This window comes from Engystomops pustulosus, chromosome 1, assembly GCF_040894005.1.
Source record: "Engystomops pustulosus chromosome 1, aEngPut4.maternal, whole genome shotgun sequence".
Lineage (NCBI taxonomy): Eukaryota > Metazoa > Chordata > Amphibia > Anura > Leptodactylidae > Engystomops > Engystomops pustulosus.
Window position 1 is genome coordinate 214144893 of NC_092411.1, and position 72089 is coordinate 214216981.

The 72089-nt window shown below is 38.7% G+C and overlaps 1 protein-coding gene across 1 annotated transcript; it reads left to right on the top strand.

Moving 5' to 3' along the window:
- The first annotated feature begins 11605 nt into the window (after positions 1-11605).
- On the top strand, positions 11606-59545 carry QRFPR (pyroglutamylated RFamide peptide receptor). The gene is made up of 6 exons (XM_072119342.1): positions 11606-12942; positions 29021-29179; positions 36806-36867; positions 53315-53550; positions 55492-55589; positions 57507-59545. Exons 1-6 carry the CDS (start codon positions 12603-12605, stop codon positions 57875-57877), a joined length of 1266 nt encoding a protein of 421 aa, XP_071975443.1. The 5' UTR covers positions 11606-12602; the 3' UTR covers positions 57878-59545.
- Positions 59546-72089: the final 12544 nt, after the last annotated feature.

Here is a 72089-nt window from a genome sequence, read left to right on the forward strand (position 1 = left end):
CATCGTCCCCTTATCAAACGAGCTGTGTCAGCCAGAATTTTGGGTTGTTTTTATGGCTTCCACATCGAACTTGTTAACTTTGTCGCCACCCTGCTGTGTAATCCACAAAATATACTGGAAAACTTTTATCATTTACCGATATTATTTCAGCGCTTCTTGCGCATCTGTTTATATTCCCCTCACCTGCCATAACCCAAACTTATAAGAACACTACTACACTTGATCTTATACAAAAGGTTCTTAGAAGTGCTGTTTGGGGAGTAGCCGAGAGACAGGGGCTTGGATAGGCGAAAGCTCGCCTGGCAGCGGAGCGCCAGCTCCATCCCAAGATCCAACTAACATAGTTTTAACTGCAGCACCTTTAATCTACTACTAGTTCACTGCCTCCATACATCGTCCCCTTATCAAATGAGCTGTGTCAGGCAGAATTTTCAGGTGTTTCACCAGATACATAGTGGAACTCGGCCCATCTGTCGCCGCCATGCTGGAGACCTGAAGTTGCAATCCATAGCAGCACAATATGGATGCCCCATACTGTCGCGCTTAATCATGGAACCATTTCCGAAAAAAACAATTAAAAATAGAACCACTATGCTATTCCATTATTCCTAGGTGAAATATTCAAACAACCCGGCCTGCTTTGAAAATTATAATTTTTTCAAAGTAAACGCTTCTGGCCCCCAGGCCCATTTTGGGTGGGGAGGAGCCGAGAGACAGGGGCTTGGACAGGCGAAAGCTCGCCTGGCAGCGGACCGCCAGCTCCATCCCAAGGTTAGGCAGCCTCAGAGGCATCCATGCATGCTGTCCCTGCTGTTTCCTATCCATTTTGCCTCCACGAACCTCCACAGCGTCCACCAATGTCTCCATGCGCAACTTTCAACTCTCTATAACCCAGACACTGGAGCACGAGAGGATATGCAGCACATCATCCCCTTATCAAATGAGCTGTGTCCGGCAGAATTTTCAGGTGTTTCACCAGATACATAGTGGAACTCGGCCCATCTGTCGCCGCCATGCTGGAGACCTGAAGTTGCAATCATAGCAGCGCAATATGGATGCCCCATACTGTTGCTCTTAATCATGGAACCATTTCCGAAAAAACTATTAAAAATAGAACCACTATGCTATTCCATTATTCCTAGGTGAAATATTCAAATGACCCCGCCTGCTTTGAAAATTATAACTTTTTCAAAGTAAACGCTTCTGGCCCCCAGGTCCATTTTGGGTGGGGAGGAGCCGAGAGAAAGGGGCATGGACAGGCTAAAGCTCGCCTGGCAGCGGACCGCCAGCTCCATCCCAAGATTAGGCAGCCTCAGAGGCATCCATGCATGCTGCCCCTGCTGTTTCCTATCCATTTTGCCTCCACGAACCTCCACAGCGTCCACCAATGTCTCCATGCGCAACTTTCAACTCTCTATACCCCAGACGCTGGAGCACGAGAGGATATGCAGCACATCGTCCCCTTATCAAACGAGCTGTGTCAGGCAGAATTTTCAGGTGTTTCACCAGATACATAGTGGAACTCGGCCCATCTGTCGCCGCCATGCTGGAGACCTGAAGTTGCAATCATAACAGCGCAATATGAATGCCCCATACTGTCGCTCTTAATCATGGAAGTCGTCTCCATGGCTGCTTCCACATGTTTCACCAGATACGTTATGGAACTTGGTCACTATGTCGCCACCATGCTGTGTTATTGACTAAATATACCGTCAACCTTTTGTTCACATAGGAAATCATTTCAGCGCTTCTTGCTCACCTCCTTTGGTGAAGCCTGAGTCCATTTAGGGTATGTCGCCATGACACTCTCTAGCCTGCCACTGCTGCCGCTACCTCTGCATGCCGTCCCCTATAGTGTCAGGGTCAATTATTGCATGTTTTAGATGCTATCTAGCCTCATTCAGTCACTCTGTCATGGCCATGCTGTTGCCCATAATTTTGGCATAATGGTACGATTAAGCAGCCTCAGAGTCATCCATGCATGCTGCCCCTGCTGTTTCCTGTCCATTTCCGTGGTGTTTCCATGCTTTTCTGAGGTTCCCAGGTGTTTGGCCAAGCTTCCCTGTGCAGAGCCTTGGTCCCCTTGAAAAATGCTCGAGTCTCCCATTGAGTTCAATGGGGCTCTTTATTCAAGACGAGCACTCAAGCATCGGGAAAAGTTTGTCTCGAATAACGAGTACCCGAGCATTTTAGTGCTCGCTCATCTCTACCGATGATCTTTCGGGTTTTACAGAACCTATTTGCCATGTATACTTGTTCTCCCACACCTCCTAACAAATAGGTAGAACCAGCCTAGATGGCTGGTAAATCATCAACACGGCTTTCCTCTTTCACTCAATACAGTTATGTTTTCCCAATAAAAGTTTGTCAACTCAGCAAAATATCCTCAAGTTAGCTTTAGAGACATGTCACATCAATCCTACCTCACCAAGAGCAACACTACCAAAAAGTAGCTTCTGAGAGCCCTACACCATATCATTATTTATACATTTTTACACATTATTTACACATTTTTAGGTAAGTCATGGTAATTGTGCATGCCAGTCCCATCAGTATGCAGTGCTTAATGAGTGGTCCCTGGGCCAGTTACAGCCCACAGACTTGCTATAATTTATGGCATTTGGAGTGTAGTCACAAGTAGCGCTAGCGCAATCGCATGCGGTTCACTAGAAACACTAATGAAATCGGGCTAAGCCACAGCCCCCTGTGATAATGGGAACTAATATAGATTATAAGCAAAATACATTATCACTAATATTTAATGTAAATTTGATATTTAACACAAATCATATTTTTAGGTAAGTCATGGTAATTTTTTGCCAGTATAAATAAGGTATTTGGGTTCACAGAATACTGCATGAATCTTATTAACCACTTAACAACCGTTTTTGCGTTTTCATTTTTCACTCCCCACCTTCAAAAATCTATAACCTTTTTATTTTTCCATGTAAAGAGCTTTGTGAAGATGCCTTGTAGTGGGAAGTGGGAAAAAATTTAGAATGCAGTGAAAATGATGAAAAAAACACATCAGATTTTAGGGCTTTCACCGTGCACAGCAAATGACATGTCTGCTTTATTATTTGGATCAGTAAGATCACAGGAATACCAAATTTATATAGGTTTTATAGTGTTTTCATAGATCTATAAAAATGAAAACCTTCTGTACAAAAAAATCCTTTATTTTGCCATCTTCTGGCACTGATAACTTTTTCATGCTTCAGTGTAAGGAACTGTGTGCAATGTAATCTTTTGTTAACTTTTTCAATGCTACCATTTTGAGGACTGTGCGGCCTTTTGATCACTTTTTATTGAATATTTTATATTTTGCGAAATGGCAAAATTTTCCAGTTTTCCATTAACTGGGAATAACCGTTATTAACCCCTTAATGACCGCCCTATCGGGAATCTACGTCGGTCATTAAGGGTACTTCTTCTGACGCGATGCCTTTCTACGGCGCCGCGTCAGAAGAAGATTTCGAGACATCGGGTCAGTATAGTGCCGGGCTGTGATATCACAGCCCAGACCCGGCACTAACACCCGGGATTGGAAAAACTCTGGGTGTTTAACCAAGCATGACCGCGGCGTGCAAGTGTGTCCCCCGGGGGATCCGATCCCTCCTGCCGCTGCCCCGGGTCCCGACGAGTGACCCGAGGCTGTCAGCTCCTCTTCTCGCCGGGTCCTGCCTTCCTGGCAGGACCCGGCTGTAAGTAACTGAGCATGTGCAGCATGCTCAGTTACTTACACTATACACTGCAATACAAGTGTATTGCAGTGTAAAGGCTTGAATAAGTGATCGGATGATCGCTTGTTCAAGCCAAAAGGTGGAAAATATGTGAAAGTAAAAAAAAAAAAATTAAATAATTTTATAATAATAATTAAATAAATAAATAAAATAAAGTCCCATAATCTCCCCGTTACACATATAATGCAAATACAGTATATAAAACACAAAAACACACGAAAAATGTACATATTTGGTATCACCGCGTCCGTATTAATCTGTACAATAAATCTAAATCAATATTGAACCCGCTCGGTGAACGATGAAAAAAAAAACTACGAAAAACTTCCCGTAATATACAATTTTTCATCAAACACCATCACAAAAAATGTTCTAAAAAGTGATAAAAAAAAGCTACGTTCCCTAATATGATACGACTGAAAAGAACAACTCTTTTTGCAAAACAACAACAAAAAAATACAGAAGTTATGGCCCTAAAAATTTGTCAATAGTAAAAACAATGCGATATTCTCCAATATTGGTTTTGCTCAGGAAAATTGAGCAAAGATAAGAAAAACTATATAAATGAGGTATCACCGCAATCGTAGTGAACCAGAGAATAAAGATAAAATATTATTTTTACATTGTGGTGAGCGGGGGAAAAAAAATACTAAAAATCCAAAATAAAAATTGATGATTTTGTTTGTGTCACCCTTGAAATAGTTAATAAAATCTCATGAATAAGCTATAGACCCCCTAAATCAATTATCTATACATTGTATCTCATTCTGTAAAAAATAAGCCCTCATATGTTTGCATTACCAAAAAAAATAAAAATGTATAGGTAGTACAATGTGACAATACAAATCTGCAGTGAATGGCGCCTCCATTCATTCTATACTTGGCCGTGCGTCAGTACAGAAGTTTACCACCACATATGGGGTATCAGTACAGTCGGAAGGAATTGGGCATCAAACGTTGCAGTGCGTTTCATCATTTAATTTATTCTGAAACTGTCAGTTTGGCCTAAGTGAATGTATTTTCCAAAAAAATTCCATAGTTTCTAAATCGCAGGTCCATATTGTTTTAACCCATGTGAAACACTTAAAGGGTTAATGGACTTAATAGAAGTTGTTTTACATACGTTGAGGGGTGAAGTTTCTATAGTGGGGTAATTTATGGGGTTTTACTATTATTTAGGCCTTACAAAGTAACTTGGAAGCTGAGTTTTCCCTCAAAATGTGAGTTTTGGCAATTTTCATAAAAATGAGAAAAATCGCACCTAAAGTTCTGCACCTCATAACATACTAGAAAAGTGAGAGGATGCATAAAATATCATCCCAACATAAAGCAGACATTACGTAAATGTAATTTATAAAGCTTTTTGGGTAGTTTTACTTCCTGTCTGGAAAGCAGAACATTTCAAACTTGGAAAATGAAGAATTTTTACAAACTTTTGCCAAATTTTCACTTTTTTTCAGAATGAATCGCAAAACATATCACCTAAATTTTATAACTAACATGAAGTACAATGTATCACGAGAAAACATTCTCAAAATCACCGGGATATGTTAAAGCGTTTCGAAGTTATAACCAATTATCGTGAGACATGTCAGATTCGAAAAATCCAGTCTGGTCATTGAGCTGAAAACTAGTGTCGGTGATAAGGGGTTAAATTTTGATGTTTATTTTTACTGTTTATTTAGATTTACAGTACATTAAAACATGTAGAATTATATACTTAACTTTTGCTTTGATTACTGCTTTGCATAATCTTGGCATTCTCTTGATGAGCTTCAAGAGGTAGTCACCTGAAATGCTCTTCTAACAGCCTTGAAGTAGTTCCCAGAGATGCTTAGCATTTGTTGGCCCTTTTGCCTTCACTCTGTAGTCCAGCTCACCCCAAGCCAGTCATGTAAAAAGAAACTCTTTGATTTTGATGAATCAGACATTTGTACGTAATCCGATTTATAACATTATATCATTTTAACTATGACCCTGAACTGAATGATCTATGCTTTCTGTATATCACCTAAATTGTTACCTGAGAATGGAGCTGTGCTTTAGGGTCTTAAAACGGCTAGTGCTTTGTAAAAGATCATTTCATAGTGCTGCTGTTTATTTTCCCCATTAAATAATAGGTAAATCTTGTCTGGAATCTTTGTGGTTAATTGTACTTCATATTGTGTTATTGCTCTGTAGTCTTTTACATTTTTTTTGGTTGTAGCCATTCAAGAATACATAATGTAAGTTTACAGCAAAAGATTAGAAACAATGCTATGTTTTTGCTTTCTCTGTAGTGCTAGGAGCATAAAACATTGGTATAGATGAGAAAAACATACTCACCTTTCACCAACAATGATTGTAATTGCTTTTTAATGAAAACAAAGTGCAGTTATGTTTTCCTCTGATACAATGCTCCAAATCCCCTACTTAGACTTCAAAAGACAAAATGCTGTCTGTCCGCAGGCACTACTATAGGAGCTTACTGCATACTTTCTTATTATCACTTACATCTCTTTCGTGTTTATGTCACAAGCAGAACCACCCCAAGCATATAAAATGTTTAATAAAGACCTTTTTTCAAAAGTTTCTAGATTTTGAATTAAGAAAATCTGAAAACAAGAAACAAATCATAGCCACCCATAGACTTCACATAAGGAAACATTATTTTCCTGCACCTGCCAGTTAATGTGGGTGGATGAAAACACATAGATTTCTACAGCTCTAACTATTGTGTTCCTCTGAAAACAAGACATACCCCAACTGCACCTGCCAGTTGAGGTGGGTGGCTAAAAACACATACATTTCTACAGCTATAGCTACTATGTTTCTGCGAAACAGCATTTTGAGAGAGCTAAAATATAATCCCATCCCCAAAAATTACAAACATAAATCCCTTGGCATGGCACCTAGAAAAACAGTTCTGATAAAGACAATAATTTCCCCTTTAATGTCAGAGCCACAGAGACACTGCTAAAGTTACAGACAGGAGCCCTATTTTCATATACAGCTCCAACTCCCGATTGTAATAATAATAGTGGAGATTTCTGTGTCTGTGCCACAATTAGCTTATATATAAAGCTGAGTGTATGTATCTATGTTGGTATGTACATGGATACACAGAAAATCCACGATTTATGATTCCTGCAATTGTGGCAATATACGTTATACTGTCTTGATCCCGTCCCCAAAATCACCTTGTAAGAATAACTTACATATACAAACTACACATACTACATTGTCCCCATTCTGACCCCCACAATTATTGCCCCTCCACAATACATGGTACTCATACTTTACATTACAACCCCCTCATTGTGCCAAACACATAATAATGTTTCCTAAACATGGTCTAACATATAAAAATGCACTTAAAACCTGTGGCCTCTGCTAATGCCCTTCAATGTGACCCTATACTGAAATATGCCCCCTTAACTCCCCTACACTTAATGGTTCATAATCATGGCCCGTAATAATACCCACACTAAATAGATCTCAAAAGTAAGTAATATTTCACACAGTTCCAGTATGTAATGTTCCCCCAGTCCTAGTATATAATATCCCCCTCAGCTCCCAGTAAGTAATGTTCCCTACAGCCCCCAGTATATTATGTCCCCCAGCCACAAGTATATAATGTCCCCCACAGATCCCAGTATACAATGTCTCCCAGAGACCCCAGTAATGTTCCCTACAGTCCCTAGTATATAATGTCCCCTACAGACCACAGTACATAATGCCTCCCACAGACCCAGTATATAATGTCCTTCACAGCCACAGCATAAAATGTCCCCCACAGCCCCGGTATAAAATTTCCCCCACAGCCCTGGTATAAAATGTCCTCCACCACCCCTAGCAATTGATGTCTGCCACAGCCCTCACAACATTGGAAGTTCCCCACAGCCCCCCACACAAATTGATGTCCCCCCAGGCCTACCCCCAGCAATGGATCTCTCCCACAGGCACGCCAGCAATTGATGTCCCTTATAGACCCCCTGCGATGGATGTCCCCCATAGCCTCCCCCCCCAGCAATGGATGTCTACCCGCTCCCCAGCAAAGGTTTTCCTGCACAGTCCCCAGCAATAGATGTCCCCCACAGCCCCCCATCAATGGATTTCCCCTGCAGGCCCCTCCCAGCAATGGAAGTCCCCCACAATCCCTCCCAGCAATAAATGCCCCCCCCAGAAATGGAATCCACAGGCCCCCCCAACAATTAATGTCCGACAGACACAGCACTGCATTAGCAATGGATTTTCTCTACAGACCCTCCCGCCCCCAAAATGGATGCCCTTAATACTTAAATCCCCTCAATGTGCCAACCCAATGTACCCCAGGCTGATACTGTGAGTACTAGATACACTTTGTTGCAATTTTTTGCACAAAACAGCTCACCATCAGGAATATGAGTGTTTATGAATTATGCCATATGACTTTGGATCATTGAATATTTTGCCTCTCCCTGTCGCTCATGTTTTTAATGTTCCCATGTGGTACCATCATTGTCCGTTCTTTGTCCCCCCTGTTGAATTTGTGATTTTATATGTTATTTGAATTAATTATGCAATAAAGATTCCATGTATTTTTTGGCTAAATTGGCTTAGTGTTTTGCTTGTAGGTGTATAATCTTAAAAGCCAATCATATGATTTGACTAAATAAAAGAAAGGGATTCATTTGAGTGAGTGCACCATGGCTATGGTGTAAAGGACATTAAATATACTACTCCCTTCTTGTAACTGTAGCCCAATCATTTGTGTTATTTTTGTTAATAACAGCGAATTAGAGAATGTATTATTTTGTTATCCTGAGTATATTTAAGAAACTTGTCTTTGTGGGAATACTCCGTTAATTCTCAGCTGCCGTCCTTGATGTTTCTCCTCTTCTTGCTTAGTGCAGGACGAGAGAAAGAGACGTCATTATTGGTCTCCTTGAAGCAGGAGACGTGGTGTAAAGACGTCACTGTGTCTCCTGCTATCTGTAGTGAAGGGTAGAGCTGACGGCTCGATTTTCCAGTAAAGAACTCACCTCTATGTTTGCAGGACACCAATGGGGCTCCTGCTGATGCATCACCTGAAGATTTAAATTATAATACACTAAGCAAAATCTGCAAGAAGGAAATAAAATCAGCTAAAATACTAAATTGAAGGCAGGTGACCAAATTTATTACGTGTTGGTGACACAATGTTGCACATTTTTATTTTTGGTCGCATAATTTGTGCACAGCTTTGCAATACCAACACTTTTCCTGTGCTTCTAGTTTCCCAAAACTTTTTGTGGTGCAATTTTTGCTGCACATTTAAAGCTGCAAAAAGCTCATCTTCATGAACATCGACCATTTTCGGCCATGCACCAAATCCCTAACCCCTTGCGCCACATTCTAACATCCCATTGTAAATAAGTGCATGATTTGAAACAAGGACCATGTACCAAAATTGATGAATGGCCCCCTTTAAGTATATGAATGTGAAAATAGGTCAGAACAGGTGGGGACCCTATATGCTGAAAATGGGGGATTGGAAATTAGTGACCAAAGGAAGTCAGAGATACTAAATGTTTTTTTAGCTCTGTTTCTACAATAGAAGAAAGAACTCCTGGTGTGTGCGCTGCCAGTGAGGGTCATGCATTCTGTAATATACCAGACTGCATGAATGCAAATATGATCCAATTTAAGTTCAATAAAATACATGTGTAAAAGGGGTATTCCAGGAATCAGCATTATTCATATACAAATATACAAATGGGTCATTAAAATATAAGCTAATGTGTCATTAGTTGTCATTTAAAATTTTGCTCCCCTTAGCAGAAAAATGTTGTGGACATACATTGTAATGAAAAATTAAAATGCTGCTGGCCCTTTTATCAGTTCATTGAATTTGTCCCTGTGGGGAAGCCACAGGACAGAAGACGACTGCTGTTCACATGTCCACAACACAGGTCATGTGATCATCACTATGTTTGGCTGCAGTCGGTTGATTGCAGTGCATCCAGTATGGCCGGTGTTGTGGTGAGATGTCATCTCAGTAATGTAATGTGCAGTGATGGCAGTTACACACATCATTTCTATGGTAACAGAGCAGGACTGTCTGTTACATCATCACTGGGAGCATAAGAGGGAGAAGCTACTACTGAGAACTAAAGGAACATGGGACTTGTAGTTTCATGTCGCACCCATCTTGGTGATAACTCCACAGCCCATAACATAAAAGCCCATAACATTTTGAGTATCATAAAATCAAACTATTTAAGCTCCATTTTGTGACTAATGACATTGAGTTTTGTTATATTCATTTATTTATAGCATTATGGGTTTTTGTATCAGACGTTCATATTCCGGTAATACCCCTTTAAAGAATGCTGAAATCATCAGAGATTCCCTAATGGCTGGTATGGTGTCAAGTGACTGGTGCAAGGTGAATGTGGTGCCAATATGTAAAAAGGGCTCTAGATCTTTACCAAGCAATTACAGGCCTGTAAGCTTTAAGGGGTATCCTTGCCTAGGCATTCACACTCAGTTGCATTAATCTGTCATATATAAATATTTCTTTCATTAGATGTTATTAAAAAAATGTACATGCGTGAAGATAATCTCTCCTTAGAAACAAGACTGTGTCCTTAGAAATGGCCACCTCTACTTCAGTGATTGGACAAAGACACAAAGGGTGTTTGTATGTGAAATATCCGAGAGTTACTGCAGGTCCCACAGCACAGTAATGATTGCTGAATCCAGGATTTCAGACAGGACTCAATAGCGCATGTCTGGCCACAGCTGCCAAAATGTGAGGTGGTCGTATCCGAGGAAGCTATCTCGTTTCTAAGGGACAGCATCGCTACATTTTTTAGAAATTATCTTCACACAGAGACATTTTTTTTAATAACATCCAATTGAAGAAATGATTACATATGGCAAATGAATTAAATTAAATGTAAATGCCCAGATGGGAATACTCTTTTAACTTCCATTAAGAGGAAATATTTAAAGGGAAGACTACATACAGCTATATGTGAAATTACATAGTATAATAAGTGACATCCAGTATGGGTTTACTAAGGATAGAAGTTGCCAGACTAACCTGATCTGCTTTTATGTGTCTGTTATGTGTCTACTATGCCATAGCTGCAGGGAGACTTTAGATTTTTATGTACAGCTTTCTATTTCCTATTGTAACTTTAAGTGTGGATATTTCCAGTTCTGTTAATCATCCATCAATTATTATAATTTAATTTGACACCAGAATTGTGTTTCTAAGTGATAGGTTTCAGAGGGTTCAGGTGATATTGATGATTAATTTATATAATTAAATAATTTATATAAATGTATACATGGTCCATACAAAAATAATGTGGTAAGTTGTTCCAGGTAAAATACATAAAAAGACGAGGGGGCACTGTCTCTGTCTGGAGAAAACAAGATTTAATCAACAGAGGTGACCATGCTTCCTTACTATAAGAACAGTAAAACTGTGGAATAGCCTGCCTCAGGCGCCGGTCACAGCAGGGACACCAGAGAGCTTCAAGAAGGGTCTAGATACCTTTTTACATCAAAATCACATTAACAGTTATGTTATAATATAAGACTTTAAGAAATCATGCAAATATGTATTACATTTTGCAAATATATAGGCTGTCCATGGTGGTAGATTTGCTTAAAGGATATATTCAGCCTTACATGTTATTGGTAAATTTGTGTTGTATGTTGTCAGAAGGATTAATAGCTGCAAATTACTTTTCCATATGTTTTACCTCTAGCAATTGTTATAGACCTTCTTTCTGTTGGCAATACCAGTCATGCCTCCTGAGTAGCGAATAACAGTTTGTTGCAGAGGTAATTGACCAGCTATTTGGCAGCATGTGGCATAGTCATACTCCACTCTTCAGGATCAGAGTCGGCTGCAGCTCTGTGGGATGGCAATACACAGAATGAAGGAGTGTGACCAATTGTCTATTAGATGTGATGCTCCAGTCTCCAGGAGTGAATAGAATGCAATTCTGCCAGGATTGGAGGGCAGGATGTAGACGAGGAGCTGTCCTTCAGCACCACGGCCAGTGCTAGGCTCAGCACTGAGGAGTGCTAACCTGAGAGCAGACACTGGGATATTTCTTCATAGTTTCCTAGTATAAATCTAAGAATTGTATGGTGGTGTCTATTATAGGATATATAGCTATATCTCCACTGCTTGCTATGTGACTTGTGCCTTTTATAGGATATATATATCTACATCTCCACTGCTTGCTCTGTGACTTGTGCCTGTTATAGGATATATATCTACATCTCCACTGCTTACTCTGTGACTTGTGCCTGTTATAGGATATATATCTACATCTCCACTGCTTGCTCTGTGACTTGTGCCTGTTATAGGATATATATCTACATCTCCACTGCTTGCTATGTGACTTGTGCCTTTTATAGGATATATATATCTACATCTCCACTGCTTGCTCTGTGACTTGTGCCTGTTATAGGATATATATCTACATCTCCACTGCTTACTCTGTGACTTGTGCCTGTTATAGGATATATATCTACATCTCCACTGCTTACTCTGTGACTTGTGCCTGTTATAGGATATATATCTACATCTCCACTGCTTACTCTGTGACTTGTGCCTGTTATAGGATATATATCTACATCTCCACTGCTTGCTCTGTGACTTGTGCCTGTTATAGGATATATATCTACATCTCCACTGCTTGCTATGTGACTTGTGCCTGTTATAGGATATATCTACATCTCCACTGCTTGCTCTGTGACTCGGTGAGCCTGGATTATGGATGCTGGATTACAAGCTCCTTTGGAGAAAGTTGGAGAATGCCATGCTGCAGCAGCTCTGTGAAGAGGAGTGGGTGAGCTCAGCCTGAGCACACAGCCCTGTGCCCTGCCTGAATGCAGTCCCTCAATATCACCCCTGAGCTCATAGCCAGGCTCCTGCAGGAGAATAACGTCACCCGGGAGCAGTTCATTGAGCTCTACCAGCTGCAGCCCCTGGTCTACATCCCAGAGCTCCCAGTCCACACCAAGGCTGCCTTTGTCACCATATGTGTGCTGATATTCCTGCTGGCTCTCTTCGGAAACTCTTTGGTTCTCTATGTGGTGACCAGAAGCAAAGCCATGAGGACAGTTACCAACATTTTCATCTGCTCTTTGGCTGTAAGCGACTTGCTTATTGCTTTCTTCTGCATCCCGTTCACTATGCTCCAGAACATCTCATCCAACTGGCTGGGAGGTGGGTATCTGTACTCTACAACATCATAAAGCATGCTGTGACTTGTAGTGAAGGTAAACTTATTCTTTATGCATTTAGAAAATACTGCAAACAAACCAGAATGCTGAAAAAGCATAAATGATTAACATGTAATCTATGTGCTTCTTCAGATGCAGATAATGTTGTTTTATCAAATACTAAAAGCAGTACTCCCTATTTTACTAATACTAAACCAATTCCTGAGTTTGGAAAGTTGACTAATTTTTTTTTTTAATTTCCAAAAACATTTACACTGAAATGTTTGTAATGAGGGCTTCTGTGACCTCACTGAACTAAGCAGTAATACATTTATGTCCATGTTTTAGTGTCCATACAGTGTTAATTACTACATACAGAGAGTAACAAAGTAATATGATAATCTTATTTAAACAGGTCTGTCATATGTAGAGAATATGTAGAGAATTATAATAATAGCAACAACAATATGTGACAAGCAAAAGAAATCAGAGATAAAGAAAACAGACAACAGTGAACTGAAACGAAACAATGTATCAATAACACATTAATGTAAGGCTACAAACCTCCATGCCTTTTGAAATAGAACTAAAACCTCCAGTGATTTCCGTTCTGCCCATGATTGACCCAGACCATCCTGCTGTGTTATAGACTTTAACATACAGTCATATTGATAATCAGCTTATTCAGTAATAGATATGAGAGTAATGGCTTCATTTCACCTTTGCAATGTTTTGGGCATTCTAGGAAATAAACTAAGAAAAATGTTTGTGAAGGCAGCTTGCCTGTAGGAGACTGTGTAAGGCTTTGAAAAGACATCTACTAGTCAAGAAGACCTTCATGTTTTTTAAATAAATTTTTATTATTATATCTGTACACATCTAAACAAGTAAATCATTATTCATAATAACAGTTCATCTGATACATAATTATCATATGAAATTATTACATTTCTTAACTCAATTACTTTTTATTGTACATTCTTAAAACATTGCTTATCACCCTATTATCCCCCTCCAAACCATCCACCCTGCCTCCCCCGGCCAGGGATGCTGGGAAAGAAAAAAAAAGAGAAGAAAAAACCTACACAGACTACTCCTCTCAAGTCTTCCATTCCTTGCATATTACAGCTAGAGTACCATCTATTTTTATACTAAGTTCGTATCTTCTCACTTTTTCAACTAGATTCCGCCAGTTATTAATATCAGGTTTTCTTGTCCCATTCCATTCTTTAATTAGGATCAAACGACCCAAAAATAACAGCTTAGATACTAATCTTTTTCAAGATTTCGAGGTTGCTATCTCTGTTCTATATTCTAAAATTCCCATAATAGGTTCGAAAGGGAGATCCAGGCCCATGTTTTTTGAATATCTTAGAATATTTGAAGAAAAAACTCGGTTATAGAACCACAATATATGAGCAATATCAGCAAGATCTTGTTTGTAACAGGGACAGCTTGAGTCTACTTTCAATCCTGCTTTAAATTGTATATATGGTCAATAGTACACCCTATAAAGAATGTTTAATTGTATGAACTTAAAATTATCATTCATTGATACCCATTTCACTGAAGAAGACCTTCATAATGCAGAATAATTTTTGCTTACTTTTTTTTGATCTGTTTATCTACAGTATTATATAAATGACACAAAATGTATTAAATAACTTTCTGTTTCATAATAGCTATAGTTTAGCCTCTATAGTATAATGTATCCCTACATCAAATAGACCCTGAGAGGTCCTATCATTCCCTGCTATGATTATATGTGATCTAAAGACACTTGGTAGAAAAGCAGCAGGTGTAGCCTTGGCATATTGCACTAGACTGACAAGTGTAATAAACTGTAGTAAAATACTGCACTAGAATGACAATCATGATACAAAGTTCATTTTCTTACTCTAACTGATGGTATTGCATATTGCCTGAGGGGGAATCTGTAAGGCATGGAGGAGGCATCTTGTAGACAGGAATTGCTTAAGAAGCTGCTCAAAATACAATACAATTTTCCATATTTTTTTCTTGATCTGTTATGCAGAGTATTATATATTCATGACAAAATGTGTTAAGTAACTCTCTATGTCATCTATGGCATAATTTATTACTATATCAAATAGACCCTGGGAAGTTCCATCATTGCCTGCTATGTTTGAAAGTGATCTAAAGACACAGAAAAAAAGAAGCAAAGGTAGCCTTGGCTACCCAGACTGACAAGTATGAAACACTGTAGTATAATACTGCACTAAACTGACAAGTGTGATAAACTGCAGTATAATACTGCACTAGACTAAAAAGTGTGACACACTGTAGTATAATACTGCACTAGACTGACAAGTATGAAACACTGTAGTATAATACTGCACTAGACTGACAAGTATGAAACACTGTAGTATAATACTGCACTAGACTGACAAGTGTGATACACTGTAGTATAATACTGCACTAGACTGACAAGTGTGATACACTGTAGTATAATACTGCACTAGACTGACAAGTGTGATACACTGTAGTATAATACTGCACCAGACTGACAAGTGTGATACACTGTAATATAATACTGCACCAGACTGACAAGTATGATACACTGTAGTATAATACTGAACCAGACTGACAAGTGTGATACACTGTAATATAATACTGCACCAGACTGACAAGTATGATACACTGTAGTATAATACTGCACTAGACTGACAAGTGTGATACACTGTAATATAATACTGCACCAGACTGACAAGTATGATACACTGTAGTATAATACTGCACTAGACTGACAAGTGTGATACACTGTAATATAATACTGCACTAGACTGACAAGTATGATACACTGTAGTATAATACTAGACAAGAATGACAAGTGTGATACACTGTAGTATATAACTATACTAGACTGACAAGTATGATAGACTGTAGTATAATATTGCACTAGAGTAACAAATGTGATACACTGTAGTATAATACTACATAAGACTGACACGTATGCACTAGACTGCACTAGACTGACAAGTGTGATACATTGTAGTATAATACTGCACTAGACTGACAAGTTTGATACACTGTAGTATAATACTACACAAGACTGATAACTTGTTACTCTAGTGCAGGATTACACTAAAGTGTATCACACTTATCAGTCTAGTGCAGTATTATACTACAGTGTATCACACTTGTCAGTCTAGTGCAGTTTTATACTACAGTGTTTCATACTTGTCAGTCTAGTGCAGTATTATACTACAGTGTATCACACTTGTCAGTCTTGTGTAGTATTATACTACAGTGTATCATACGTGTCAGTCTAGTGCAGTATTATACTACAGTGTGTCACACTTGTCAGTCTAGTGCAGTATTATACTACAATGTATCACACTTATCAGTCTAGTGCAGTATTATACTACAGTGTATCACACTTATCAGTCTAGTGCAGTATTATACTACAGTGTATCACACTTGTCAGTCTAGTGCAGTATTACACTACAGTGTATCACACTTGCCTGTCTAGTGCAGTATTATACTACAGTGTGTCACACTTGTCAGTCTAGTGCAGTATTATACTACAGTGTATCACACTTGTTACTCTAGTGCAGGATTATACTAAAGTGTATCACACTTATCAGTTTTGTGTAGTATTATACTACAGTGTATCAAACTTGTCAGTCTAGTGCAGTATTATACTACAATGTATCACACTTATCAGTCTAGTGCAGTATTATACTACAGTGTATCACACTTGTTACTCTAGTGCAATATTATACTACAGTGTATCACACTTGTTTGTCTAGTGCAGTATTATACTACAGTGTATCATACTTGTCAGTCTTGTGTAGTATTATAATACAATGTACTTTAATATAGTTAGAGTCTAGACGAAGCACTACCTAGCGTGAAATGGCCTGTTGCCTTACCGCATGTTGGCGTCCTGTATCGCCTGCGTTTGCATCAATAAATTTTGAAGAGTGCCCGGTGAGTGCTGCGGTTTTCTTTTCTTCACTTACCTGTGACTGCTGTGCCTCTTCGCTGAGCACCACCAGTGTCTTGAGACCACTGCAGCGGATGCCATTTAAAAGACTCCAACTGTGCTATTGTCCAATCGCGTGCGGAACTACAAGGTGCATGCTTTTTCTCCATTTTGTGACTGTAATATAATACTGTAGTATAATACTGCACTAGACTGACAAGTATGATACACTGTAGTATAATACTGCACTAGACTGACAAGTGTGATACACTGTAGTATAATACTGCACCAGACTGACAAGTATGATACACTGTAGTGTAATACTGCACTAGACTGACAATTGTGATACATTGTAGTATAATACTGCACTAGACTGACAAGTGTGATACACCGCAGTATAATACTGCACTAGACTGACAAGTATGAAACACAGTAGTATAATACTGCACTAGACTGACAAGTATGAAACACTGTAGTATAATACTGCACCAGACTGACAACTGTGATACATTGTAGTATAATACTGCACTAGACTGACAATCGTAATACATTGTAGTATAATACTGCACTAGACTGACAATCGTGATACATTGTAGTATAATACTGCACCAGACTGACAAGTATGAAACACTGTAGTATAATACTGCACCAGACTGACAACTGTGATACACTGTAGTACAATACTGCACCAGACTGACAAGTGTGATACACTGTAGTACAATACTGCACCAGACTGACAAGTGTGATACATTGTAGTATAATACTGCACCAGACTGACAATGGTGATACATTGTAGTATAATACTGCACTAGACTGACAATCGTGATACATTGTAGTATAATACTGCACTAGACTGACAAGTATGAAACACTGTAGTATAATACTGCACCAGACTGACAACTGTGATACACTGTAGAATAATACTGCACTAGACTGACAAGTGTGATACACTGTAGTATAATACTGCACTAGACTGACAAGTGTGATACATTGTAGTATAATACTGCACTAGACTGACAAGTGTGATACATTGCAGTATAATACTGCACTAGACTGACAAGTATGAAACACTGTAGTATAATACTGCACCAGACTGACAACTGTGATACGCTGTAGTATAATACTGCACTAGACTGACAAGTGTGATACACTGTAGTATAATACTGCACTAGACTGACAACTGTGATACATTGTAGTATAATACTGCACTAGACTGACAATTGTGATACATTGCAGTATAGTACTGCACTAGACTGACAAGTGTGATACACTGCAGTATAATACTGCACTAGACTGACAATTGTGATACATTGCAGTATAGTACTGCACTAGACTGACAAGTGTGATACACTGCAGTATAATACTGCACTAGACTGACAAGTGTGATACACCGCAGTATAATACTGCACTAGACTGACAAGTGTGATACACTGTAGCATAATACTACACAAGACTGACAAGTATGATACACTGTAGTATAATACTGCACTAGACTGACAAGTATGATACACTGTAGTATAATACTGCACCAGACTGACAAGTGTGATACACTGTAGTATAATACTGCACTAGACTGACAAGTGTGATACACTGTAGTGTAATACTGCACTAGACTGACAAATGTGATACACTTTAGTATAATACTGCACCAGTCTGACAAGTATTATACACTGTAGTATAATACTGCACTAGACTGACAATTGTGATACATTGTAGTATAATACTGCACCAGACTGACAAGTATAATACACTGTAGTGTAATACTGCACTAGACTGACAATTGTGATACATTGTAGTATAATACTGCACTAGACTGACAATCGTGATACATTGTAGTGTAATACTGCACTAGACTGACAAGTATGATACACTGTAGTATAATACTGCACTAGACTGACAATCGTGATACACTGTAGTATAATACTGCACTAGACTGACAATTGTGATACATTGTAGTATAATACTGCACTAGACTGACAAGTGTGATACACCGCAGTATAATACTGCACTAGACTGACAAGTATGATACACTGTAGTATAATACTGCACTAGACTGACAAGTATGATACACCGTAGTATAATACTGCACCAGACTGACAACTGTGATACATTGTAGTATAATACTGCACTAGACTGACAATTGTGATACATTGTAGTAAATACTGCACTAGACTGACAATTGTGATACATTGTAGTATAATACTGCACTAGACTGACAATCGTGATATATTGTAGTATAATACTGCAATAGACTGACAAGTATGAAACACTATAGTATAATACTGCACCAGACTGACAACTGTGATTCACTGTAGTATAATACTGCACCAGACTGACAATTGTGATACATTGTAGTATAATACTGCACTAGACTGACAAGTATGAAACACTGTAGTATAATACTGCACCAGTCTGACAAGTATGATACACTGTAGTATAATACTGCACTAGACTGACAATTGTGATACATTGTAGTATAATACTGCACCAGACTGACAAGTATAATAAACTGTAGTGTAATACTGCACTAGACTGACAATTGTGATACATTGTAGTATAATACTGCACTAGACTGACAATCGTGATACATTGTAGTGTAATACTGCACTAGACTGACAAGTATGATACACTGTAGTATAATACTGCACTAGACTGACAATCGTGATACACTGTAGTATAATACTGCACTAGACTGACAAGTGTGATACACCGCAGTATAATACTGCACTAGACTGACAAGTGTGATACACTGTAGTATAATACTGCACCAGACTGACAAGTGTGATACACCGCAGTATAATACTGCACTAGACTGACAAGTGTGATACACTGTAGCATAATACTGCACTAGACTGACAAGTGTGATACACTGTAGTATAATACTGCACTAGACTGACACGTATGATACACTGTAGTATAATACTGCACTAGACTGACAAGTGTGATACACTGTAGTATAATACTGCACTAGACTGACAAGTATGATACACTGTAGTGTAATACTGCACTAGACTGACAATTGTGATACACTGTAGTATAATACTGCACCAGACTGACAAGTATGATACACTGTAGTATAATACTGCACTAGACTGACAAGTATGATACACTGTAGTGTAATACTGCACTAGACTGACAATTGTGATACATTGTAGTATAATACTGCACCAGACTGACAAGTATGATACACTGTAGTGTAATACTGCACTAGACTGACAATTGTGATACATTGTAGTATAATACTGCGCCAGACTGACAAGTATAATACACTGTAGAGTAATACTGCACTAGACTGACAATTGTGATACATTGTAGTATAATACTGCACCAGACTGACAAGTATAATACACTGTAGTGTAATACTGCACTAGACTGACAATTGTGATACATTGTAGTATAGCAAAGTTCATTTTCTGCCTCTAACTAACTGATGCTATTGCAGAACCTAATCACTGTAATCTTCCAACACATTAATTTGTTTTCTATCCGGACATCCAGACGTTGTGGATATCACTGCAGATATCTTACTAGACATGTAAGACATAATTATAATGCTAATTTACACTTGTTATCTGATCTCTTACATCCCAGAAGTCTGAGTATGAATAACTAGCAGTCATTAGGAGTCTGACTATGTGATTGATCTTTTATAAGGGGATACTTTCATTAATTGGGTTGAACTGACACCTCCTTCAAGAACAAATCGTTTACTCAAATAACATTTCATTATTTACACACTCAGATTGTATATATATTATATAGCTGTAGATGGGGTCTTTGATTTCTGTATCCCAACATTAACCTAAAGATGGTTTTCTCATATTATTTCAATGTATTCTCCCCTGTCTGCTTCAGACCTGTGCACATTACAGTATTGGTAAATAAACTTGAATCCCTCTCTACTTTTATTATATCTGAATTCAGGGCTGGTTTTGCAAGAAATGTACAAAATACATATTACATTAGCAAGGCGCCTCTTCTTTTATGCACACTGCTTAGCTTCTAGATGCTTCAGTACAGGGTTCATCAGATTCTGTTGGTACATTGATAGTCATCCCTGAAACATGTCTTGTTTCTCTTTTCTGTTGCAATTCTGTGTTATCTAATTTTATAATGTAATAGGCATACATAGGTACAGAAGTGGACTCATGCACACTTAGATCTGCCCTATTAAAGCTCTGCACAACGCAGGTCCAGTATATTGCCTTGCATGTGGACCTTATGAGATATTCAACCAATTGCTAGAAGACTTGTTGCTACAGTATCAATAGGTTATAAGTCAAAATTTCCAGACCAGTCATGTTTAGGAGTGTGTGGGGGGGGGGGGGGGGGGGGTAAGCAACACCACAATACTAGGAAATATATTGAGATGGAAGTGAAGCAACAAAGTGAATCAGTAGAAAATCACTGTATAAGTGAACATTGGGATACCATGATATAAATACTTCTATAGGAGAATGTTATAATATAACATCCCTAACGAAGGAAGCCGTAGACTTCAGAAATGTGTTGGATGGACTTGATTTGTCTCCACCACCTTATTGTAGCCCTGTGACAGCACAGAAGGGCAGGGCTCACATTGGTATTTGATGGAGCACAAGCTTTCGGGTCGGAGGCTCCCACGTACATTCACAACATGTAGGAATCTTGCAGTTACTTTCAAACTGTCATCACTAAGGAAAAACAACAGAAGACATCACGCTGCTATCTTAATAGTCATCAAGGAGAAAAACAGAGATAAGTAACATTGCTGCAGTTTTCAGTAAAACATATGTGTAATCTATCCCTCAAGAACCCTAAATAATAGTTGAGGTCCCATTTAGCTTGGGATAGCACTTGCCCTTGCTTAATGTCAGCATTATTACTATGGTGTTTTATTTTATAACATTCCCCAATAGAAGTATTTATATAATCTTATCCCAATGAACATTTATACAGTGTTTTTCTACTGATTTTATAGCACAGGTGGATATTTGTCAATTTACCTGTTTTTTTCAATATCAGTGTTTGTACATCACTATAGGTAATGCTGCTGGCCACTACCACCACTTGCCACTCACACGGTTTAGTAAAGGGAATACCACAGTAGACCATTCTTTTGTTGACTGGTAAATGTTACCACCCATATATTGTACAGCATATTGTATAATTCTTATCTGGATAAATGTGGAAAAATTACATTATGAGACCTATAGTTTCCTCTATGTGACCCATCGTAAATCACATAATGCAATCTGATATACCTTGTAAAGCTACTTATTCCAAAGGCAAACATGATACATTTCAGCTAAATTTAGAAAAGGGCAAAAGCAAAGATGGAAATATTGAAACAAGGGGGCAATGCAGCAAATGGTCAGATGTTAATAGTCTTACAAATATTGCACTTTTCAACTCCCACAGCTGCTGGTATGAACATAGAGTACTTCAACAAAATACAGAAACTGCAAAACAACGGGTCCTACATAGAGTTTGAAATATTTATTATTAGACCCACACAATAACTGTTCTGAGATAAAACAGATGTTGAGTTTCAATGAAATCTGCTAACCTGCTAGTATGTGTTTAGAAGGTAGAAAGAAATCTATGCAAACACAGGCATAAGTTACAAAATCTCCTTGGATGCCTCTCATTGTGCTCCTGAGCAGCCTATAAATATTGCATCTTATCAAAGGCAGTGGCTTATTGTGGTGAGCCACGATCTCATATGTCATCTAAGTCATCTAAGAGAGTATCAGGATTTTTGGAGCCTAAAAGCCTCAATAGAAAACTTCTTTACTACAGGCACAAACTAGATATAACTAACTGTATAGAGATATAACAATAAATATCCATATGTTTGTATATCTCCATATGTATGTGTATAGTATGCTGATAATAAAGATGATTGTAATCTCATTGTGAAGGATGAGAAGATATTGTCCCCTGACATTGAGGTGAGAGAACATTTCCTCCTGAAAATATGAAATCTGACTTTGCCTTTTTCATTTTTGTGTTTCTGTTTTTTAATCCCCTCAGTCCAGAAGTGATACATTTTTTATTTTTTACATTTTCAGAGATGTATATGGGCTTGGCATCTTCAGGACAAATTGTACTTTTTTATTCAATATTGCATTGAATAATGCAAAAAAATTCAAAGTGCGGTGAAATGGACAAAAAACACATTTGCTGCGTTTTCTTGTGGGCTCTGTTTTTACGGCTTTCATTCTGTGCTCCAAATGACACCTCCTCTTTATTCTTTAGGTCAATACAATCACAGGGATACCAAGTTTATAGAGGTTTTTAGTAGATGTAAAAATGTAATTATTTGCAACTTACTGGCGTTTTAATTCATATCAATTTGGGACCTATCAATCATTTTTATTTAAAATATTCATGGATGGAAAAAGTTTGCAAATCAGGCATTTGGGCGCCATTTTCCGTTACGGTGTTCATGGCCAGGAACAATCTTTTTTATGTTTTGATAGAACGGGCATTTTGGGAGGTGATGATAGTTAACATGTTTATGGTTTTTATTGTTTATTTTTATATGTGATATACGTAAAGGGGGGGGGGACTTATGAGACTGTAGGCTGCCATGGCAACTGATCACCACCCACCTATGACATCCATGATAGTGGCGCCCATTGGAAGCTAAGTTAGGTGCCGCATTTGGGTTAGACCATGGCACTTAACAGGTAAACTGTCGCGACTGGTGCCAGAACCGACCGTGGTAGTAACAGGCAAGTAGTAACAGGCAAGTAGTTACCCGCCATGTATGAAGAGAGCTCAACATGTGAGCTCCCTCCATACAACCCCTGCAGCACCAAGATGTTATAGTATGTCCTGGTGCACATAAGATCTCACATTTTTATAATTGCATTAAAGTATTTAGTTGACTTAGTAAACCAAAGCTGGCAGTACATGCTGACAGATACTACCCTTCGTGTTGTTGATTTTAACTTTGGCAATAACAGCCAAAGTCTCACCTACATATGTCATCTCTGAAGCCTATGACATAAGAAGCCGGAATTCAAAAGTAAAAAAATCACTATCCATAAAAAAGTTAATAAAAAGTGATCAATAGGTTGTTCAGTTCACTAAATTTTATAAATGACAATGTCAGTTTGTCCTGCAAGCTTTTTACACTAAAGTTGCAGATGTAAGAATAAAGTTACTGGTGTTATGATATGGAATTAATTTTCTAAAGCTATTTAAGCAACATTAGATATATTTGTTATCTCTGTCATCAAACTGAACCAAAGAATAAAGGTATGTTTTATTTAGACCACACATTGAAAGCCATAAAAACAAAGAAAATCGCACAACTATTTTTCCAATTTCCTAGTACATTACATGCAAAATGGAAATCACACCACTTGGAGGTAAATTTATTCCAATGAAAAAAAGTTCCCATAAAGCTGTGACTGATGTGTTAATAGATTAACCCCTTAACGACTTAGTTTTTTCACTTTCATTTTTCACTCACCAACTTCAAAAATCTATAACTTTTTTATTTTTCCACATAAAGAGCTGTGTTATGGCTTATTTTCTGCGTAACAAATTGCACTTCATAGTGACGGTATTTAATTATTCCATGGCATGTACTGGGAAGCGGGAAAAAAATTCCAAATGCAGTGAAAATGGTGAAAAACCACATTTGCAGCGTTTTCTTGTGGGCTTGGATTTTACAGCTTTCACTCTGCGTCCCAAATGACATGTCTACTTTATTCTTTCAGTTGGTACGATCACGTGGATACCAAATTTGTATCGGTTTTATAATGTTTTCATACATTTAAAAAAATTAAAACCTCCTGTACAAAATATATATTTTTTTATTTTGCCATCTTCTGGCACCAATAACTTTTTCATACTTCATACTTCATACTTCATGCCATTTTCGACTTGGCCGCTATTTTCCGTTGCGGGGTTAAACGCAGTGAAAAAACGTTATTATATTATGATAGATCGCGGCGATACCTGATGTGTTTATGATTTTTACTGTTTATTTATATTTATATCAATTCTAGGGAAAGGGGGGTGATTTGAATTTTTAGGTTTTTTTATTATAATTTTTTTAAAAACTTTTTTTATTTTTACTTTTACTATTTTTCAGACTCCCTAGGGTACTCTAACCCTAGGTAGTCTGATTCATCCTATCATATACTGCCATACTACTGTATGGCAGTATATGTGGATTTTACTCCTTGCAATAATTAGGAAGAACATTTCTCAATTGCATGTAAGATCTTTTCTCTTTTATGTTTATGTAAGGATTGACTGGTGTTTGGTTTTTGTCAATTTCACAATTGCAAATACACTTTTGGACAATGTAAAAAATATAAATATAAATGTAAAATTTGAGACTTTAAAGACATAGGGGGATATTTATCAGGACCTCTGCGCACCGCCAGTGGCGCAGAGGCCCTGAAATAATCGCAAATGCTAACTTATTGCTAGCTTTTGCGATTATTTTCCCCAATCCGCCACCTTCACACCAGTGGGGTGTGAAGGGGGGGGGCGCGGCCGGCCGAGCGGGGGGCGCCGCCGTACGGGAGTGGGCCGGCGCGGGGCGTTACTGTCCCCGCGCCTGCGCACTCGCTGCTCCCGGCGACTTTTCGCTGCCTGGCGTAGGATAAACGCTGCGCAACTGGCAGCCCGAAACATGAAGAGGCAGAAGCCTTCAAAGAGTTATTTTTTTCATCACTACATCAAAAACTAAAATTGATATTGTTGTGGAAATCTCAGGATCCATTGGCTATGGTTAATAATATGTTTGATGGTCTGTCTCCCACGTTGTGCTGTGGCTGGGGCTAGCAAAGTTCAGATTTGATGCTATCTTTTGTGAAACAATTATTTAGCTACCATTGGCACCATTTATCAATAGTCATTAAGATCTAAGGGTGCCATTTATCCTGTTTTTTCTGGGAGTATTTTTAGGGCCATTGCAATTTTTGCAGCTTTTTGGGGATATTTTGAAATGTCCAACGAACATTTGTTTTTCCTCAGTAAGACACATTTATCTTCTATTACAGATGTGCTAAATGTCACAAATGACATTTATCATTTCGAATTGTATAAAATTTGTGACATTTTTGGGTGCAAAAAACTCCAGACGAAACCATACTTAAGGAAAACTTAGAAAATGGAAAGAAATTACTTAAGACATTTGTTTGACATTTTTGTGAGATTTGTAACAAATTTCTCAGAAAGAGATGTGAAAAAAAAAACAAATTAACTCAAGGTAAAAGTGAGATTGATAAATTACCAAAGTAGCAGACGGAAATGTACAGGCAAAAATTAGACTTTCATTTTACAATATGTTAAAGAAAAAATTAGTGATTTGTGAAATGCCAAACAGCTAAAATACTTCAGTGACATTGTAACATTAAAATCAAAGTGTTTTACTAGCACATTTTAGGTAATGTTCCTATTAACTTTTATCAAATCACATTATATTCAATTCCAACATTCAGTAACAATATTATCTGTATAGTATTTCTATTTTGTATCTTACCGACATTATATATTACCACTTTGGTGGATTTACTGATTCTGCAACTTGAGAAAATGTGTGAATGCTAAAATATTATATTATTTTTTAGTATACAGATTTAACAGAATAGTTACATAAAGGCCCATAATTAAGAGTATATTAGGTATTTAGAATACCTCCAATACTAAATAAATGAAATGACTGCCCAGATGTGTCTCATATAGTACTATTGTGTTGTAAAGTTACTTTAAGGGGAATCTGTCAGCAGCTTTGACCATACAAGGCTTCAAAAAGGACTGAGAAAAAATGCATTTATATTCCAGGATTGTAACTGTACTTGTATCACTCTTGTACACTGATGTGTGAGATCTCTTCAATAAAAACACCACAGTCCCTTACCTCATACAAAAACTTGCTAGCAGATACTCATAGCAATTCTATCTGCAGTGTTTGTATATCATCCTGCATCAAGTAACTGTCTAGTGGAAATGTCTGCCCCCTCCCTCTCCACTGCAGCACTAAAGTAAAAAAAAATACCAATATTGCCAGTAAACTGATGTCCTCTCCTTTCAGCCTATTTGGGCACATGCACTCATGTACCTTGTAATAAACATGCCTTTGAATGGGAGAAATACAGTCAACGAATTTGGTAGCAGAACCAAACTCAGTACATTAGCAAAACGAAGTTAATTATATGAATGTATCAGAATCAGACACAATTTACAAATATGGTACTACAATTAAGTTCTATATAAAACCAAACAACATAAAGAGTATTCAGGTCCAACAAATCAATACTTTATTAGAAAAATCACATTAAAATACATAACAAATATAGATAGAAAGCATCAAGAATAGAACTCCAACAAGACTTTATTGCCGTCTGACCTAAATGTTACCAGAGCAGAAGGGTACTCTTGAACACTTTTTTGGCACTACTTGATGGTATTTGCTGCATAATGTCATAATGTCCTAAGACAGTGGTGGAGAACCTATGGCATGGGTGCCAGACGTGGCACTCAGAACCCTTTCTGTGGGCACTCAGGCCACTGACCCCAGCATAGAGTTCACCAAACAGGACCAAATTCACCAAATCTTTCTGCAGTCCCAGGCAACTTAAGAGATGCTGCTATTTTAAAGTGACACTTCATTGGCTGTTTGGAACTGCGGGAAAAGTGAGAAGGTGTTGATAGAACTGCATTATCTTTCTAGGTCATCCTACTGGACCCACCATGCTTATTGCACAGAAAGACCCTTTAGAGAAGCTACAATGATAGTCTGAACATGGCCTCAAGGGGGCTGATACGATTGAAAGATGTCAATGTTGGCACTCACGGTGGATTTTGGTTATAGTTTGGGCAACCTGTCTCTAAAAGGTTCGCCATCAGTGTCCCAAGACCTAGAGGTTCAGATCTGGATTAAAGGAGTTGGCCACTTTTTAATAAATCTCTTCCATTAGACATGTCTCGGCATGCAATGTACATTTATATTCTTATTTGGGGTTAAAAGTGAAAACATTCTTTATTTTGTAATTTATAGTATATATTTTTTTACATTTTCAAATTAACTCAAAATGAATATTATTAATGAATTCCCTATTTAGTTTCAGTCGTTTTGATATATAATAGGTATAGTCTCGGGTAAATGGGGCGACTTTGGTGGTGTTTTTTGTAGTGTATATGGGTATTTTTTTGAATGGCAAAATGTCCTTGTATTTTTTATGAATATTTATGAATATTTTTGTGGATGTGCATTTTTACTTTATATGTCCCCCAGGATGTCATAAAAAACCATTGGGGGAGATTTTCACTTTTGTTTGCTAATTTTACTTTATTCTTTTTGTATTACACGTTTTCCCATGTAACTGAGGCATCTGTAAGAGCCCTAGTTACAGGGGAAAACCACCACTTGTGACTGGGGATTCTGGTCAGAGCTGTACTAGGTCTAATTAGACCCAGCAGCTCTGTTTTACCCCTTTGGTCCCAGAGATGCTGTGAGGAGCCGAGAAAGGAGAAGTGGTAACGAACTGCCTCTCCATTCTCCCTAGGGTCCTGCTGTAGCGCGGCTAGTGCAGGAGAAAACTGCAGCAATGTCTAAAGATAATATATGAACTGTATATATTATTTTAGATGTTATTTTTAACACTATATATGGCCTTACATAAATATCAAGTGACATACAGCTGTATCTCCTTTTAATTTCTCCTACAAATGCTGGATATCATACTCTATTTCAAGCATTTCATCTTAAAAGGATGTTCTTGTCTTAGATATTTATGACATATTCACAAGAAATATAATAAATATCCATAGATGCAAGGCCCATCTCCACCAGGATATGTTGAAGTGAGTTGGTTCAATGCTTGTAAATCATAATAGTACTTAATTGTAATATTCTTTAGACTAAGTCCCTGCATATAACACCATGAACATATCTTTAACAGTTAAAAGAGTTGAAGGTATTTAATAACACCTCAAAGACATGAAGTTATCTAAAGAACAAAGAATCAAGTAAAAAGAAATGATTAATAGTTACCTATTACACATCTGTGCAATTGCCTTTATACTTTAATTATTCCAGTGCATTTTGTTCTTTCAGAGTAAGTTTTCAAAGTTTGGGGAAGGTATTGCTAACTTTTTTTTTCTTTTGGTAATATCACAGGTGCCTTTGCATGCAAAGTGGTTCCATTTGTCCAGTCTACGGCCATTGTCACAGAGATCCTAACAATGACATGCATTGCCGTAGAAAGACATCAGGGAATCATACACCCACTAAAAATGAAATGGCAGTACACTAACAGAAGAGCATTTACAATGCTAGGTAAGCTATTTAAAACCAATGTGTGATGCAGTAGATGTTGCTACAAGATGCTATGTGTGCAACTCTAAGGTTATATCGCCACAGTTCCACCTCCATTTCCTTGTGTTTGTTTTTATACATTTTTCTTCTTGACTTTCAAGAGCCATAACTTTTTTTTTACTTTACCATCAATATAATGGTTATTTTTTATTGTATCCATTTGTAATATTTAATTATTTAATGTACAATATAATGTAACTTTCTAACTTTAGTTAATGGTAGTGGGATTGTGATTTTTCTCTGAGACCATATTTGCGAAAACTGTGTAGATGCTAGGGCTCCAATGCATGGTAAACCTTGTGCCAATTAAAAGTGATCTCCACATCTCCACATCATGTGTACTGTAAGGGGAGGTTTTACATCTTGGGCAAACCAACTGCCTCATTTATATAAAATTCCTCCAAGTATGCTTAAAAGTCTTGAGAGGAGTGAGAACCGATGGTAAAGAGATGTGGAATGCAATTGAGCAGATGATATCAAATGCCCCCCCTCCGCCACCTCAGGATTTAGCACAACATTCTGGCAGGGAAGCAGGGAAGATAAACTAAAGTATTATAAAAATGTAAAATGACAAGGAAGCCTGTCACCACATTTTCACAATAACAGCTTCTGACAGCTTCCCATGGAGCCTTATTAACTGACAATCTTCTTTTAGCTAAAAAAAAAACAAAATGCTTTCTTTACATCCCCATAAATCAACTTTATCTTATTTTACATGGCATTAGAGTTGGTGTGTCCTGTTCAGCCAACCCTTCCCATCAACTCCTCCTCATGTCTCATCCCTTCTCAGCATGTCATGTAATCATGGTGATGTTCTCAAAGGTCCGGTTACATTTTCAACATATACCCCCTGTATGTATCTGAGCACATGAAATCACATTATGCCTCCATGGACTTCTACTCCTCCCCATCTTCCATGGAGATATGCTGTAGTTTCATGTGATCAAATACATGCATGGGATAGACGTTGCAAATGTAACAGGACCTTACATCAATCTGGTTACATGATATGAAGTGCCCATAGATGTAACAGAGCTCTTTCTCTCAATGTTCCACATAGCAGAGACCCGTAAATCAGAAACAAGGAGGCAAGGGAGTGTAGTAACTACTAAATATGCAGGGATTCCTTGATATCACTTAGCGGAGTGGACTTACATCAGGTGATTTGCATATAAGTTTACAGACTGATTTTTCTTAACATTTCAGTAATGGAAAGGAATTATTTAGGGATAAGGGTTATGCATTTTAATAATAATTTTAATGAAGTATATATTTTGGGTAAGTTAATTTGCATGGCAGGTTCTCTTTAACAACTAACCCAAACAGAATTTGTATGTCAGTGGGAACAGGTATATTTAGTATGTATAACTCCAGACAAATATTGAGAATAGTGAGAACAAGCATAAACAATAAAACCTAATGGAAATGAATACTAAATCATCATTGTTAAATTGCATTCTGCTACTGTATATCTGTAGTAAGCTTGGTTTCTGTACTATATCTTTGAAGTAAGTTTGGTTTTGGTAATGTATTTATGTAGTGAGCTAATATCTGGTATGTATCTAGGTATTATACCTAATTCTGGTATTGTATTTATGAAGTAAGCTTAGTTCTGTTATAGTATCTATACAGTATCTAAGCAGTATTCTGTACTATATCTATGTAGTAAGCTTGTTTAGTTAACGTATATATATATGTAGAAATCTCAGCTCTGTTACTGTATTTATATAGTAAGCTTACGCCTCAAACTATATCTAAATAATGAGTTTGTAGTAAACTTTCTTCTGGTACTCTTTCTATGAAGTGAGCTTAATTCTGCTACTCTTTGGTAAACTTTGTTTTCATGTTGTATATATTTGGTAAGATTAGTTCTGGGACCATGCCTTTGTAGTAAACTGGGACTGTATCTTTGTAGTAAGCTTAGTTAGGTTAATGCATCTGGGTAATAAGCTTAGTTCTGGTAATCTATCTACAGTATGTAGTAAGCTTTGCTCTGGAATAATATATATACCATAAGTTTGATTCTGGAGTATCCATATAGTAAGTTTGGCTCTGGACTGGTATTTTATTGAGGTTGAGGTGTGCAGACCCATGGGTTCATACTTTCTAAAGTTGAGAGGACCAGCTAATAATAGTCAGACCTAGTAGAAGTATGCTGAAATAAATGTATGCCTAGAGTTCAGAGACCCTTGACAAACAATTCCTTCGATGCATAGTCCCCATCCAGCATTGCTTTCACACCTTCACATACCACATACATAAATGACATTGGAAACTGGTCACTGTGCCTACAGCCAGTTAATTTATGTAGTGTATTTTTATGGCACTCTGCTGTCTGCATCAATTGTACATATAAAATAAACTGTAAGAAAAATTAATGAAATGAAAAGGAAAAGTAATCAAAAGTAATAATATACAGTTTAAATAAAATAATGTCAAGAAATTAATAGTTAAATAGTAAAAATGAATCTCCAAACCCATAAACCACCTTCCAGTGGGGAGCTAATCATCCCAGATTATTTTACCCTCAATTAATATCCCTATGTACTTCTTACGTACACATTGCGAAACACCTTTTAAGTGCCCATAATCTTATCAACTCATGGTCCCCTCAGCGCTGTAATATAGGTAGTGCAGCGCATAGTGCAATGAAAAAGGCACTACTACAGCTTGGTGCATCACTCAGTAATCCCACATCACTTTGTCCACTCCTTCACGCTTAAACCCACTGTTTGGTTCCATCATTATCTCATTCCACCCCTGTGTGGTGGACGTTGACATTGACGGACAACACCATTAGAGACATGAGAGTTAAGCCTTTTCTTCATAATCACAGACATAGACAGAAAATGGGTATTTTATGTAGGTCTATTTCCCTCTCCTTATTGACCTCTCTTTACAAAGAACTAACTGGCTAGTTTCTCCTACTCCCATGGTGTCTTACCCCTTGAAGCCCAGATGTTTGGGGTCAGATATCTTTTTTATTTTTCTGTTTACAGAGGACTTGCTATGTCCAGGAAAAATTGGAATTTCTAGTGGCACAATGAAATATTATGTGGCATGTACTGGGAAGTGGGAAAACATTTTCATCTGGTGGAATTGCCAAAAAAATGCAGTTGTGCTATTTTCAGTGAGCTATCACTGTGTGGACCTCCCCTTTATTATCCCCCTATCAGTACAATCACAGAGATACCAAATTAATATAGTATTTTTTATCACTAAATACCTGTTAAGAAATTAAAATCTTTGCATTAAAATATTTGTGTGAAATTTTACTTTTTAGTAAAAGTTTTATGAAGGGAAAATGGGCAAAATGTGAATTTGTATTTCTTTTTCCGTTACTCCTTTCACGGCAGGGAACAATCATTATTATATTTTGATAGATCTGACATATTTTGTAATCTTTGTTATGAAACCTGTAACTTTTTCATACTTTGGTGTATGGAGCTGGGCAAATTGTTATTATATTTTTATTTAAATTGAACAAATGCTGCAAATTCTAAATGTCCCAAATAGATGCATGCTGCAAACATGCATCTAATCACCATCTAATTTACTTACAATTCACATTTCTATGCCCTATGTCCCTACCAGGACTGTGCATTTCCTTACATAAATGAGGTCTATGTAAATGTCTAAAAAAGGAAATAGGAAGAACATTAAATATGTCATTCTACTTTCATTCCTCTAAACTAGTTTTATACCCTATTTTTAGTCCTCCATTGTATGGATACGTGGGGCAGATTCCCAACATGTTCTGACAAAGGAAGGCTAAAACAGATCTCACTGTATGCTCAGCAGCCCAGTGATTAGCCAGTGGTCTTCTACAATGTGATGTAACTGTCCTTAAAATGGAAAGTTACATCATCAAGGAAACAGCCACAGCATATGCTTAGCAAAGGTCGGAGATTAATGCTATACATGTAGCCTTTGACAGCCAGTATGAGTCTATGGACACATTTAGCAAGTATTTTGGGAGCTTTCGTGGCATACATGCTAGAATTGTTCACAAAATGTGATGTTAACCCAGACTTACTATAAATACAAACATGTGGGTGCTTAACTCAAAAAGTAGTCATTAAGATGACAATAACCTAGAATGTTATTGTGTCCCACCACCCTTTCATTGACAGGAATAGGAGATGTCTGGGAATCTCTCCAGTATCCAATTTCCAATGTCAAGTTCATGCTGTAGATTCTGTTCAGAAATTGCGCCTGCGATCAGCAGAATCACCTAAGTGACATTGGAAGGGCACTTAGCGCAGATCACTCTGGAATAGAAATAAAATGTTCTTTATTGCAATACTCACAAAAGGAGCCATGGAAAGTACATCAACACAAACAAACCTTTCAACAGAGGCTGAACAACTCGCCTGAGCAAGGTTTCACCTTTGGCATGGCGTTGGAGTGTAACATTAACTTTTCTTATATCCACAATAAATGTAATACACACAGAATGTAAACTACATAAATGCAATTATAAAAAGTCTAAGCATAATAATTTCTTATTTTAGATTTAAGTAATAGAACTACCGTATATACTCGCATATAAGCCGACCTAAGTATGTGCCGAGACCCCTAATTTTACCACCAAAACTGGAAAAACCCTTTCAACTCGAGTATAAGCCGAGGGTGGGAAATGCATTGGTCACAGACCCCCCCAGTATATAGCCAGCCAGCCCCCTATAGTATACAGCCTGCCCAGCTTGCCCCCAGTAGTATACAGCCAGCCCAGTCTGCCCCCAGTAATATACAGTCTGCCCCCAGTAGTATACATCCACCCCAGCTTGCTCTCAGTAGCATACAGCCAGCCCAACCTGCCCCCAGTAGTATACAGCCTGCCCCCAGTAGTATACAGCCTGCCCCCAGTAGTATACAGCCTGCCCAGCTACTTTAGAAGGCTTTAACTTACTCAAGTTTGTTTTTCCGTGACATTTTGTACTTCAAGTTAGTGGGAAATGTTGGTTGATGTATGTAGCATTTATTTATGAAAAAAGGCGAATTTGTTAAATATTTTGAAAAAATTAGCAATTTTAAAACTTCAAAATGTTCTGTTTTTTTAAACTGATAGTCTCACTACCCAAATTAGTTACTAACTAACATTTACCATATCTCAGCTTTGTGTTGGCATTATTTTATAAATTCCCTTTTATTTTATTACGATGCTAGAAAGATCACAAATCGAACAAGATTTTCAAGAAAATTTTAGAATCAATCATTTTAACCCCTTAAGGATGCAGCCATTTTGTAGCTTAAGGCCCAGCCCCATTTTTTGTATTCTGACTTGTGTCGTTTTTTTGTATGGTTATAACTTTTGAACACTGTTACTTATCAAAACGATTCTGAGATTGATTTTTAATCACATGTTGTACTCAATTTTAGTGGTAAGTTTTGGCTGATAAGTTTTGTGTTTATTTACAAAAAAATGAAAAAATGATGACATTTTTAAAATTCTATAGTTTTCCCACCTAAATAAGTTGCTGAATAACATTTCCCATATGCCTACTTTATATTTTCATAATTTTTGAAATGTCTGCATAATTTATTTTGATGTCACGCGGCTTACAAATCGAATATCGATTTTCTGTATTTTCAGAATTGACTATTTTTTGAATGAAATGTTACATATTTAACATTTAACAACCCTATATAATTAACCCATTTTCAAATCTGCACCCCTCAAACTTTCAAAAACAGCTTTTACGAAGATTGTTAACCCCTTGAGATCTTCACAGTAATTACTTCAAAATGGAGGTGAAATTTAAAATGGTCAAATGTTGTCGGTTATACGTTCATTTAGCCCTAAAATTTACTGACAAAACATTTACCTGACAAAAGATAAAAAGAGCAAACCCACCATACAATTTGTTATGAAATTTCTCCTGAGTACAGAGACCCCCCACATGTGGCCGTTACTTGTTTTGTGGGCACACAGTGAGAAGAAGACGGGAAGGGGCACCATGCAGCTGCCAGGATTCCTCATTGGCCCATTTTTTAGGCAATAAAATTTTAGCTTTTCCATTATGGGGCCATGCGATGGCATTTTTTTTGCGGGACAGGATGCTTTTCCCAGTGTTTAAAAACTTCCAAAACCCCTATAGAAATGAAATGGCCCTTAACCCCTCTGCGTCCGATATATCGGATGCTGAGTGCAGTGACTTAATGGCCAGCATCCGATATATTGGACGCAGAGCTGATGCTTTTTCAACTTAAGATCTGAGCCGATCTAGCATCGGGATACACGGGGTGCCGGCTGTACCTAACAGCCGACACTCCAGTGTAACACCCGCGGTCGAAGTGGGCTCTGATCGCGGGTGTTTAACCCGACTGTGGCATTTAACTTGCCTTTGGGGGCTTTGGAAGTTCTGGCATTAGGAATTCCCCATATATCACCACATTCTATCAACTTCAACTATTCAAAATAGCAAGTAGGAAGCTTGTTTTACAGAACTTAAAACAACATTGAACAAGTTTGATTTGAAATTCACTAATATTTATCATTAATGCGTTCATTTAGCACAAAATGTACCCACATTAACTGAACTAAAGAAGAAAATGCATATGTGGATGTAACCCACTGTCAGGATACGTGCCGGGGTAGGCTAGTTTTTATTTGTAATGACGTGTAGAGTCCATGGAGCCGTGTTCACATGTGGCATTTTGGTTGCGTTTTTAAAATGCTTCACCTGTGATCACATACTGAGGTAAAAGTGCATTTACTTTGTGTTTAGTTGTGTTTGAAACACAATGTTATCAAAATATGTTATCATGAGCGGAGCCTTTAGATTTCGTTTCCAAACACAACCAAAATACCACGTGTGAACGTGGCCTCAGGTTCCATAATTCCTTATTTCAGAGAATTAGTCAACTTTTTTTTATTATTATTTGATTTTAATTTTTTTTATTATTTTTACATTTTCCACTTTTTAAAAATTATTTATTGTTTTATATGTGTTTTATTTTTCATTTTTATTATTTTTTATTTTTACAATACTATTATATGAACTAGTGATCATGTGATCACTAATTCATATTAATGCACTGCAATAACCATGTAGTGCAGTGCATTAGAAGTGTCAGCCTATGCACTTGCATAGGCTGACAGGCAGCTACTCGGTTCAGCCAGGGGCTGGACAGGCAGGTGCTGATGACAGAACCGGGGACCTTCATTAATTTCACAGCTGCCCGACAGAGAAGACAACATCCCAGGATTGCATTGTGGGGTGCCGGGAGAAGAGGGAGTCCCCTCTCTCTGCAGGTATGTAGAGCCCACGGTCACAGCATTTGCATCAGAACTTTGAATTGTTGTTAGAGCAGTAAATAGTACAACTATATTTTTTTATCAATTTCACACTTTTTCCAATAAATTTAGTGGAATATGAAATGGAGCCACAGGGAAGAACATTAAGTTTTGCAGAAAACAAGCTTTTATTTAGTTCTATTAACCGAAAAATAAAAAAGTTATGGGTTTTGAAAGGTGATGATATTAAAAGCTAAATAACGTTGCTACCAATCACACTCAGCCAATCTTTGATAAGTGAATAATTTGTATGTATTAATACTGTATAAATTTTATCCCTATTCTAGGAATTGTATGGCTAACAGCAGCCCTTGTTGGTGTTCCACTGTGGCATGTACAACAGTTGGAGGTAATACTCATGATATTGTTTTGATGTCCCACATGAGGGTTTATTCTCTTGTATTGTAGTATATCTGTTATATAAATATTTGTCAGTAACTTATTTATAGACAAATACATCCCCTTTACCAACCCATAAATACAAAATAATTATGTTAACTGTGCGGCATGGTGGCTGAGTGGGTAGCACCTCTGCCTTGCAGCGCTGGGATCTAGGGTTCTAATCCCACCCAGGTCAACATCTGCAAAGAGTTTGTATGTTTCCTCTGGGTACTCCAATTTCCTTCCACACTCCAAAACATACTGTTAGATTGTAAGCCCCATTTGGGACAGGGACTAGGTTGCCATGCTTTGAGCAGCACTGCGTAATCTGTAGGCGCTATACAAATAAAGAATTATTATTAAATGAATAGATTCAGAAGGTAAAACACATACAACACCAGAAACAAGTTAAATACAGCACCAGAGCAAAGACCATACCATAAAAACAGCCCCTGAAGCAAGTTCTATGCACAAATACAGCACCAGAACCAAGCCTATAGTATATATAGTACCAAAACCAAGTTCATACATATTTACAGCCCCAGAACCAAACTCAACACATAAAAACAGCTCCATAACTGAGAACAGAAGAAAAAATATAGTATTAGAACTGAGATCAACAAAAAGAATAAGGGCACCAGAACTCGGCACAGTATATATGTACAGCACCGGAACCTAGTTCAATAAATAAATACAGCACCAGAAACTACAAATAAAAGCTCAGTGTAAAAATATTGAATATTGAGTTCAAAATTGTGAGCTCGTATGTAATACCAGCACTTACTGTAAATAACAGAAATCACGGATGATGTCTTCAAGAAATAAACTCTTTCATCTTTTTCTACCTCGCTGCCATTTTAGCTTTTTTCCAGCCGTGACGCCTCTCTGCAGATTTAGCAATACACAAATGTTAGGCTCTTCATCATGTTATTTACCTTCTTTTTACAAACTGGAAGGGAGCTTCCCATCTAGGCAGCAGTTTAATTCAGCTGCCATATATGAACATGTGAATAGTGAATAGTCATTGTAGGCCCAGTGCTTTCCCCAGTAACCAGTAGTCACAGAAATGCCCCAAGTAGCCGGTAGTCACAGTATTGCGCACTTTAGCCAGTAGTTAAAGTGATTGCACCAGTAGCCGGTAGTCACAGTGCCTGCCACAAGTAGCTATTAGTAACAATGCCTTCCCCAAGTAGGTGATAACCAAAGTGCCTGTGCCACAGTAGACAATAATTATAGTGTCTTCCCTACAGTATTCAATAGTCACAATGCCTGCAACCAGTAGCCTGTTGTCACAACGATGCCCCCAGTAGCCAATAGGTACAGTGCCTGCCCCAGTAGCCAATATTTACCCAGTCAATGTGGCCCCCAGAAGTTACGGTGATGCTCCCAGTAGCCATTAGTCACAGTGATGCCTACAGTAGAGAATAGTTACAGTGCCTTCCACCAGTAGCTAGTTGTCTCACTGATTTTCCCAGTAGCAAGTAGTTACAGTCATGCCACCATAGCCCATAGTCACAGTCATGCCCCCAGTAGTTACAGTCATGCCCTCAAAAGCCAGTAGTCACAGTGATGACCCCAGTAGCCTGTAGTCATACATATGCCCCCAGTAGCTCTATGTTTAAAAACTAGGGGTCATCATATTGGGAGCAATAAGCTGGAAAATGTGCTGAAATGCTGTCCTAAGTGAAAGATACAAAGCAGATATTACACATATAAGCTCCAAAAAGAAACAAAATGTGTCATATAGGTGGGAGATGTCAAATGCAGGTACTGTTGGTAATAATTAGAGATGAGCGAGCACTAAAATGCTCGGGTACTCGTTATTCGAGACAAACTTTTCCCGATGCTCGAGTGCTCGTCTCGAATAACGAGCCCCATTGAAGTCAATGGGAGACTCGAGCATTTTTCAAGGGGACCAAGGATCTGCACAGGGAAGCTTGGCCAAGCACCTGGGAACCTCAGAAAAGGATGGAAACACCACGGAAATGGACAGGAAACAGCAGGGGCAGCATGCATGGATGCCTCTGAGGCTGCTTAATCGCACCATTATGCCAAAACTATGGGCAACAGCATGGCAATGACAGAGTGACCGAATGAGGCTAGATAGCATCTAAAACATCCAATAATTGACCCTGACACTATAGGGGACTATGCAGAGGCAGCGGCAGCAGCAGCAGGCTAGACAGTGTCTTGGCAACATACCCCTAATGGACTCAGGCTTAAAACCAATGGGTGGCAGAGAGGAACCAAAGGAGGTGAGCAAGAAGCGCTCAAATAATATCGGTAAATGATAAAAGTTCGCCAGTATATTTTGTGGATTACACAGCAGGGTGGCGACAAAGTTAACAAGTTTGATGAGGAAGCCATGAAAACAACCCAAAATTCTGCCTGACACAGCTCGTTTGATAAGGGGACCATGTATGGAGGCAGTGAACTAGTAGTAGATTAAAGGTGCTGCAGTTAAAACTATGTTAGTTGGATCTTGGGATGGAGCTGGCGCTCCGCTGCCAGGCGAGCTTTCGCCAATCCAAGCCCCTGTCTCTAGGCTACTCCCCAAACAGCACTTCTAAGAACCTTTTGTATAAGATCAAGTGTAGTAGCGTTCTTATAAGTTTAGGATATGGCAGGTGAGGGGAATGTAAACAGATGCGCAAGAAGCGCTGAAATAATATTGGTAAATGATAAAAGTTTGCCAGTATATTTTGTGGATTACACAGCAGGGTGGCGACAAAGTTAACAAGTTTGATGTGGAAGCCATGAAAACAACCCAAAATTCTGCCTGACACAGCTCGTTTGATAAGGGGACCATGTATGGAGGCAGTGAACTAGTAGTAGATTAAAGGTGCTGCAGTTAAAACTATGTTAGTTGGATCTTGGGATGGAGCTGGCGCTCCGCTGCCAGGCGAGCTTTCGCCAATCCAAGCCCCTGTCTCTAGGCTACTCCCCAAACAGCACTTCTAAGAACCTTTTGTATAAGATCAAGTGTAGTAGCGTTCTTATAAGTTTGGGTTCTGGCGGGTGAGGGGAATGTAAACAGATGCGCAAGAAGCGCTGAAATAATATTGGTAAATGATAAAAGATTGCCAGTATATTTTGTGGATTACACAGCAGGGTGGCGACAAAGTTAACATGGAAGCCATGAAAACAATCCAAAATTCTGCCTGACACAGCTCGTTTGATAAGGGGACCATGTATGGAGGCAGCTAAATGGACTACTTTTGGAGGCAGCTATGGCGATGACGTGTGGAGGTAGCAATGGAGACAACGTGTGAAGGCAGCTAAAAAGACGACGTGTGGAGGCTGCTATGGAGACAATTTAATTTGGATAGTGCCTGTATGTGGCAGTCCAAAAAAGTTTTCAAACCAGAGGAGCAGATAGCTGGTCCTCCAGAAAAATTACATAGATTGAGTGACTGAATGTGGCAGTCCAAAAAAGTTTTCAAACCAGAGGAGCAGGTAGCTGGTCCTCCAAAAAGTTTAAATAAATTGAGTGCCTGTATGTGGCACTCCCAAAACTTGTTTAAAACAGAGGACAGGGTAGTTGGCCCTCCAGAAAAATTAAATACATAGAGTACTATAGCCAGAGCCAGTTGGCCCTGGCAAAAAAATAGCCAGTTTCCTCTGCTTTAGTGTACAAAGAGGAGGAGAAGGAGGACAATGAGGAGGAGGAGTGCATACATTATTCAGGTTCAGCTTCTTTCACCTGGTGGAGAATGGAAATGCGGAGAAATCCAGGCTTTATTCATCTTGATAAGCGTCAGCCTGTCAGCGCTGTCAGTCGACAGGCGTGTATGCTTATCGGTGATGATGCCACCAGCTGCACTGAAAACCCGCTCGGACAACACGCTAGCGGCAGGGCAGGCAAGAACCTCCAAGGCGTACAGCGCCAGTTCGTGCCACATGTCCAGCTTTGAAACCCGGTAGTTGTAGGGAGCTGTGTGATCATTTAGGACGATGGTATGGTCAGCTACGTACTCCCTCACCATCTTTCTGTAAAGATCAGCCCTACTCTGCCGAGACTGGGGACAGGTGACAGTGTCTTGCTGGGGTGACCTAAAACTGGCAAAGGCCTTGTAAAGCGTACCCCTGCCAGTGCTGGACAAGCTGCCTGGTCGCCTACTCTCCCTCGCTACTTGTCCCGCAGAAGTACGCCCTCTGCCGCTAGCGCTGTCAGAAGGGAAATACTGTTTCAGCTTGTGCACCAGGGCCTGCTGGTATTCATGCATTCTCACACTCCTTTCCTCTCCAGGGATGAGAGTGGAAAGATTTTGCTTGTACCGTGGGTCCAGGAGAGTGAATACCCAGTAATCGGTGCTGGAATAAATTCTTTGAACGCGAGGGTCACGGGATAGGCAGCTTAGCAGGAAATCTGCCATATGCGCCAGAGTCCCAACGCGCAAGAATTCACTCCCCTCACTGGCCTGACTATCCATTTCCTCCTCCTCCAACTCCTCCAACTCCTCTTCTTCTGCCCATACACGCTGAACAGTGAAGGACTGAACAATGGTCCCCTCTTCTGTCTCGCCAACATTCTCCTCCTCTTCCTCCTCATCCTCCTCCACCTCTTCCGATATGCGCTGAGAAACAGACCTAAGGGTGCTTTGGCTATCAACAAGGGAATCTTCTTCCCCCGTCTCTTGTGACAAGCGCAAAGCTTCCGACTTCATGCTGACCAGAGAGTTTTTCAACAGGCCAAGCAGCGGGATGGTGAGGCTGATGATGGCGGCATCACCACTGACCATCTGTGTTGACTCCTCAAAGTTACTCAGCACCTGACAGATATCAGACATCCACGTCCACTCCTCATTGTAGACTTGAGGAAGCTGACTGACCTGACTACCAGTTCTGGTGGAAGTTGACATCTGGCAGTCTACAATCGCTCTGCGCTGCTGGTAAACTCTGGATAACATGGTTAGTGTTGAATTCCACCTCGTGGGCACGTCGCACAACAGTCGGTGAGCGGGCAGTTGGAGGCGGCGCTGCGCTGCCCTGAGAGTGGCAGCATCTGTGCTGGACTTCCTGAAATGCCTCACCTTCGTGAGCAAATCAGACAGATTGGGGTATGTCTTGAGGAAACGCTGAACTATGAGATTTAACACATGGGCCAGGCATGGCACATGTGTCAGTCTGCCGAGTTGCAGAGCTGCCACCAGGTTACGGCCGTTGTCACACACAACCATGCCTGGCTTCAGGTTCAGCGGTGCCAGCCACAGATCAGTCTGCGCCGTGATGCCCTGTAATAACTCTTGGGCGGTGTGCCTTTTATCGCCTAGGCTCAGCAGTTTGAGCACCGCCTGATGTCGCTTAGCAATGGCACTGCTGCTGTGCCTAGAGCTACCGAATGATGGCGCCATGCCCACGGATGGTAATTCAGAGGAGGAGGTGGAGGAGGGGTGGGAGGAGGAGGAGGTATAGTAGGCCTTTGAGACCTGGACCGAGGTAGGCCCCGCAATCCTCGGCGTCGGCAGTATATGACCAGCCCCAGGGTCAGACTCTGTCCCAGCCACCACCAAGTTAACCCAATGTGCCGTCAGCGATATATAGTGGCCCTGCCCGGCAGCACTCGTCCACGTGTCCGTGGTCAGGTGGACCTTGTCAGAAACGGCGTTGGTCAGGGCACGGATTATGTTGTCTGACACGTGCTGGTGCAGGGCTGGGACGGCACATCGGGAAAAGTAGTGGCGGCTGGGGACCGAATACCGAGGGGCGGCCGCCGCCATGAGGTTTCGAAAGGCCTCGGTCTCTACCAGCCTATAGGGCAGCATCTCCAGGCTAAGCAACTTGGAGATGTGGACGTTGAGGGCTTGGGCGTGTGGGTGGGTTGCGCTATACCTCCTTTTGCGCTCCAGCGTCTGGGGTATGGAGAGTTGAAAGCTGGTGGATGCTGTGGAGGATCGTGGAGGCGAAGATGGGGTTTTTCGCACGGGAGGTGTTTGGGCCGGGGTCCTGGGCAGGGGGCTGACTAGCAGATGACACAGGGGAAGGAGCAGTGGTGTGCACGGCCGGAGGTGAACGGGCTTGTTGCCACTGAGTGGGGTGTTTAGCATTCAGATGCCTGCGCATACTGGTGGTAGTTAAGCTAGTAGTGGTGGAACCCCTGCTGATCCTGGTTTGGCAAAGGTTGCACACCACAGTCCGTCGGTCATCCGGTGTTTCTTTAAAGAACCTCCAGACTTCTGAAAATCTAGCCCTCGCCACGGGAGCTTGACTACGGGCAACATTTGGCGCTGATGCACCAGCTCTGGCCCTGCCTCTCCGTCTGGCCCCACCACTGCCTCTTCCAACCTGTTCTGCTATAGGACTCGCCTCCGTCTCAGAAGCACTGTGTTCACCCGGCCTATCAACCCAGCTTGGGTCTGTCACCTCATCATCCTCCGATCCCTCAGTCTGCTCCCTCCTCGGACTTCCTGCCCTGACAACAACTTCACCACTGTCTGACAACTGTGTCTCCTCATCGTCCGACACCTCTTTACACACTTCTTCCACTACGTGAATAATGTCATCATCACCCACAGACTGCGACTGGTGGAAAACCTGGGCATCGGAAAATAGCTCAGCAGCAGCAGGACAAGTGGTTTGTGACTGTGGGAAGGGTCCAGAAAACAGTTCCTCAGAGTATGCCGGTTCAAATGCCAAATTTTGGTGGGAGGGGGCAGACTGGGGGGAAGGAGGCTGAGGTGGAGGAGCTGGAGGAGTGCCGATTTCGGTGACATGGGTGGACTGCGTGGAAGACTGACTGGTGGACAAATGGCTAGAAGCATTGTCCGCAATCCACGACATCACCTGTTCGCACTGTTCTGGCCTCAACAGTGCTCTACCACGAGTCCCAGTAACTTGAGACATGATGAACCTAGGAAGTGTACCTCTGCGGCGTTCCCCTGCTCCCCCATCAGCAGGTGGTGTCTCACCCCGCCCAGGACCACGGCCTCTGACCCCTGCAGTAGTTGGACGCCCACGTCCACGCCCTCGTCCTCTACCCCTAGCCCTCGGGTTAAACATTTTCCAAATTAAAGTGTAAACTTGAAAAAAAATTTTTTTATTTTTTTAACAAAACGATCCTATCCTATTGCTATGGCTAGTTTTTAACCTACACTGACAGCACACAACTGGATTTTGTGCTTTGCAAGATGAGTTTGAGCTATAAAATGAAATAAAGGTAAAAAAAAAAAAAAAAATCAGCAGACTCTGCCTAATTCTACTCAAACCCCTAATAAATTGTCCCACTTCGGTGTTTGAGGTGGATATGCGTGTCACTAAGAGCTAAACACAACGGTCACAGGTCTCCCAGCAAATTCCTCACAGTATGGTACTAGCTGCACAACTAATGCCAGCAAGCCCAGCCACAAGCAAACAAAAAAAAGGAAAATATAACGCTATTGTAGGCCTAAGTAAGCCGTTGGGGTTCTCCTATGGCTATTTTGTAGCCTACAATGAGAGCACACTGCTTTGCAAGATGAGTTTGAGCTATAAAATGAAATAAAGGTAAAAAAATAAATAAATCAGCAGACTCTGCCTAATTCTAATCAAAGCCCTAATAAATTGTCCCACTTTGGTGTTTGAGGTGGATATGTGTGTCACTAAGAGCTAAACACAACGGTAGCAAGTCCCCCTGCAAATTCCTCACAATATGGTACTAGCTGCACTACTAGTGCCAGCAAGCCCAGCCACAAGCAAATAAAAAAAAAAAAAGTATAACGTTATTGTAGCCCAAAGAAGGGCTGTTGGGTTCTTGTATAATCACTCCTGCCTAACACTATTCTAATAGAACACCCTAATGCTTTCCCTGACCAGCAGCAGCTCTCTCCCTAGCGGCATCCAGACACAGAATGATCCGAGCAGCGCAGGCAGGGGCTAGTCTATTCCAGGGTCACCTGATCTGGCCAGCCAACCACTGCTATCGACGTGTAAGGGTACCACGTCATGCTGGGTGGAGTGCAGAGTCTCTTGGCTTGTGATTGGCTCTGTTTCTGGTCGCCAAAAAGCAAAACGGCGGGAGATGCCATTTTCTCGAGCGGGCGAAGTATTCGTCCGAGCAACGAGCTGTTTCGAGTACGCTAATGCTCGAACGAGCATCAAGCTCGGACGAGTATGTTCGCTCATCTCTAGTAATAATATTATGTCAGCATTCCACAATGCTGTGTAGAATACAACTGTAAGTTACAAAGAATCCTTATCATGTACAGATAGAAAATGCAACATTTGCAATTGAGTTTCTGCTGATAAAAGGTGTAAAGTGGAGAAAAATTGTAACACTTACAGTTTAGTTGCGGTAGTTTGTTGCCAACATTTCTTACCACTAGCATCAGACTACAGTGGGTACAGTGACTACAAGTGTCTTTAGTATTCCAGAGCTCATTAGAATCATTACACAGTAATCAGAGCTGTGTGACTTCACATGACCATGGACCATTTTTTATCCACAGGAAGTACACTATCCAGCTTCCTGTTGAATGACAGCAAGCAGATATCTAGAAAACTGTGAGGAAAAAAAACGGATCACTTATGTAGAAGTTACTTGTAAAAAATGACATAAGGAATATATAACAAGCAGAATGATGCCTACTTTGTGCTGCTGGCATTTTCTGTTCTGAAAGTGTTTGACAAAAATCTTTCCTCCCAGAAGGGAAGTGGGTGGAGACCAATATTTGTCAGTCTATGCCCTCAGGCTGAGGCCATTTAGCTTGCCCACAGATCCCATGATGCCTTGTGTTCTCTCTCAAAGTAATTTAGCATGAAATCCATTTAGTTCCCCACAAGTAAAGCCACTGAACACTGCACAGTGCACATACAGGATGTATATGGTAACCAGCCTGGCAGCTTCCACCACATGGAGGAGCAGGGCACATGTTATAAATGGTAGAAATCATTAGTACATGAAGTCTATGTCTGTGCTGTGTGAGCACTAAGGGTTAATAGCTATTCTGTATAGAGCTGATACTGTCGATGACAAGGTAGGGGAAGTGAGCAGCATTAAGAGCAGAGACAGACAGAGAAACTTCTGTAGAATCACAGACTGGGATAGAGGGACTGATAGGGAACAGGGAGATCTTGTACCTCACTATTATGTGCAGGAGACATCTGCATTCACACATCCAGCTTAGCTACATTCACTGTCACATGACCTTATCCTCTGTGAGCAGGGAGCAGCAGCCCCCCCCCCCCCCCGTGAAACCGACAAAGAAACTTGGTGAAAACAAAGTATGGATTCATAGGGCTCATCAGCACATGGAGAGGAGGCAGCTATTGCAGCACTGAGGTGGATAGCAAGGAAACTGAGGGGATAGCAAGGAAACCACTGAATATAGGTAACTAAGATAATAGGAAAGGTTGTTTTACATCCCAAGAGCTATTGTTTTGTGAAAAAAAACAAAACCTTTACAGTTTATCTTGCCAAATCTGTGGCTTTAAAGGTCTAAATGGTTGTACATTAAAAATGATCACATATGCATCAATATGCCTACAATATACAATACACATTCTAGATACAAAAGGCAAACTGAGGCTGGTCATAATATAAGGTAGAATTCAGTTTTGGAGTACGTAGACTGTATTGTTACAGTCTACGTAACAATACAACTGTGCTATTTTATGACCTTTTTCATAATTCATCTGAGGAACCAATTGAATTGACATGACTTCATCTATAGTTCCTTTCACTAGATAATGACACATTGACTGTTGTAGTATTTCCACTAACACAAAAATTATGTGCTCAGGGCACCCTGGATGTCAAACAGGAAAATATGTTTGTTCAAAGATATCACAAATAACTGTCTGGCACAGTCCTGAGTGTGAGCCAATGTTCAATGAACATAAATTCTAACAAAGTGAAGATTTAATGTTACGAGTTATAACAGTATAAAATAAACTAGAAATTATTTTGTGTCAATTTTTAGACAAAACCAAGTTTGAATACTTTCATTAAAAGCTTTATGTCAACTTTTATTCTAAAAATCTGTATGAGGGATAAAACCCAATAATATACTTGATAGTGGTATTTCATGTAAATCAGTATACCGGTAAACATATTTGTCTTATAAGGTTTGTCAAATAGCAATCATAGATTGCTATTTGAAAGCATCCAAACCAAAGTCACCTCTTGGGACTTAACAGAGGATTCTGTCAGGGTGAAAGGTAAGTTAAAGCACACATATTGTAATGCAAATGCAGGTGTGATGGTAGATACATAGTTTTTAGTTACTGAACATAGTTTTTACATATAAAAAATATAAATAATGAGCTCATATAATAATAAATATATATGCAAACTAATATGCAAAATATTAATAGAGCCAGGTCAGGGTATAGTGCCACACTGTTAACTCCAAAACTTGAGCCGTAATTTTGCAGATATCAGGGTAAGGCTACTTATACAGTGTAGGACAATAAATGTACCGAATGATGAGAGGTGCTTGGTTGTTAGTACCATCTTATAGTCTGATGAATAAACAATTAATATTTTCTTACATAAGACTGTGCAAGCTGAAGATGACTGGAAAACTAAAAGCTAAAGATGGTCATGTGTGATATTTGAGGTTCGCAGAAGACATAATAAAATTCACAGTAATGGTAAGTAGATAAGTAAGTGGGATCTCTTTAGATTAACTTGCTGTTATAGAGAAGGCACAATTCTTAATACTTGTATCCAAAATATGGCAGTTGTATTTCACATCTGGTTTGTCAGCATCTGAATATTGGAGTATAGGTGTGGCTGATACATGTAGTGCAGTGAAGATCATTAAACGCATTTCAGAATAGACATTCTTTTCTCATTACCACAATTGTATATAAATCAAAATCCCAAAATGGCCCGGACTTAAATAGTATCTAAAAATAAGAACAAAGGCCTGGCCTATATAAAGAAACACTTTGCATGTGTATGGGTAAATAAAAAGAAAAAAACAGCATGTTAGTAATTATATCCCTGTGGTAAATTTTATAGATCCTACTATGATAATGATCCTCAAATATATTGCCAGATAGTGTGACGGAAACAAGAATAAAAAATAAAAAATGGATAGGTTTTTTGAGAAGTGGTGTCAGTGGTGGACATAGGCACGTGGATGAATAAAGAGAGAAGATAAAAAGAAACACTTTGTATGCGTATGAATAAAGAGACAAAAAAATCAGCTTGTCAGTTGTAATATCTCTGGTAAATATCTATGGTAAAGATCTTATTGTGAAAACGCATCCTAAATATGGATAGGTTTGTAGAGAAGCGATGTCAGTGTATTTGTGATTTGTATTGTGATTCAATTCTGGACATTCTAGGTTATATAGTTTCCACCTCGCCAGTCCTTTTTTTATTTGCTGACAAATTTATTTATTTATTTATTTGAGTAGACAAGTTGGATCCTCTTTGCAATATTTTTTATAATTGGAAGAGAGGGCATTCTTTGTGAAACTATTAACAATATTCTTTATATGTTTGCCAATTCTTAAGTTCTCCAAATATACTGTTTTTTGCATCCACATTCTACCAGATGAATTACTCCTTCAGAGTTACAGGTAAGAAGCTGTCTAATAGTATGTTGGGGATATAACGATTTCAGTTTTTCTGGGGAAGCATGTTCTACTACAGGCTGTACATCTTTCACACCTGAAAAAGTTTGTATTTTGTTTTGTTTCATGTTTTATACAGTTGGGACTATTTTTTAAAAGGGAACCTGTCACCAGGGTCATCATTGGCTGCATTGTACAGATGCCTTTCAGCCTTTTATAAGCATTTGCATTACCATATAATTGTGTTTTTTAAACTTACCTTGCACCCTGACATAATCCTCAGTTAAGTCCAAGGTGTTGTCTTTGGTTTGAATTTTTCAAAAAACAACATGAAACTTGTCTGTGTTGCAAACTCCTCGGCTTTTAGTCCCCACCCATGTTCTCCTGTAAAGTTCCTCCATCCCCCACTGTTGTCAGCTAACCATGCTATAAGTTTTGTAAAGGAGCAGGATGGAAGAGCTATAAAGAAGCACATAGGTGGGGGATGAGAGCTAAGGACTTTGCAGCAAAGACAAGTCACGTGTTGTTTTTTGAAATACATCCAAAATAAAGCCAACCCCTGGGACTTAACAGAGGATTCTGTCAGGGTGCAAGGTAAGTTAAAGCACACAATTATATTGTAATGCAAATGCTTAGAGAAAGCAGAGAGGTGTGATGGGCTTCTACGACCTGTCTTTAGTGAAAATGAGGTCACTGGTGACAGATTTCCTTTAAACCCAGATTTGGATCTCTAATATAAGCTATGAGAGGTTTTTGGGATAAAATAGGACCCACGACTAGTGAATCTGTCAATTGATCTAGCTTTCTGTAGAGAAAGTTGTGCAATGGCCTCTTGATATTTTGTTGGGCTTCCTCTTCAAATTTGCATATGTTAGTGCAATTTCTTCTTAGTCTTCTAAACTGTCCATAGGGTATATTAAGAAGACCTCTTGAGAGATAACAACTGTCAAAAAGTGTAAAAGTCCAAAATTTCTGGCTGTGAGTTTCTTATATCTGTTACATTTGAAGTAGATAATTATCATTTCGCTTGCAGTTTAGAAGACTAAGAAGAAATTGCACCCACATAGCTAAATTAGAGATCTTCTTATCTGTAGCTCTGAAGGGGTCATTTATGTGGTAGATTGTGGATGCAAAAAGCAGTATATTTGGAGAAGTTATAGGTTTTTAAAGAATTGGTGAATATATTTACACTATTGTGAATATTTTCCGAGACCATACCCTTGCTTCCCATTATAAATAATATCACAATAAAGATCCTAGTTTTCTATAATTTAATACATTACAGCAAATAAAAAAGACTACCGAGGTGGGAACTATATAGCCAAAATGTCCAGATTTGATACATTTACTCCTAAAGGTTCAAATGCAGAATTAGAATTATTTTGGTTCTTGTAATTTTGCTGTGGTTTGGTGAGGAAAGATGGTCACTGGTTGGTTCAGGTCAGGCAGCCTACCCAGCACCTGGACCACCACTGACACTGCTTCTCTACAGACCTAACCATTTTCTATCCTTATCTTTATTTCTGTTTACATACAGTATGCTACCTAGTAATATATTTGGGGGATTATTATAGTAAGATCTATTTTTCACAGAGATACTATTGACAAGCTGTTTTTTTCTCTCTTTATTCAAATGCTTCAAGTGTTTTGTTTTCCTCTCTCCTTTATTTATCCATATGCACTGACACCTCGTCTCAACAAACCTATCTTTTTTTTTTCTTTTTATCTTTATTTTTATTTCAGTTTACGAACATTATCTAGAAATATATTTTGGGACGATTATCATAGTGAGACCTGTACCATTTTTCACAGAGATGCAACTACTAACAAGCTGTTGTAGATATAACTACAAACAAACTGCCGACAAACCAAATGTGAAATACAACTGCCGTACTAACAATTGTGTCATCTCTATATAATCTGAAGAGATCCCACTCAATCTACTCACCATTAGGGTTCATTCACACTGCCATCTGCGGGGACGTACATGCATATATACATCCCCACAGACGGCAATGGCGACACAGCGGCGGTACGGTGCCACACGTGTGGCACCATTCGACACCGCACACCAAGAAAAGATAGAACATGCTTTATCTTTTTCCCTCTGTTTCCTATGGAGGGAGGAGGGGCCACCTCCTCCCCCTGTCCAGAACACGGCGGTTTGCCTGCACGGCGGGCATACCGTGTGTGAATGCAGCCTTATTGTGAGTTCAATTATGTCTCCTGCTGACTACTATTATCACGCATGTGCATCTTCACTACAGGGACGCAGGAGAAGCATAAAGCAAGAAACAAATTGTAATTGGGTGAGATCAAATCTATTTTTTGAACTTCTAAACATCTATTATTTTTTCTACTATCTATAGCAGACTGCACTAAGAGCATCTTAGAAATTTGTTACATTTGTCCTGCACTGAATAAGTTGGCTGACTATATTTATATATATAAAACTATATTTAGTAGCTATACACTATATAGCTACTGAGTTGTCAGAAGTATTCTTTTATCATAGATTGCTATATGATCAACCTTATATGACAAATATGATATGTTTATATTGATTTACTTACAATACCACTGTCAAATATATTATTGGCTTTTATCCCTCATACCGATTTTTAGAAAAAAAAGTTTTGTCTGTTAATTGACAAAAATAAATTCTAGTTTCTTTTATACTCTCATAACTTGTGGAATTTATATTCAATCAACATTGGATCACACTCAGGATTGTGCCAGACAGTTATTTAACGGTATGATTATTGCTCATTTTCCTTGCATCGTTGCCTAATTAGGAGATATGGATATAGAATACCACGTGCCAACACACTATTTTTAGACCTGAGTTTTTCTAATTCTACCTACATTCTCACTATCTAGTGCATTGCAAAAAACCTCAACAGAAAGGAATGCATTTCCATTTGTAGCTAATGGAAAAGGACAACTCATCTATGCAGGGATACGGGGGCACATCGTCAATCAGGGGAAATCTTAATTGACCTTCAGAATGCTTGGCCTCCAGAAAAGTTTATGATAGCAGAAGGTATCTTTTTTGGTCTGATTGTGTAACTATAATGGTTTATACATGTCTATGAAATTGGTTTATAAAGCAAATTCTTTATCACTCTGGCTATATTTACAGGGTAAATGTATGTATGCAGCAATTTAAGTACATTACCACAAGAAACAGGATTTTGTTCCTCCTTATTGATGGAGTGTTAGGATCAATCTACATTTACAAACACATAGCTAACATAGCAGGAAAATGCATTGCCAAACGTTGGAACATGTATTTTTCCTTATGGAAAAAAAATGCTTATTGCTCAAATAATAACAACTCCATAACTTCCTGAAGATCCCTTGGTTGCTTGGAGGACCTCCAACTCCTAGAAGTGTATGGTGATCCTCGCTTTGCATTCCTCCCAAGGCTGATTGCAGCCTGAGTGTTTACTCTGCCCCTAAATTTACTGTCCATGGGATTGCCAGAAATAGCCAAATACAGTTTACAAGAGAGTTAAAACATTTATGAATACATTTTTACAGTCAAGAGAATGTATGATAAAAATTACTAACTAAAATGATCTTGTGAATTGTGAATATTTCTTTTGGACGGTTTAATGTAGCTTTTAACATAAAATTGGAAAAAAAATGCAACTCATTAACTGAGTGATCATTGGAAAATGGAAAAGTAGGTTTTCAATTTGTTCCTTTTAATATTTGAATGAGAAAATGTTTCTAAAGCATTGTCTCTAAGATCAAAGAATCTTAGCTATAGCGCTTAGAATTGCTATCATGTTCCTATGGAAATGTCTATATTGTGAGTATGAAGCAATTCAATTTATTCCCATGGTTACTTGCTTTTGTTTGAATGGGCAAGCAATATAAAAAATATATTTTGTAAAGCTCCTATAACGTTAACATTGTATACGCTCTTATCTTAATTTGCCAAATGTTTGAAACAGCTTCTTCATTCAGCAGTCAGCGGAGTAAAACAGGCTGAAAGAAATAATATGGTTAATGCAGATGAGAATCCATTTTCTTACTAATAATGTAACTAATAGAATAGAAGACAATAAGCCTCATCAAATGTACAGTACATAGATATAAGAAACAGCAGGGATCCATGCATCTATAGACAGACTTAATATGGGTTGGTATTACATGGAAAATTATATGGCTATCGGCATATGGTTTTACTCTTTAAAGCTTATCATAATGTAACTTTTTCTTTGAAGATTGGAAGGGAAAAGAATTACGGTAGTGTGTTTCACAAAGGCTGACAGCAGCAGCAGCAGTAATCAGGAGCAGAATTACCTGCATCTGCCATGTATTGACCTATTTATGTGGGATGATTTGCAACCAACATATAAAGATTTGAGGTTCTACATTAGGTTTCCTTTACTGTAGTTTTGTCACAGGTTGTTGGGACTTTGTCACAGTTTTTTTTACTTGTGTGCTTTTAATAAACCCTCTGGAAATGCAACAAATTCTGGATTTGTTCACTGTTGTTCAATGTTTTTTTTTGTTTTTTTTTAATTTTCTAAAATTTACACAAAGGCTTACTGATGAGCATTGAGTATACCTGAAGGTACAAATAATAAAAAAGTTATGCATGAAAAATAATATTCTTCAAGAAATGTTATTCTGAAGTAGCTGCTGAACTTGTTCTGTCGATTACAACTGTACAACTCATAGAGAGGTTAAAGGCTTCAACAATAATAACTGGATGTACAGATATTGGTAAACTGTGCCTATCTACCTCATGACAAGCTAATAAGCCAAAGAGGTAGATGCTAGCAGATAGTAATGGAGAGAGATGTTTGCTAATCCAATGCTCAATGAAAAGGTTCTTATAATTCAAGTCATTGTTAAGATAAATAGAGACTAACATGGCTTACATTGTTATATTTCAGATTAAATATGACTTTTTGTATGAAAAACAGTATGTTTGCTGCCTGGAGAAATGGACCAGCCACGTCCACCAGAAAGTCTACACAACCTTTATTCTAGTGATCCTGTTCCTCCTTCCACTAACATTGATGCTTCTGCTCTACAGTAAAATTGGTTATGAACTCTGGATTAAGAAACGAGTTGGAGATGCCTCAGTTCTTCAAACTATCCATGGCAATGAAATGTCCAAAATATCCAGGTCAGTTAATGACTTCCGTTTTATGACTTTTATTCACATTTAAGTAATTTGAGTAATAGATCAAATTGATATTGGTATTTTAGAATACATTTTAGACTTTAGGGCTAAAGGGGATCATACTTTTAAACAATGACAGATGAATCTGCTGAATATTTAATATGTAGTTGAAAGAAATCGACCATTTGTTTTTATTCATTGTGAACCAAACATACCTGGAGAATGCTGTAGAGACACTGATGCAGATACATATCTTGTTTTATTCCTGAACCAGGTGGTTTTGCTCAAAAAACAATTATAAAATTTAGGACCTTGGGAAAGCTGGGTTGCATGCAGGCTGTCAGGGACAACTTTCTCTGAAGCAGTAAATAGTTAGGGTAAGAGGAGAAGTATAGGCCAGCCACAGGAGCGACAGAGTTTCATAATCATAATTATAAAATAGATTTTTTTTTTAGCACAACCACTCATTTCAGGGATTAAACAAGATATGTGCCTGCATCAGTGTAGTGACAGCATTCTCTAAATATGTTTGGTTCATAATGCATAAAAGCAAATGTTAGATTGCCTTTAAAGTTCCCTGACACAAGCACTTTACAATTGGATGGTTTAGAAAAACTCTTTGATGGTCTGTCCCTATTCTGAACACTTGCATACTCCCCCACACTGATCACATTTGTATCTATCGGTCACACTGTACTTTAAACTAATAACCATGGACATTGTTGCATTAAAAATTATGGCATTTACTGCAAGCGATTTGAAAAACAGGAGCAACACGGACAATTTTTACTGTTATGCTACTTGTCTTAGGATAACAGTTGTTAAAGTGTATAGTTAGATAAATGGCAACCTTACTGATTGCCCATAGGTACTACAGATGGGTAGTAAGGAGTTCAATATGTTACTGTGCAGTGTTGGCACTCCTCAGGTGACTGTATTGTCCCCCTATTTATTTCCCCTGTACACTTCTGACTTGCGTTGCTGTAGTGCAGCATGTCACCTACAAAGATACAGTGATGACATAGTCATAGTGGACAGAATTGATTGTCAACTGGAGTAAGGAGAATGAACTAGCTTTAAATGTTAGTAAAACTAAAGAAATGTTAATTAGAACTGGGAGGAGACAATCAGAAGTAGTCAGGAGGAGATAATTGACTCGTACAGGTACCTAGGAATTTAGATTGATAATAGATTGGATTGGAGGGTTAACTCAGAGTACTTGGCACAACTTTTTCTACTGGGTAAACTGCGATCTTTTAATGTATGCAGCAAGCTGCTTTCAATGTTCTATAACACAGCAGAAGCCAGTTGTATTTTCTATGGGATAGTGTGTTCTGGTGCTAGCTTGAAGCAGGAAGATTTAGGTCAAATTGAAAAAATCAAAAAACATGCAGGCCAGGTTATTGGTGTTAGTATGGAGAGTTTTAATGCTGTTTTTTTAGATTAGATAGATTTAGATTTAGATAGATTATTGGCAAAATTTATGTCTATCTCACGGAACTCCCTACACTAAATTTAGAAATTAGTAACCTGCATTCTGAATTTAGTGGACGGTATCGCTTACCGAGAAAGTGAAAGATTTAAGTGTTCGTTCCTGCCTGCTGCTATTACCTTATTTAATAACAAGCAGGGCAGCAGATGATAATGGCCTGATACCTCTTGTTCTTATGTAATCATCTTTTGTGTGTGTGTGTATATATGTTTTCTTTTGTTGAGTTAAATGTACTGCTATGGCAAAAAACTTTTAACTATTTTATTTTTTGGTATTATTAAAGTTTTTATCCATGTATCTAGATTTTCTTTTACTATATAACCTAGCATGTTATGGCTCTCACCTTATTGTGGTTTATGAAACGCTTGTCTGAACAATAAGAGTGAGTGATGTATCAATAATGAATATTGCATGATCACTTATCCCGATTAATATCAATTACATTAATGTAGGAAGAAGAAGCGAGCTATCATAATGATGATAACAGTGGTTGTCCTTTTTGCGGTCTGCTGGGCACCGTTTCATGTTGTGCACATGATGATAGAATACAGTGAGTACCATTTGTTATAGTGATGGACCAGTGATCAGGCAGCTTTCCATAATTCCTGATTATTGTGATGATTGTAATCTTTGCATGATGGCCAACCCCCAGAATTTGGTCTTACCTGTCCAAAGAACTTTGTGTGAAATATTGTAAACAGAATGCATCCGAGTAACTTGCAGTTAAAAAATTTATTTTTACTTATATGTCAATTGTGGGCACATTTTGAGACATGAAAAATGGGTTTTGACCTTGAGGGAAAGGTTGGCTTAGGTAACAGGAGGTATAGCTTAAGATTCAAAAATATTGTTAAATTAGGAAGTCTAATAATTTGAAAGATTGATCATTCGGCATTTGTAAGAAATATTTCATTGTTTAAGGCTGCCTGCCTAACTTTTGAACAATGTCGGTTATCTTCCACATTGGTCCAGAGGTGTAGTCGTTTGGCTAATTGCAACTTGCTCTGGGAAGATGGTCAATTCTCTAAAATGTTTCCACTGAGAAATTCCAATAAATGAAGCAGCAAGTTAATACCTAATTGTTTACCGCATTGTCCTGCCCTAGTTTTTGTTAAAGTGAACCTGTCACTTAGTACAAAATCAAAATCTATTTCGCAGGTGTGTCTCTGTTAATTGGTGGTAGATGAAAGGTTTCTGCCCCTTCATTAGCCTTAACTAAAGTCACATACAGTATAAAATAATTGGAGCCATATTTTTTAGTTTTACAGACACCAAATCCAATATGGATAAAAAAAAAATGAAATTTGGCATTAAGGTCTCTTTTTTACATAGTGATAGGTTCTCATATTTTAATCCACCGAATTACAAGAGGGTGTACTATTTTATAATTCATGCAAATGTGTAAAACTTTTTTCACAAAACGATTTACATATTTATTAAAAGTCACAAATATAGGCCATTCCATTTAAAAAAAAATCTCCATTCCTTCTACAACCCTATCCATCAGATAAGTAGGAGACTTGTCTTGTGAAAAGTGACACTGGTTGAAGAGGGAAGTGATTTAGGTGGGAATTGTAATTCTCCATAGGCATATGTTCTTGGCCTCGTGAGCCTGTGGATGTTGGAAATCACAATGCATTTCTCTACAACATGCTTTTAGCAGATTATAAGGCTTGGTAGAGATGGTAGAGAGTGGCTATTCACTTTTGTTGTGTTGAGTGACAATAAGTTGTTTCAAGGTAATTGGGGTTCTAGGACCAATGTGGTCCAGTTTTCTTGACCTTAGTATTCGTAGTGGACATCAAGCCACTTCCTGATATTCAACTGCACAACAAATGTTTAAGTATTAGGTGTTCTGTGTTAAAGTAAATACATTGTGTAATTTTACAAGTAACAACTACCTCTGCACTTCTGTTTTTGAAGTCATCTGTTTATGTAACATGCGTAAATTAGTAGCCTGTAAATTCCAGTTAGTTTAATGTATAATAACTATGTCCTTTTAAATGTCACCATACAAGGGACATAACATTTCCATGCTTTTTAAGATCAGATAATTTTGATGTACTGCTGAATTTTTTCGAGTGTTACTATTGAGGGTGAGAGTAAACCTATATCAGTCATGCAGGTAGCTTTATCCAACAGGTCATTTCCTTGACCTACACATTAATATTGTCTTCTTTATAGACTATAATTTTCATGCAAATGTCATAATATATGTTATCAAGACTAATTATTTAAGCAAATGTGCACATTAGAACAAAATGTGACAAAGCATCTATTATCTGCCTGCTCCGCCTGAGGCCGCCTGTAATTGCCTTTACAATAAAACATTCCATATTAAATATCCATCTCTGTTAATTACACTTTATAGCTTTACCATAATTGAATCAATGTTCAGACCTACAGGAATTTAACTATTTGGTCAAACGTTATTAATTACTTAATTTTCTCCTTTTTACTTTTATAGGTAATATTGAAAATGAGTATGATGATGTCACAATAAAGACAATATTTGCTGTGGTACAAACAATTGGATTCTTTAATTCAATCTGTAATCCTATTGTTTATGCTTTTATGAATGAAAATTTTAAGAAAAACTTCCTGTCGGCGATATGCTTTTGTTTCTTGAAAGAACAATCGTCTCCTTCAAGAAGACCTGGAAATTCGGGTATCACCTTAACACAACAAAAAGTAAGAGATAATACAAGTGAAGAAACTAGGAGGGAAGCTTTCAGTGATGGAAATATTGAAGTCAAATTTTTTGATCAGCCTGTTTCCAAAAAGACCCAAAAAAGGCACATGAATTTGTTTACATCAGAACTTACTGTCCATTCATGACCAACCACAGCCAAATGTACTCAATCATGACTGTAAATACAATATGTTGCGATATAATATCAAATAGAGTAAACATGTTTACATTGAGTCTCAAACAGACCTATGAGCCATAATTTTATGTTATATTTTAATTTAATTTTTTTTTTTCTGCAAAAATAGCTCAATGGGGAAAAATATTTGCATATAATAATAGTAAATGCACCTGACTTCAAAAGAAGGACCTCCAGACCCTTTATTGTGTCAAGCTTTTTGTCAGCTTTATCTTGAATAGATATTTTGACCCCACCGATTAGAGTTCCAAATGCAACCAAGCAAACTGTTCTCTGAGCTCCTCTAGAAGTGAATGGAGAGAACTTATATCATTGGTTTGCTGAAGTGGAAGCTAAATCTACTAAAGATTCCTATAGATATGATGTGAATTATACTATATGTGAGAATAGACATGGTAATTGTCAGTATTCAAGTATATTGAGAATTGGAAAGGAATGGATTTGGGAATGAACCAAAGCACATGTAAGATCTCAATTTTCTCTGTCTCTGGGCCTTATTATTATTTCACAGAAATTCTGTGTATATTGTAGAAGCATCCTTTAACTTTATTCAAAGAGAATCTGTCAATGATACTTTGGGACACTAAACCACCCATAGTTCCCAAATTGCCCAAATTTCATGATTGCATAAAAACCAAACATTTATACTTACCTTTGTCCAGAGTTTCCATCGCCTGTGTGTTGGGCTGGATTCACACGACTGGTGCCCGCTGTGCTATGGTACGGCAGCGCGTGGGGAGAGGAGGAGGGGGAGAGCGCTGCTCACCCCCGCCCCTCTTCATAGGGATACATGGCGCACGGCGCCGTATGCCCTGAAAAAATAGGACATGTCCTATTTTTTCACGGGGTATGGAGCTGTACGGTGCCGAACGTGTGCACACCGTACCACTCCCGTAGGGCGCCGCGCGCCCATTGCCGTCTATGGGGGACGTATATCGGCCGTATATACATCAGCCGTATATACGTTGGCCGTATATACGCCCCCCTTGCGGTAGTGTGAATGCAGCCTTGCAGTTAGTGATGCCGACGTAATACACCCCAGCTTCACTTCCAGCTACATGAGAGTAGAAAATCATGAGATTTTCAGATGTGAATCCAATGTGCCTCATCGACTAACACTGAGGTAAGTAGAAGTGTTTGTTTCGTTTATTGAAGCCACGTAAAGCTTATATATCCATATGAACCTCTATATCATGAGACACTAAAACCTTGGGATTTGCATACGCAAATTTACCATAAATAGGGGAGGAATGTTTTATCTAGTCATAAAGTCACTGCATAATATTATGCCCTGTGAGGGATATTTGACATATCACTCACTGTCTGAAATCAGTCTGATGTCCTTCTAAACTCGGTCACATCTGTCTTGCTTTGGCCTGATGACATCATAGCTAGATGCAGCTGCTCCCCATCCCTGGGACTATTTAAGGTAAATTTACATATATAGTCTGAAGAGAGGTATAGAGTCTCCGCACTGTTCAAATTCGGTGTAAGCCCATACAGGTATATTATAAATGTGAAGTGGTGGCTGGGAGCAGATTGGTACTACCCGATGCTGTGAGGTTCCGTGGCGGTGTTGCTCAGCCTGAGTTACACAGCATGTGGTGTGGTACAGGTGGAACGCAGGAGCCAGACGGCGACGGGCCGTTTCGCGCTTACTAGCGCATCTTCAAGCCGTTGACCGGTCAACGGCTTGAAGATGCGCTAGTAAGCGCGAAACGGCCCGTCGCCATCTGGCTCCAGCGTTCCCCCTGTACCACACCACATGCTGAATAAAGAAAAGTAGTTCCACAAGTTCGGTGAGTGCCGCCTTCTTCTTTCTTATTGTATACTGTAAATTTACATATATCAATCATCCACTTTAAAAGCTTATAACTAGACATTTCAGCAGCAAAACACTGCGGAATAGACAATGCAGAATAGGTGATTACTCAATGCTGCACATATTTTAGTCAGTTATAGTGGAAAAAACACCTAACTGGGAAAAATATAAATATGAAATATGGGCCGCAGATCAAAAAATAATGATGCAAATATCTAATCAGAAAACAAATAATAATGCAGACCACAGGACAGACAATAAAGTACCCAGGCCACAACATATATAATGCAGATCCCTGAATAGACAATGAATAATAATTTGGGCGCAGGACAGACACTACATAATAATACAACCCCCAGATCAGACAATAATAAGCAATGAAAACTGATAATTCAGCCCCTCATACCAGGCATTAATACTGACTCCAGAGCAGACAATAATTATAGAAGTTTTGATTCCAACTGCTGGTTGAATGCTTCAGAGTCACGATCCAGAACAGAGCAGCACCCAGAGAAGGACAAGAGAACATTTAATACTTGAAACGAGTACTCAATGCTAAAGCTGCACCTATACCTCAGAGCACTTTCATCACTGATTGAAGAACTCATTGGAAATAACAACCATGCTTCAAAATCTTCCCCAAAATCTCCCCCACACAACATTAATAAGAAAAATTAAAGGAACAACTAAGATGGAATGCAGCATCATAAAATAACATATTTTTAAACCACATTTTTATGTAAAATATATTTTTTAGGAAATAGTGATTTTATAACTCTCCCATAAACCTAAATGAGTCAGCACGACTAAAGAAGCTCAAGCAAACCATGTACAAAAACAGAATGTAAAAATCTACAATCAGGAAATAAAACAGATTCAAAATAAAGGAAATAAGTACAATAGAATATATGCAATGCAAGGACAATATAATGTACAACTGATCACTGGAAACTTACCCTGATGAATGTATATATTTAGGCTTTGATATTCAGAAATTCATAACAAGAAAGTGTATGATATTTTCATAACTAGATTGTAAAATTCAATGAAGGCAGCACTTTTGTTGAATGTATATTTTTATTAGCTTTAACATTTATATCATAGTCATTTATATCATATCATAGTGATTTCCAGGTGCATATACATGAATGTGAATTATATATATGTATACATATACATGTGAATTATTAATTTACATTGAAAATTTGTTTTCATTTTACAATGTTAATTATTTAGTTTTAGATATGATTCAGTGTCACCGGCTCATTTCATTATTGAGAGCTTTGCCTTTACCATCTTTCATGTTCCAACATCAGATGTAGAGTTTTGAAGACTTATGAACCAATAAAACTGAATGTCTATAGCTTCTTAATTTCTTCTTTTTTTCTCTTTACTGGTACATACAGTATGCTCTACATTCTACAAAATAAACCTACATACAGTTTCAATAACATATACTATATACAGATACATATTTACTTTATGACAAAATTGCTGACTGCAGAATAAAAACAGTAAAAAAATTATCTTTTAAGGTCTCATTCCTTTTCAGTTTTTGCATTCCAGTTTTTTAATTCCCACCTTTCAAAAGAAATAACTTGTTTATTTTTTCCATTATTTCTGAAGGATAAATTGTCTTTCCTAGTGACAGCATTTAAAGTCTAACTGTTGTTTAAGATTTAATGTTGTTTGAGATTCATTTTTAATATTGTGTCGGATAGAGTTTTGAGAACATCTTTATAATATACTTTATTATGAAATTCTGCGTAGGTTGTAAAATAAAGTCTGCAAACCCCCTCAGGCTGCAGGGCTGTTTATGTATTGCTGCTCAGCATGTCTTTCCTTATCTAGCTGAAATTAAAAGATAGGAAAACAAACAATGCAATTACAAAATAGTGTTTTTATACTTTAACAAGGTATAGAGAAAAAGGTATTAAAACCTACTTCTCAGAGCTTTGTAACCGACACAGGGAGAGCAGAAATAAACCTGTAGTCTTGGCTGGAATATAGATATGCATATCAACAGAGAGATGGAAGCTATTACTAAGGGGGACTTTGCAGCCTGTTTTCTTACAAGCTAAGGCTACATTCACATATAATTTTGTGGAGAAGTTCAGTGGACATATATGCCAGGAAAACTACTGGTGTACAACCTGATGGCAGTCTGCAGTCTGAACTTTTTCATCCTACCACATTACATCACTCGGGGGACACAAAGAACACTGCATGTGTATATATATATATATATATATATATATATATATATATGCACATGTGGTCATCTTTTTATTCTTATGTAGGTGTTTTACAGTGTAAATGGACATGTTTTAATATATATTTTTTTCTTTGTGATTACAGTATGATGCAGAGTTCCAGTGCTCTGTATCTTCCCTGATTTCTCTGTACTAGATCTCTGTACAAGCAGGAACACTGATTCTGTGTCCTGATTGGCTGAGCTGTTTATTCACGTTCACGTGAATGCCCTGAGTGCTACTGGCAGCATAGCCCAAAGCTGTGTCACAACCAGGAAGTCCTGCCCACTTCAGGAAAAGCGGAGAATATTTTATAGCTAGCCTCATATATCTATTAACTCTATATGTCAGGATAGGAAGAAGCTGTAAGCATGATAAAGGTATCATTGGAACTGTTGTCAAAGGCTCTCTACAGCCTGTGCTAAAACAATTTTTTGCCAAATAACTTTACAGTTACGCTTTAAGTTTACAGAGTTATATAAAGTGTTAATTTATGTTGGTCAAGTAGATATTTTCATTGATGCTTGAGAAAGGGGCAGATCTCATAAACGTTGAAACAGAGATAATGAACGCCCAGTTTGACGACTTGTGCAGCATCTTTTCCGCAGTGAGCCAAATGGTTTGACTCTTCACAATGTAGCTGCATCATATCATAAGTGTCACAGATATCAAATCAATACAACAGATAGCAGCAAATGTCAGTAAAGTACAAAAAGGCTCATAAAGTGCAAAGTGCATGTAAACAGGTGTACCCAAAACTCTGAATGCTATACAATTCAAGAGTTGTAAACACTACAAATACAGTCATGGCCAAAAGTTTTGAGAATGAAACAAATATTACATTTTCACATGATCTGTTGCCCTCTGGTTTTTATGTGTGTTTGTCAGATGTTTTATCACATACAGAAATACAAGTGCAATCATATTATGAGTAACAAAAGCTTTTATTGACAGTTAGAATGAGTTAATGCAGCAAATCAATATTTGCAGTGTTGACTCTTCTTCTTCAGGACCTCTGCAATTCTCCCTGGCAGCTCTCAATCAACTTCTGGACCAAATCCTGACTGATAGCAGTCCATTCTTGCACAATCAATGCTTGCATTTTGTCACAATTTGTTGGTTTTTGTTTGTCCACTCGTCTTTTGATGATTGACCACAAGTTCTCAATGGGATTAAGATCTGGGGAGTTTCCAGGCCATAAACCCAAAATCTCTGTTTTGTTCCCTGAGCCATTTAGTTATGACCTTTGCTTTATGGCAAGGTGCTCCATCATGCTGGAAAAGGCATTGTTGATCACCAAACTGCTCTTGGATGGATGGGAGAAGTTGCTCTTGGAGGACTGACAGATTACAAAATTTGTGATTATTCAGTTTAGAAAAAAGACGACTGAGGGGAGACCTCATTCCAATGTACAAATACCTGAACGGACAGTACAAGGATCTCTCCAAAGATCTTTTTATACCTAGGCCTGTGACCAGGACAAGGGGGCATCCTCTACGCCTAGAGGAGAGGCGATTCTACCATAGCCATAGACAAAGGTTCTTTACTGTAAGATCAGTGAGACTATGGAACTCTCTGCCGCAGGAGGTTGTTATGGCGGACTCTATGTACATGTGCAATAGATTGTTGATTGAGATGCAATCTTTCTAGCTGCGATACTCTTCCCTGTTTTGCCAGTTTTGTGCAGTGCAATGATGACTGCACATGTTTCTTTAGAGATAATCATGGTTAACAGAAGAGAAACAATGATGCCAGGCACCAGCCTCCTTTTAAAGTGTCCAGTTGTATGATTCTTACTTAATCACGTAATCAAATGACTTAATTTTCTAGGCAAATATTGATTTTGCAATTAATTGCTGTTAAGCTGATCACTCTTTATAACATTCTGGAGTATATGAAAATTGCTATTATAAAACCTGATGCAGTAGACTTTGTAAAAATTAACATTTGTATAATTCTCAAAACTTTTGGCTATGACTGTATATTAGAGGTAAAAAGCTGTTATACACATACCAACAAGTAGTTTGTGTCCCTGGGCGTCTTCCCCAACACATGTTTCAGCATGCAAGCCTTTCTCAAGGTATTGTTGATGTTACATGCTACAATGAGTAAAAGTTTGAAAAACACACGCTGACCATTTGATACCATTTTGGGAATATTTGTTTTCATTTTTCTTATATACAGTACTGCAATACAATTGTATGTATTGCAAACTGTAATCCTGATGTACCATAATATTTGGCAAGTTCTGTGCAGCGATTTGAATCTGCAGGCGCTATGTAAATAAAGAATTATTATCTCAGGATCTCTGTCCTAGCAAGCTTTCAATGTCCCCCAGATGACATCACATAGGGGTAGGGTGATGAAGACCAAGATGGCAGCTCCTATGTGACCCTGTCCCTTAGAGGGTTAATACCAGTGAGTTGTGTTAACATTGGGTATCTGCTATATAAAACAGGGTTAACATACAGGGATAGTAGCCTCTCATACATGCATGGCACGCATCATTAAAAAAGTTTAAAATATCTCATTAAGAAAAGTTTTTTTTTAGTGCTTTAAAAGGTATAATGCATTACTCAAAGTATGGAGCTAAAGGTGTACACAGACTTTAAGTTACAGTGCTCTCAAATGTGAAATCAACCTGTTTCACTTTCAATTCATAACTTTTCATTTGAAAAACAAAACTTGTGAACAATTTTGTAGGTTTTAAATGTTTTTCCTATTAATGCAAATTGATTTCTCAAATGAGAACTGAAATGCTATATGAATGTGTTATTTTTGTCCGTTTTGTATAAAATGTTTCTGAAACTGTGTGTCCCACAATGATAATATTTTATAAAACTATTGTATGTATAAAATGGATATTGTAATAAATTCTTATTGACCTCAAAATGCTGTTCGGGATCCTCTACTAGACTGCTGGGGTAGCTTTTTTTTGTCATGAAAATATGGCAATTTATTATTAAACCTATGGCATGTATTATGTCATCAAACTTTTGTTCTTCTATAAACATTTGTGTCATGATAAAACCAGCTTTTCAAAGCAATGTGATTTTGCAGTATATATTCTTTGACATTATGTCTGTCCTGTATTTTACATGACTTTTTGTACTCTCACGGGGCCTCTTTCTCAGGCACTAGGCTTCCTGGATGATGATATTGCATGGACAGGCTCTTGTCACACAGTTGTAATGCAGAAGATATCTCAACTTCTGATCTCTGGATACTGATAGTTTCTTGTACTACATAGAGAAAAGAATAGTAATAATGTCCTTCCATAAAAAATACAGCCTGCAGCTGTTTATGTGATGTGCTAAGGAAAAGACGCCAAACCTAGTGCCCAAACAGACCTAGTGCCCAAACAAGAACGCTAAAGCCACTTATCTATCTCAAAGTGTCAACACCTTCATTTAACTGGTTCCTGACCACCCACTGTGTATTTATGGATGCTGTTTAGGACCTTACATTACGAAGGATGTTCCAGGTACAGGGTCGGACTAGGGGACAAAAATATGCTCGGCTTATACCCTAGTCTATAAAAAACCAAAATGTTTACTCACCTTCTGATGCCCACTGCTCACGTCATGACATCAGCCATAAGCTGACATTCTAGGAGGAAACAACGGAGGAAAAAACAGGACCTGTCGGGGGGGCGTCAGAAGGTAAGTGCACATTTTGTTTTTTTCTTATAGGCTGTGCATTTCTTGGGGAGGGGCTACAGGCTAAATAATGGGGACTGGGGCTACAGGCTATATACTGTGGAGGCAGGGGCTGTAGGCTAAATACTGGGGGACAGGGGCTGCAGGCTATATTATAGGGGAAATGGGCTGTAGACGATATACTGGGGGCAGGGGCTGCAGGCTATATACTGGGGGGCAGGGGCTGCTGGCTATATACTGGGGGTGGGCAGAGGCTGCAGGCTATATTCTGGGGGCAGGGGTTTGGCATATTCTGTCTGTCTATATACTGGGGACAAGGGGCTTCTGGCTATATACTGGGGGCATGATCTGGCATGCTATATACTAGGCTTATACTCAAGTCAATAGGTTTCCCAGTTTTTTTACCTTCAGTACCCCCTTTCACCCCCCTGATTTATGGCCCCTCTCACCTCCCTCATCTTAATGTTATCCCCTGGTATCGCCCCCCTCTTATTGTGGGCCCACTGGTATCTCCCCCTCTCATTTTTGGCTGCCCTGAACTTCTGTACCCCCTTTCTCACCCCCCCCCCCTCATTTATGGCCACACTCACCTCCCCCTCCTCTTACTATTGTCCCCTTCCACCTCCCCCTCTTATTGTGGGGCCCCTGGTATCTCTCTCTCTCATCTCTCTCGTCACCCTCTCTTTTTCTGACCCACTCTCAACTCCACCTCTCATTGTGCGCCCCCCTATTTTGTTTGCCCCATTTTATGAGCCCCCTCTCATTCCCCCCTTTTTGTGACCCCTCTCATCTCCCTTTTGTTTTAATGTGACCCCCTCTTATCTCCCCATCTTTTTGTGGGCCCCTTCATCCCTCCCTCTTAGTGTGGCCCACTCTCCTCTTTGTAACATAGTTAATAAAAACAAGCACCACATACCTTACCATTCCAGGTTCCCCGGCAGCTCCTCTGTTGCTGTGTATACAAAGCCGGCAGGAGATAAAGTCATCATATCGCGCCTGCCGACCTGCTGTACATAGCAGTAGAGAGGCACAATGATGATGTGGGGAGCTCCTAGCTCTCTGCATCATCATTGCTTTAGATTCCATCGGCCACCGCTGTTTTCCCCGAGAACCCTGTGGGTAAGTCTGACCCTGTCCAGGTAACTTACCTTACCTTATTTACCTTACCTATTTACTACTTCTGTCTTCTCTATTTTTGGTTTGCTGCCTCTATGCATTCCCAAAATAATGTGACTGAAAACGTGATCGTCTGCATGTTGGTAGTGAAAAGCTGCTGCTAGGTCTGTCTAGACCAGCACAGTCTTAATAGTGACAAATGTGCAATAAACGAAAAAGGAGAAATGGGGCTAAAGGTGGGCGCTAAACTAGCCTTAAAAAGGTGGAGTGTCTACACCAGAAATGCCAAGATATAACTGACTCGACTCACACCAAAAGGCAAGGACGTTTTTATTGAGGATAAAAAAGCACTTACAGATTTCTATGGTACAAATAAAATCAGACCTTAATGTCCAGAGTGACGCGTTTCGGGAGTAATCCCTTCATCTGACTGAAAAAATGGACAATGACAGCAGTGGGTGAGGTGGAGGTTAAAAAGCCACAATAATTAGCATAATAGGGAGTGGTAAGGCAAACACCCTATCAAATAAATGGGAGTGGTAAGTTGAACACCCTATCAAATAGATCGATGAACATACTCAATAAAGAAAAAAAAATATATATATATATATAGATCGATGAACATACTCAATAAAGAGAAAAAAAAAAATAGATCGATGCACATACTCAATAAAGAGAAAAAAAAAAAAAAAAATTAATAAAAATTTCATAGGGTTGTGTGGGGACGCCGGCAACTGCGCAGTAAAACCACAGTCCGGCGCGCGCCCGGGAAGGAGACTGAATGGATCGTGTCTGTGGAGCAGTGGAGTGCATGCGCACTGCTCTACATCGGTAAGGTGCCGGAGGGTTGTGCGTGTGCGCAGCCGATGTCCACAGTGAAGGCATCTGCGAAAGCGGTATGCTCAAATGCAAACCTTAAATTTAGGAAATAACATGGTATAATAGTTATTTAGGGGACAATTAGGTAGATGTATGTTATTTGATATAATTATTTAAGGGACAGTTTGGTAGATGCGCAAGCATAAGGTAATAATTATTAGATAAAACAAATAAATATCGGGAATTACTAACTGATACATAGATATGATAAAATAAATAAATCAAATAGGTTAGTATCTGTTACATGGATGATGGGACATTATTAAGCGTCTATACATTGAATAAAAGATAAATGAATAAGAACAGTAACATAATAAGAGATGAATAAATAATTACATATAAATATATAAATACATTGCAAAAAGGAGATAAACATTCATGATGAAAAAAAAAAATATATATATATAAATAAAATTCAATTGAATAAAATACAATGGAATAAAATGTGATACAGTTCAAACAGATGTCTTGGCTAATGATATGGGTTATTAAGATAGAGAATTTAGAATACATTTTCCAGGCTTTCATTGAGTCCAGCAGGGACTAGGGTGTTAAGCTTAAAAATCCAATACATTTCGCGATTTTTGAGCTTGTTGAAACGTTGAGGGGCAGAGGGGCTGATTTGTTCAATGGGCGTTATTGTGAATTCCTTGTAATTTTTATTATGATGTATTGCAGCATGTCTGGATACGCTGTGTTGGCAGAAACCATTCGTGATGTTAGATCGATGTTTGTTGAGCCTTTCCCTTAATGGCTGTATAGTGCGTCCTACGTATTGTAGTTTGCAGGTACATTCTATCAAATAAATCACATAGTCTGTGCTACAATTAAGAAAACTTTTTATATCGAAAGTTTCTCCAGTTGTGTTGGATTGGAAAGTAGTCCTTCTGTGTGTGATTGTTTCGCAGCATTTGCACAGATTGTGGTTGCACTTGAAGCTGCCTATGGTACGGGGGAAGAATGACGGTTTGACTGTTGTTTGAGTGCGTAATCGACTTGGGGCCACTATGTTTTTGACGGTACGGGATCTTCTAAAGGTCAGTCTCGGATTCTTTGGAATGACATCTTTTAGATAAGGGTCATGCAGTAGAAGATCCCAGTGTTTTTGGAGAATTTTTCTAATTGCTAGACCATCGTTAGAAAAAGTGGTTATGAAGTTGATCGCATGGGAATCATTATTAGTACTTCCCCTCTTCAATGGTAACAAACACTCCCTTTGTGTGAGGGCACCTGCTCTGTTGCATGCTGTTGTGATGATACGTGCGGGGTATCCTTTGGCTCTAAACCTATCTGCCACTATACTGCTCTGTGTGTTGAAATCCTCGTTGGTGGTACAGTTTCGTCTTATTCTCTTGAACTGACCATATGGAATATTAGTCTTCCACTTCTTGAAATGATTACTAGAAAATTCTAGATAACTGTTACTGTCGACTGTTTTAAAATGTGTTTTGGTATATACTTTACCCTCTTTGTGGCAAACTACAATGTCTAGAAACTCGGCTTCGTTAGATGTAATATTGGAGGTAAAACTGAGGCACCATTGATTGTCATTTATGTCCCTGATGAAATTCACAGCTTCTTCCTTGCTACCCTTCCAAATGATAAATATATCGTCTATATATCGCTTATACAAGAGACAGTGTTTGAATAGTTCGTGTGTATAAATATTTTGTTCTTCAAAAAGTCCAACAAACAAATTAGCGTAACTTGGTGCGAACTTACTGCCCATGGCCGTGCCCCTCCGCTGTAAATAGATTTTATCCAAAAATGAGAAAAAATTATGCTCTAAAATGAAAGTAATGGCCCTAGTGATGAAGTTGCTTTGGAAATCTGGCATGTCAGGGTCCTTTCTGAGGTATTGTGAGACGGCATGGGTGCCGAGGTCGTGTGGGATATTCGTATATAGTGAAGCAATGTCCATAGTGATAAACAGATAATTATCTTCCCAGGGAAAATCCAATATTTGTCTCAAGAGCTCAGAGGTGTCCAATGTGTATGAAAGTAGTTTTCTGACATGTGGTTGAAGAAAGACGTCCACATAGTGGGAAAGGTTGGCTGTTAGTGACTCAATCCCTGAGATTATGGGACGTCCCGGTGGGTTGTTGAGATCCTTATGAATCTTAGGTAGGTAGTAAAAAAGAGCAAGGGCAGGTTCTTCAATCTTCAGGTAATTTAGCTCCTTCTTGTTAAGGACCCCCATTTTGAATCCTTCTTCTAAGAGATCATATAGGGCTTTTTTAAAAGGCACCATGGGATTCCTGTCTAATTTTGTGTAGAAGTTAATATCCGAGAGAAGTCTGAGGGATTCCTTGATATAATCAGTTCTATTTAGCACCACAATACCTCCCCCCTTGTCTGCTGCCTTAATGATTATATCAGCATTTTGGGCTAATTGTGACAGTGCTTTCTTCTCTGGGATGGAAATATTATGTTTTGTTTGTGGAAGGGTCTTGGATTCGGCATGTAAGGTGCGGAAATCTGTAGAAACCAGGGAGTAGAATGTTTCTACATAATTGCCCTTATGATGGGTTGGGTAGAAGACAGACTTAGGTTTTAGGACTGTGTGTATGAAGGGTATACAGTTTTCAATGGGGTCTGGAGTAGGCGCGCTGATATTATTTTTTATAGTATCTTTTTGTATATTGAAATGTCTTTTAAGTGTAAGTATCCTAATGAATTTATTAAGATCAACAAAAAGCTCGAAATCGTTGGAAATAGATGTCGGGCAGAAGGAAAGACCCTTTTCTAAAACTTTCTGTTCAGCTTCTTTTAGAACATAGGAGGACAAATTGAAGATTTTCACCATATTGAGGGGAGCCGGTGTGGGTTTTGTGGTAGAGTTGGTAAATTTATTAGACGTTGTGGTGTTGTTTATGACAGGTTTTATTTTTGCCTCTTGTATCTCGGGGTTTCCAATAGGGAGTCTTCCCCGGAGGAGAGGGTTTCGTGTTCTGTGCTTTCCTCCTCTGACTCCTATTTTTCTGGGTTTTTTCTTTTTTGACTTAGTGGTGGGGCTTTGTATATTATCTCTTTTATACATGGGTCTATTGTGTATTGAAAAACTGGGGTTTTCCTCACTTCTTGTGGAAGCCCTAAAAAAGAGATGGAGTCGTTGGAAGATGGGGCCTCCCCCGTGTGGATATTGTCTGTGGGTGGATCTATACAATGAGTATTGGAACTGGGTGTGAAAAATTGTTGGACTTCATCCGAGGGACTTCCTGTATTGGGGCTGTTGGGATGGGTAGTGAGTATGGTCAAATTCAGGTCTATATTAGAGGTGGAATCTGTATTGAATCTGCCTGAGGGTAAAATGGGTTTTTGGAGATCCAGATTAGGTGGGTGGGTGATCTCTATTCCTGGGTTAGGTCTGGGGCTATTGGTTATAACTTTATGTTTCGTGAGGTAGCTGGGTCTGCTCTTTCTTGGGAGGTTAGATGAGGGAGTTCCCAATATGGGGGGTGTGTCTGATGGTTTAAAAGTGCGAGTATGTATGAAAGCACGTTGAGTATCCTGAGAACGAGGTTTCTTATAACGGGAATTCATGTACCCTTTTTTGGTGTGGGGACTAGTCGGGTTGTGGTTAGGGCCCCGGGGTGGGATTCCACTCGGGTCGGCCTTAATGGTATTGGTATGTCGAGTATTTAAGTGGTGGCGCCTTGCTTCGTTTTCATTTGTCCAAAACTTAATATTACCTGTATTGAAATCATTTCTATCCCTTTCTAGTTTCTTCAATTTTTTTGTGAGTATGTCTTTTTCAAGGTTATCGATATTTGTGTTAAGTTGTTTATCAAATTTTTGATATAGTGGATGTTGCATAAAGGGACTTAATTCTACTAGAATGTCATCTATAGAACGAGTAGCATTGTTAGTTAGATTCAACCTTTTATCACACAAACATTTCAGAAGAGAAATGGAACAGTCGTGTAAAAGAGAGTCCCAGATATTTACAAAATCTGAATCATTCTTGAAAGCCGGCTCAGGGTGTAGCCTGAGCCCTCGCGGTACAATATTTTCTTTCAAGTAGGTGGTAAGGAACAGTCTATCGAGATGGTGCTGCGATTCTGATCTCATGGCTTTCTCAAGCTGCGAGAAAAGAGTCGATATGGTTTGAAATTCTGATTCTTTAGGAGAATGAACCTTATTTTCTGTTTGAAAAGTACCGGGGGCAGATTTGGTAAAATCCGCAAAAACCTGTTCCCTCTGGCGAAGACGGGCCTCCTTAGGGCACATGTTCAGTTGTAGTAATCCACAGGGTCAGCAATGAGTCACAAAAGTCGGTACGAAGACAATCGGTACACAATACGGCAAGCCAAAATCACTCCAGAGTTCCAAAACCGGTAAACAAAGTTCCGGTAAACTGTGCATATAAAGAGAAAAGAAAAGAACAACAGGAGGACGGCGCCTCGTGTGATACCGTTGGTGTAGTGTTCAGTA

What these genes read in the sequence shown, in the direction of transcription:
- QRFPR (XM_072119342.1), top strand. Translation starts at nt 12,603, where the DNA reads ATGCAGTCCCTCAATATCACCCCTGAGCTCATAGCCAGGCTCCTGCAG. An exon ending in CTCATCCAACTGGCTGGGAG is followed by an intron (nt 12,943 to 29,020) that starts GTGGGTATCTGT and finishes GTAATATCACAG; the next exon opens with GTGCCTTTGCATGCAAAGTG. An exon ending in GCACATGATGATAGAATACA is followed by an intron (nt 55,590 to 57,506) that starts GTGAGTACCATT and finishes TTACTTTTATAG; the next exon opens with GTAATATTGAAAATGAGTAT.